Below are 72,089 nucleotides of genomic sequence, written 5' to 3'. Positions count from 1 at the left end.
CAATGTATGCATGATGTGTACTTGAGAATTCAAAGCAGCCCTTTGAGGCAACACACTAAACCATGGGCTCTGTGGTCCCTGCCACTGGAGAGATAGCTGGTCCACTTTGTTTTGATTTCACTGCTGAGTGTCTGGACTCCTTCAAGAGATCAACTGGTGCCCTCCAGGAGCTAAATGTATCACTGCTGCTCTTCATCTCTCTCAGTGCTGCTGATCCAGAGGCATTAGTGGTCACATACTCACAGAGGGAAAACCGCTTTCATGGAGAGCATCAAACATTCAATGAATAGTCCCTCAAATCTATGTGAACTTTAGACTTTTGCTGAACCTGTGGTCCCTTATTGTGCTTTTTTTTTTTTTTTTTTGCTGTCACTATGATTTCAGTTTGTGATTTTCTTAAATATTCTTTTTTTTCATTTTCCTTTTTCCTCTGTCTGTTTTCATGTTTGTGGTGTCCTATATTTAACCTGTATTCACTGTTCTCTGTATTCTTCAGTTGTTAACACATATGCTTTGACTAGGGAGCACTTTGATTGTTGTACTGTTGAGTGCTTAAAAAGAATGCAACTGGACTTCTTTGGGGTTTTTTTGAAGATGCTTCTTCAGCTCTAGAACAACTGGTGGAGATTCCCAGGTAAGAATGTCAGACATCAGCCATGGAGGAGCAGAATGACAGAAAAAACAACACTGTCATCCCTTATGCAGCAGGCTCTAAAAAACTCCAAAGACCCTTCTGGTGTATTTCAGCAGCACCCTCAGACAAAAACTGTTTAATTCCAAGGGAAAAAACCACTCAAGTAGAAGCTAAACAAGGTAATGTGGTGCAGCTCAGTGAGGTGTGCTCAGACTTCTGGATAGAAGAAACCACTTTCTGAAGGTCTTTCAAAGTTTTTCTTTGGATATTGGTTGTTTTTTCCTTGTACTTGACCCTTTTCAAATTTCCTTTTTTGTTTGTTAACCCACTTAAAGGCTAATCTACAATCAGGTCTGCAGTGGAACAGAAAAAAACCAGCCCTTGCATTTTTGTAGTGGTTGGTTTATTTCTTAGTTGCTATTTAAAGAAACCACAAGAAGCTTCCTTAAGAGAGTTCAGGCTGTGCTGAAGAATAAAGGTGGTCATAAAAAATACTGACTGTTTTTGCTACTTCGATGTGTATTTGCATGTTTCAATAAATCTCTGCATGTGTTTTCTATTTTCGCAGCAAAATATAAAGAAATGGAGGATGGCTCAAGACTTTTGCCCAGTATTAAATATAAATAAATCACTTGGAGTCAACTTTTTACCTGACACTTCAATGTTAATCCTCACATTTCTTTAAGTAATCCAGTTATAGAAGGGTTTCGATGTGAATATTATGCATATTTAAAATTATTAATCTACTCAGTGGACATTAAAGAAATAGGCTGGGATGAATAGTGATTGTTTTTCTTCTGTTTGGGATAACAATCATATCCCCAGTTTTCTGTGTTATTTGCATGCCTGCAGAGCACTGAGCCAAGAAAAGAAAATAGTGGAAAGATGCTATCTGCACAATGTGGTCACATTCAGAAATAAACAGTATTTAAGAGCAACTGATAAAACGTATTTGTGACAATAACAGGATTTAGTGTAAAACCCTTACATTAAGCCAGTTTAGCTCAGGTCTGTCTCACAGATTGAACCCCGATAACAACATCTGATAAGCTGTGGTGCCAAGGAAATGTAGTGCGTTGTGTAAAAATGCAGACCACATGCTTGCGGTGGCCACAAAGCGGATAGGGACCTTCTTTGCTATAAACTGCACAGTTAATGGTGCCAGCGTATAGCTCGTGCGGTATCCGGGTTGCACCAAATCTCCGTTCCCAGGGGTAAACGTAATCACGTGGGCAATCATTAAAATTCAGGCTCTGTTGTGATCAAAACTGCAGCGTACACACAAAAAGCTCTCCCTGCACTTATAAAGCATATTTAGACCATTAGACTCGCCACAACTGACAATTAGGCTGTTGGCTGGCTCTACCACATAGATTTTCCCTGAGCCTTTGCTCGAATTTTAAACGCAATCTTTGCACGGAGCAAGGAAGGAGCTACCTTATCAAACACTGTTAAAAAAAAAATGTTGATTTGTTGAGGGAAAATAGGCCTCTTCACACACTAAATGTTCTTTATTTTCTTTGTGGGCTGAGATTTGAATGTGCTTGTGAAGTACATCTTATCTGAGCCAGATGTTTCCAGGTTGAGGCCACTTTAGCGCATGTGAGTTAAGGGGTGTTAAATGTAGGAAATTACATCAGCTGTCTTGAGTTTCACAGACAGACTACTGTCACATGTATCCTCATTTTCCGCCTGTAAACAGGAAATGATAGGAGAGGAACGCTTAAAGTTGATCCACGAGCTGCCGAAAAGCACACGAAAGCGTGTTGTTTTTATGTATCAGTGTGCGTGTTTTTAATCAATCTACCAATACTACGTTTTTAAAAATGAAGATCTTAAGAATACCCCTGCAAAAATGTTTTTGAGTATTAACACACTGCATTTTTGACTCTAGTGTTTGTTTTACCTTGCTTTGAAATAGTACAAAGCCTCTTGCCAGAGCTCTCCTCTTCAGGAAGCTGTGGTCTACCTGCTGTCCGGCAGCCACCTGCTCTTTCGTGCAGAGCAGCAAAAAACATCTGCAGCTCAGAGAGAGTTGGCTGCCTCCTGTAAGCCCAGTGAGTAGACACCATATCATCGAGGGGAGAAGAAGAAAAAGTACGGGGGAATAAAGATCAGCTCACAGATGTTGAATTGCAGATGAATGCTAATAATCCTAGAGCACGAACAAATTAAAGAAAAAGATCAGGGATCCAGATGTGTAGAGGAAGTGACTCCCTAGAGTGAAAATCCTGGCAGCAGAGCAGCGTCTCCTCCAGACGGGACAGAAAGGAATAACTCATCCTGGCATAAGGGCTGCAGACTCCTGCTTGTGTTGTGTTTGGGCCAAAGGGTCGCTGTGGATGTTTGCTGACTAGCCTCAGATGAACCTAGCCGTGCTCTCCATCCTTCCACTATCACCTCATTTAATAAGAGTAAGAACAAATGAAAGGAAATGATCCGCATCACAACTTCCAATTTTGTGTTTTTTTTTTCTTTTCCAAATTGAAAATCAGAATAGTAAAACTGCAGAAATAGATTAAACAGTGTATTTATACTATCTAACACAAATATTAGCATTTATAACTAAAAAGCTAATTACCCAGCATATTGAAAATATGATACTTCAAATTAATTATTAAGCGTTAAAATGTTATACCCAAAAAACTCTTTTCATATCTAGCACATTAACTGTGTCTTATTTCCTTGATGTATCCAAGAGCCTAGAGGGTATCAGGCTATTTTTATTAGCTTTGGAGAGGTTTACTCTCCTGCAGCCCTAGTCAGCATTACCTTAGATACTTCTGCATTTGCCAAACACAACAGTTCGTTCTCAATCCCCAAACCTTTTATGCTGTAATAATAAAGACAATGTTTTTTGGTTATTCTTGCAACAGTTACTACACCGATTCTATCTGCACAATGCAAAACAGCCTGTTTATTAATGTTTTACACATGGATTCGCTGGTGAGGATTAACTTTTAGCCTCTGCCTTTCAGCATATTATATTCACAATTTGCTTAATTAAGCAGTAAACTTTTCAGTAAATAGTGACTTTAATTGGCAAAAAGAAAGAAAGAAAAAGATCTAGAAAGCATGAGTGCACTTTACCTAACAAAAGCACACTTGCATCCTAAGGCGGTGCTGGGAGATGTAGTCCTGGCTTAGCAGTATCATTTCCATCCATCAAGTGTGCTTGGTTCACCTACAAAAAAGAAAATAAACCTCAACAACAACAAAGGAGTGTCATCATTCAGCACCTCAAAAGGTCCAATATTTTTTAATAAAACTACAGTTGGCAGTCAGGATTCAGCAGCATACAAAGGGTTCAGGGAGGAGCATGGCTGGAGTGCCAGCAAAAACAAATGTAAGTTTCTTTTATTGATCATTTAAATCTGTTCATTAAAAGGCAGCAGTGAAGCCATTGCATGTTCTTGCTCTTGCTCAAAGAAACTTCCCCGCAGGATTACAGGGATGGCATAAATTGTAGTTTCTGCTGCTGCCCGAGATGTGTTCATTGGCACAGCAGAGGGCCGTGGTAACACTCTGGAGGCAGAAAACATTTGTGTTGGATAAGAACCAGGAGAGTGGATTGCGCAACGTTAATATGAGCTCTGTGCAGTATCTGCCATGGGGAGGGAAAGAGGCAAACCATCAGACTAAAGAAGCTGTCCCAAAGGACGACTGGCCTCTCTAATAAAAGGTGATGAGTGGAATTTTACTCAGACTTTGTCACAGAGGCTCAGCCAGGCTGCAGCTGTGTGACCACGTATCTTAGTGCGCAAGAAAAAGAGCGACTGCCAGGAGCTCACTTTTAGCTTTTCAGTCAATACAAGCTGTGAGATAACACACAAAACATCATATGTCAATTTGAGGTCGAAGTGCTGAGGTCATTGAAGGCACACTGTGCAGCAGTGTCCTCGCTACAAAATTCAGATGTCTGCACACCCACTGGCAGAAACTCAGTTCTTTGCAGACTGACACACATGCTTACCAGATGAATAAAGTGGACCATAAAGCATACATTTGCAGACGATATGAAAGGGCATGCAAGCACGCACATAAAATTCAGATGAATCCCTGCATGTTCTTAAATGCCTTTAAAAAAAAAAAAAAAAAAAAATCTACGTTTCAGTCTGTTTATTCATAGTTAATATATGAATCTTATGTTTTATGTCCAAGTTTATCTAATAAATTATGGGATGTCTTCCTTTTATAATCTAAAGACCACAGTCATACTTTTAGTTTAATAAATAAATACATCCATCAACAACATGCCACAATTTGTTTCTTCAGGCTACCTGGCTGTCTCATGTAAACATGAAATGGAAAGTTAGCAAAATGAAGCCACTAACATTTGCTCATCTGCAGCGCCCTCTGGTGGAAATAAAATGCCATGAGCTGGACAACAAAATGTTTCCTAGATCCTGGCAGGATCAGAAATATTTCTTTCTTTCTTTCTTTCTTTCTTTCTTTCTTTCAAAGTAGTATATTGTTAATACATTGACATAAAATTAAATATTAAGACATTGTTTGGGTGAGTATCAGTGTGAATGTGGGAGTGTGTGCATACAATGGTTAAAATAATCATTTTCACTGAATTAAAGTTTTTATAACTGGTTGAGGTCACCGCTTAGAACTTTGCTAATCTAAACTGAGTAACATAATTACATTTGTGCGTGCAGTTATCAAAGCTTCTTAGTGAGGCCCTCTGACCCTCTTCCTCTTTCTCTCTGTTGTGTTTTCAAAACCTCAAACACATCAGAAGATTGATCAACAGGCTGTAAGAACTTTTATGTATTTTTAGGCTGATTAATTTACCTAAAAGCCAAACTGCCACCGGACACACACAGAGATCCTGCACTGCTTTCATACAACCTTCTGCTGTGTTTACCAATAAATAGTTCAGTTGCATCTTTAGTTTTAAACACAATTCATAGATTTCACTTTCAAATCTGAAATTGAAATATGTGTATTAAAAAGAAATCTACCAAAACAGGATGGTAGCTATTATTATTTATTTATTTTTATTTAGGTAAAGACAAAGTGGGAAAAAAATCCGACAGAATTAAGCTTTAGTTTTGATTTCTGAGCAGATGGATTTTACTTGATATAATGCTTCAGCTCTGTAGTTAGCTGCCACTCTGAAACAGAGTGCAGTGAATGCGGCCTGGGGAAATCCCATATTTCCATGGTCTGTACTTACTTGTATAATAAAACAGAAGTTAGAAAGTAAGATATATGATCATATACTGTAGAACTATATGTTAAAAAGTATGTGACAACTCATTTATAAATGAGGGTTACTTTAAAACTCTCAACTATGCCAGTCATAATCACCATAAAGCTTTAATTTCAGGTATGTGGATGTACTAGACCCACTGTTGTTTTGTGCTATTTTGACCTAGCCATTTTTTTTTGACTACATCATACTCAAAGGAGCTTGGAAAGAAAAGCGTCTGGACTTCTTTAAGTTGCTTGAAGACGTTTCACCTCTCATCCGAGAAGCTTTTTCAGTTCTAAGGTCAAATGGTGGAGAGTCCCAGATATAAACCTAGTGGGAGTAACCCCCCACAGAGGGACAAAACGACCCCCTGATGATCCTCTAATCGCCTGAGCCAAGGTGTGAAACTGGGCGTGGGTCCCAATCAGCCAGAGAAACTCAATCAGCCAGAGAAACTCAGGAGAGTTTTCTCCAAGCATGACATCAAAGTGTATTTCAGACCCAGCAACACGCTAAGACAGAAACTGGTTCACCCGAAAGACAAAAACGCCAAAACACAAACTTAACAATGTGGTATATGCTGTACAGTGCAGCGAGGAATGCTCAGACCTCTACATTGGAGAGACCAAACAGCCACTTCACAAGCGCATGGCACAACACAGAAGAGCCACCTCCACAGGACAAGACTCAGCAGTCCATCTGCATCTTAAGGATAAAGGACACTCTTTCGAGGATGCCAATGTTCACATTTTGGACAGAGAGGACAGATGGTTCGAAAGAGGAGTGAAAGAAGCCATCTATGTCCACTGTGAGCGACCATCTTTGAACAGAGGCGGGGGTTTACGACACCAACTCTCTGCCATCTATAATCCAGTTTTGAGTTCGCTTCCCAGACGCCTTAACGCCCACTCACATCCTGAGGCCATCTGATCTCAGGAATTCGCATGATAAGGTGGGGCCAGGTTTCACAATGAACACACCCGAAACTCTGGCTGATTGGGACCCACGCCGAGTTTCACACCTTGGCTCAGGCGATTAGAGGATCATCAGGGGGTCCTTTTGTCCCTCTGTGGGGTTTCACTCCCACTAGGTTTATATCTGGGACTCTCCACCATTTGACCTTAGAACTGAAGAAGCTTCTCGGATGAGAGGTGAAACGTCTTCAAGCAACTTAAAGAAGTCCAGACGCTTTTCTTTCCAAGCTCCTTTGACTACGATGACCTGGATGACTGAGAACCTTCACAGACAGACTACATCATACATTCAGAATAACATGGACCAATGTGAGAAGAAAAGATTGTTGGGTTAGAGAAAAGAACAAATCTATAAATTCATACATCCACTTTCTTACTTTTAGATGATTCATAAGAAAAAATAATAATTCTAGGTATGGCACATCTTAGGTAATTGTATTTTCTGGTGCAAATTTAAGCCGAAAATAATTAAAACGTCATCAAAAAGAGCCAGTAACATGCAGTATTTATTATTAAGGACAGACAGACTCATGACTGGAGCTAGTTCCTCCTGTATCCGTACCCAGTGGTAGTACTATCCTTCGAATTCATGCACAAAGTACACTTAGCCCTCTCTGACTGAAATGAAAAAATAGTGCAGTATACTTTGAGATGCATCTGAACCTGACTGAACCCCTCCAGCACAGACAGACACTTCTGCAGTGAGAGAGATGAGTATGTGGAGGAGTGCAGACTGCAACCCTGAGCCAAAGTCTGCATTCCACAGCAGTACAGTACAGACCAGCATACTGTAGCACATTTAATACAGCAGCCGGATGTGCAGGAAGCTGCTTGGCTCGTTGCGTGCGCTCATCGTGCCAAAGTTTGGGGGAATAACTGGCCGAGGCCTCAGAGCAGAAAAAGTACATGGTATGCTGCCACACTCCCACTAAAAACAAGCGAAACTCCTGCACCACTACTGTCTGGAAAACAAAAGAATTCATTTGTGATATTGAAACTGACACAGAGTTGCCAGCGTCACATGCTGAATACATTTCCAACTGGGATGGGACTTCACAGCATAGATGATCACTATCAACAATAAAAATCACTATAGTGTACAGTCATTGCGAGATCAGAGTGCAGAGAGACTCAGTTGACTGTGGATCTAACTTTTCTGGAGGGGGAATCATTAAAACAGTCCCATCGCTTGATACCCCCCATGGCAGCGTTGCCCTTATACCCAATTGTTTCTCAATTAAATTGAAAGAGTTTGCAGCATGCAAGTGCAACAGTAAATAATACAGCTGCATGAAAGCTCAAAGACTGTCAATCAATTATCCCATTAGTGGAAAACTTTACAGAAGAGTGCTGTTTGTCTTGTGTGATTAATAACTGAAGCATGTTCCAGAGGGCCACACTCTGCTGCGGACTCATCGAGTCCATTTGAGGCCGATAACAAGGCAGATGGGGAGGAGGGGGGGTCCTGCCGTAACCTCACTGTTATCCAAACCAGCATCTCTTATTCCTTTGTGCAAAAACATTAACTTAACAACAGAACCGAGGTCATCCACTATTCTCTTTATGGAGCAATCACAGGAGGCAAAATGGGCTTTATTGAAATAATGAGCATGCACATACAATATCTGACACAGACTCACAAGATTTCTCTGTGCTTTGAAGAGAACAAACACATCGGTGAAACTTTAAGCATTCTCTTTATTTCTCTTCCTCAGATATCTTGTGAAAAGAAAACAAATATCATCGCAGACTCCAAAGCACTTCTCGTCTCCCGTGTACAGAACTAATCAGCCTGTGTTACTCGCCCAAGGTCTTCCCATTTTTTATTAGCAACATTCAGCCCCCAGAGTGAGGCAACATGAAAGAGAAAGAAGAGCGCTCAAAAGATGGCTTCGTCTGTGCAATTTATGTCAATCTCACTTGCTTTAGCGTGTTTACAGAGAGATCAATTCCCAAACTCCGAGGGCCAACATTGTCAGAAATGAATAATTTACTAATGATAACCTTAAACTTTCTGTTTTTGCCATAATTGCCTCTGTAATACTCTTCCTGATTTTTTCTGCGCCAAACAGACATGACGAGAATCAAAGCAGCGCTGCTTGTTTTTTTCACAGCGGTGACAAAAAAAATAATCACTTTGACCTTCTGCTGTTAACAGACTTGGAAAAGTAGCTTTCAAAGCGCTAACTGTGAAGTTATGATGTCTTCTAATTTCTTCGAATGTCTACACATGTTCCAAATAACTTATCTGGATTTTTTAAAGCATTTTTGATAAATACAAAGCTCGCACTGATCAGTTTTCCTCGCCCTCTACTTAGCCCTTTAAACTAGTCTGAGGCCAACAGCTCAGTGCTCTGTTATATCCATTCCACAACTGAGAACTGTTTAAGATCTTACATAAACATTAGGGCGTGAATATCTGTGCTCCACGCATGGCTCATCAATGAATTATGGCCCACTGCTTTCTAAAAGATACCGCTGTGTGAGATCTGCTTAGCAGATGAAAAATTACATCTACATCAAAGTGCTACTCTTAAAAGTCCAAGTTTAGAAAAATTAATATTTGATAATGCTCAAAGTCTGCATAAGCACACAGGCAACGAGCGCCTGATAATCTCTTAAGAATACTAAAAGCCCTAATATGCCATATTTACTGATATTACGGATTAAAACAGCATATAATATGCATTTAAAAATCGTTTTGCATATCAAACTACAATTTGTGAGCAGTGATTTAATGGTAGTTAATAAGACTCATTTCAAAAGGCACCGTACAGATGGACACACTAAGTTTCTCTCTGCCACCTTGTGGTCATTTTCTCCAACTGCAGGGTTGAAGTGGAAATGAAAAGGGTGTGCAAAACATTTTTTTATTACTATCTTACAATATACCTGACATTTTAGAACCTGATACGGACACATGTGAGGTGCGCATAATATACAGCTGTTATTAAAGCCACAAATATCATGAATTCAGCTTTGAGCCACTTGGACTCTTCCACATTATGATGATAAAACCTGATTTATTGCTATCATTTAAAAATGATCAAATAATATAATGTATATTCATACACAGACAAAGCTAACATGCAACACAGACTGATTCAGTACAAAGCGATGCACAGGCTGCATTACTCAAAAGCTGAACTGCACCTTCAGAGTGTGTCTGAGTGTGATAAGTGGTGCTCAGCCGACGGCTTAACAGCACTCCTTCTTTCTTTCTGCCCTACATTATGAGACTTCTGGTCTGTAATTTTCAAATGTCATTCAGAGAAACGAGGCTCAGCCATGACCTGGCCATCTTTGGGTGCTCCGAAGATACTTTTAAACTTTCATTTGATGTGCAGCTCTCAGCAGTGAGGTCTAAAAAGTTATTCTTCCTCCTTTTTCCCCAGTATATAAACAGCAAAATGTAAATTTCTTGTATTAATATATTGACATTTCTCCCATTGAAACAAGTAAATAAGACACTGAATAATGGTTACTGTTTATAATGTCAGGCTGCGGTGCTGTAGTTGCTGTTTGCTTTTCATTTTAAAATCTGTTTTATGATGCTCCTGCTCTTTCACCTGCAATATTTGCAGCTTGTGTGCAGAACTGGGAAAAGTTTCTATACTCTGGCTTTATCTGCGTCACCGTGTCCACTTTAAATCACTAATAAATCATAATTTTCTCGAAAATACTGCCTTTAACGATGTGTCGCAGCAATAACAGCGCAGGTGTAAATAACGTATTAATAAATGTCTGGGAAAAAGGTCATCGCTGGTTCTGAGCTGACGCAGACGTGTGACTCACGTTTCAACTCGAGCTTGATTTATAATTGAAAAAAATAGAATTTAAAATGCCGCAGAGTGGTCAGGTGCTGACCTTGAATTCAGACTGAGGTGTGAAGCAGTTGTCATTAGCGAGCCAGTTCACCTGCGCTGCTGGAGAGAGAATATATGAATTTGCTGCATCTGACGTGGTGAACTTGGTAATTCGCATACTGTCTTGTGCCCCGTGATTTAAACTGGTTGTCTGCCTCTCTTTGTTAACCAGCTTCAGCATAATGATGTAGTTTTCTGTGATGTTCCAACACCATGGCTGGAGGCAGGAGTTTAGTCAGCAGCGTGCAGGATCAAGAAAAAAAAAAAAAGAGCCACTGAAAATGGAGAAAAATGGCTCGCAGTACCCCAAGGTAGGAAATAAATTGCAGACGATAACTAGCGAAGCGAGGCACAAACAGCATAATAAATTGTTCGAGATTTTTGCTCTCATTTTGCAGAGCAAAATCAAACTTTGGAGTGCGCAGTTGGCAGGCCATTAAAAGAATTACTTCATGCTCTGAAAACAGAGGGATTGTGTCAATCCCTATATCTCACACAAAAAGACAACACGCTCCTCGGAATTGCTTTGTGTTTTCTGCCATCTAGGTGGGTGCAATGACGAGCTCAGATCACAGCGAGGCAAGCACAAATACAGTAAGTGACTTGGAAATATCTCTGAAAGAAACATATCTCTGTTGAATAAGGCGCTAAACCAAAAGTTAATACACACTGGCATGGAGTAGATAAATATTTATGCACAAATATTTATGTCTTACAGTTTCGCAATATATCAATATTAATGATTAATGATCTGCATTCCACACTTTAATAATTTAGCAAAGATAAATAAGTCATATTTCGCCCACTCTATAAATATGCAACAGATCTGGAGAAATTTCTGTTGTCTGCAGACTATCTCTTGTTGATAATAGCAATCACTGGAGCAATGTACACTGAAAGATTTGTTAGTTGTTTGCTTAATCCAATTAATATTTCATAAGTTTGTGAACATGAGAATTACCACTCCAGCAGTGATGCAGGCACCACACGCAGGCTGGGTTTCCCCAAATGCAATGGTCAAAGACATTACTTCACACAATAAAAACAGTAAGTTTTAAAATCCACTATTAAGTCTGAGCTTTTGCTATGAAGCAAAATCATAATATTCAGACTGAGGTGTTTTTTAGACTCTAGAGTTAAGCTAAGTGAAATTTATGCAGTAAGATTGCACCAGTCTTTTGGATATGTTTGCTAAAATCTTCTGCACGCCATCCAGAGATCTTCTTCAGCGTCTGAGGTTCGTTAATCACACGCCCTGTCCCGGATTGTCTAAAAGGAACCATGTGGAGTAAGGCAACATTAACAAAAATGTTAATAAATACCACCACACTTCTCTGAAGCACGTGATGACACGCTTTTCTTCCCCCTGACTCATGAGGTTTGATAAGCTTCGTGGTTTTCCAGTGGAAACATGGAAATAACACTTGAGAAAACATGAGACGGTATTAATAATGCATTCTGCATCATTATGCTACAATTTAAATGAGGGTTAAAGCTCACTGCTTTACTTGTACAAGACCAATTGGACATTAAATATACAACAGAAGCATTTTTCCTCCACCATATTCACTCATTCATTGGATGCATTTTCAAATGCAGTTCAAGGTCACATACACTATGAGACATTTAACCCCTTCTGTCCTGTCCTGCTTGCACTTCAAGTTTTTATTTCAGCTTGGGGAAGCACAGTGTATCAAAGGATACGTGCATCTCGATTAAAAATGTAATGCAAAATCTAATCTAATGCGACTAAAACGTTTTGAGCTTATTACTATTATTATTATAAAGTGCGTGTTTCTGTAAGAGCAGGTAAGCTCAAAAATATTCATAATCAGGTCAAGGTCATTTATGCCATTCACTAATTGTTACAATGTCAAATTCGAGGACGTTTGATAATCTAACAGTGCAAATGCGCCGTTTTCTTTGGACTAAGGTGGACACAAGGTGTAGGTGTGCGGTTCGGATGACGCTCGTTTCTCTACCTCCTACCGTGAACACCCCTCTCCTGCAGTCCAGAGTGCAACCTGCGTGCTTTTACAGCAAAATGGCGACAGTCTAATAGAGGGAGAGAAGACGGTGTCAGGCGCAGTGACAAACTTGAAGACATGAGCGCTCGTCCTGAGGTAGGTGTTACAGATGCGCGCAGGGATACGTCGTAGCAGGTGCGGTCATTAGTCGGTGATGTGTCACTTATGTCGTAGGTCGCTGTGAAGGCAAAACACCGCAGTGAGTGATAACAGGCGGCAGCTTTGTAGTCTTACCTTAACTTAAGTTGCTTCACTATTGCGACACTCACTCTTTGTCCAAGATATCGCTGCTGGAGTTTCTCCGTCTGTGGGAAGAGCAGCAAGCTCGCTGTCGCATAGCCAGTCAAAGTAAAGTCACGGCTCTTAGCTAGGGAGCTTTTTGCTGAAAAGAACAAGACATATCAAACTGAGTGATGCAGGACACTAAGAAAGTTTTAAGCTGCCAGAATTGCCAGTGGCTAAAATAGAATTTAATTCAAAGAGCATGCAGGGTTTAGACCCTAAGTTGGGCTTTTAGTGGCTGAGCTGGCAATACAGTGGAAAAACACTACTGGAGAAGCATTCGTTAAGGGAATAGATGCATGAGTGAGGTTGCATTTGACCTTGAGTCATAGCAGTGGCTATGAACTAAATGCATGTAGTGTACTGGGAACGATACAGCATCCTGTAGCAGAAGCCTGTACTAGCTGTCACTGGGTGAGAGGTGAGGAAGTTCTGTTAATCAGTTAACCCACAACACCCAGTCAAGATGAGCATACAGTAAGAAAACTCTTTCCTGAAAAGCAACAATGAACTTATCAAGAGGGCGCCTCATGTGGCGTTTGGAGAAACATTGCTTTATTATAATTTTGTTTAGTTATGAGCTCAGATTTATATTTATAATGAGTGTTTCCTGTGATCTTAGGGTTTTACAATTTTTTGCTGTGAGTGTGCATCACATTCCTGTTATCACCTTTATGCTGGAGGTTTAGTCAAATCAAAGTGTAGACCTACATAAGTGAGTCCATCACTCCCTGCAGGTGTCTAAGGAGGAGCTTAAACAGCTATAGAAAGAAGGCAGCTGCAGCTTAACAGCCTAGTGTTGGTTTTACCGCATTAGTATACCGCAGAGAGTAAAGGAGTCAACTGCTCGACTAAATAAATCAGATGGTTGAGGCATGTTATCCACGAATTGATTATATGTCACTTGACAAGGTCAAATATTTTAACCAAGATGCCTGAAGTCCCTGAATGCACAGCATAGCAAACAGTTACGTGTTCTCTGTTGGCCTGGCTGGCTGCTTACACAGCTATAAATGAAGACACGTGGGACTTCTTAAATGGGAGTACACTGGCCTGAATTAGCAACTCAGCTGAGGAACAGCTGCAGAGATGAGATATTTTAGTAATCAGATGCTCCGACCAAGAATTTGCAGGAATATATCAGACGGGAGGTTTTCATAGAACCACATTGACTGGACCACTGTAGTGTTTCTCTTGGTGGTGAACATTTCAAGCCCAGTTCAGTTTCCACTGGGCCTGAAACCAGATATTGTTTCATTATTCTAAACCACATAAAATGGTGAAAATGTCCAACCCAGTTTTTCAGAGTCCAAGATGACGTCAGTGAGGGCTTGTTTTAGCCACTCAGCAGTGCAAATGCTCAACTACTGCATAAAACAGTGAAAAGCAGGAAATCATTACATTTAAAGCTTGAGACAAAATATTTTTTTTTTTAGCATTTTTGTCCAATATTTTATGTAATGTGGTGCAAAACATTTTGTTAAACTAGTAACTGCTTAACTGACTAAAGACATTTTAGCTCCAGTTGACATATTTCTTAAATTTTAATCCTCTTTGACAAAGCTTTTCCTGATTTTTGGTAAATGGTGAAAGGACTGATTCTTATATAGCACTTTTCTACTCTCCCGGAGTACTCAAAGCACTCTATACAACATGCCTCATTCACCCATTCATACAAGCACTTCTAAACACAAGTGCAAAGTAATCTACATTCACACGCATTCACACTCCGATGAAGGGCAACTTGGGGTTAGTATCTTGCCCAAGGATATTTGACATGTAGACTGGGGAAGCCAAGGATCGAACCACCGACCTTCCAATCAGTAGCTGATCTGCTCTACCATTTTTGTGTTCAATTTAAAAATAATGAGGGAATGCGTGGATATCGCCTGTTCCTGATAACTGTGGTGATGCTTAAGTGTGATTTCTACCCGCAAGGAAGTCTAGCGAATTATACCAAAGCTATACAGCCATGCCTTGACAATATATCGGGGTTGTGACTAATTATTTTCATCACTGATTAGTGTAAAAATTATGTTTTTTTTCTTGCCTACAAATTTTCCGAAACCAGTAAATAATGAACTTGATTTGTGCTTGATATTGTAAATATTGCTCTATCATTTTCTGTTGGGGCCCCAGAGAGTCAAAACCCTCTTTAACAGGTTAAAACAAATACTTGATTTTTTACTTACTATTGATGTATTACCTCGATAGTCATGCCTTGTCACATTTTTATAATGAGGATTACGAATCTGATTTTAAACTGATGCTCTGTTTTGAGAGTCACATAAAATGACACGTGATCTGTTTGTCAACAAGAAAATCAGCTCTAAAATATGCTGACAATACTTTTTAGCTTCAGAAAATAATAATTAGCTTCTTTAATATATTTCATAAAACAAGTTTCATAGACTATTTTTTTATAGTCTAAAAGGGCGGACAACCCTAATATGGAACATGGGTAGGGCTTTAGCCAAACAGAAGCTCCACCCACCTGCTTTTTAAATCTTTTTGTTTGGGAGAGAGAGCCAATCAGAAAAAGGTGGTTCAATGAGAGGAAGCTGAAACAGCTTGTTTCTCACAATCTGCAGGATTATTTCAAACAAAAAGGCTCCTGTGATATTCATCAAATATGCAATGTCAGTTTATGACAAAGTGAGGTGATCAGACCACTTCACTCAGTTAAATTGCAAAAATAAATTTTTACGCTTGCGTTCTCATTACTCTCCCAGTGATTTGATTTTAATATAAATAAATAAGTTAGCTAACCTGGTCTTATTGGTGGATCCCAGGTTAAGAAAAGTGCTGCTTGTACAGTGTGTGTTAGCAGAAAGAGATGGAATTAGATGATATTTCATTCTGCGTGGTCATTTTTTTTCCTTACATCTGTGTGGATTGCATTTACTGATGACCGAGTGTGGTCAAGTTGGCCCAGTGACATTTGCAGCCTTAATCATTTTTGGTTGCTTGGCTATTGCATTTTTCCAGTAATACTCGATCATAGCAAGTAAAACAGGCAAAAGAGCTGAAACACCAAAGGCAAAAAAATTCTTACAGAAATAAAGTTGGTTAACTTGAAAATTATTATTGCTTAAGTTCTCAGCCGGAAAAGGGTGGAGTGCCCACTCCGGGTCGGGGATGAGTTCCTGCCCCAAGTGGAGGAGTTCAAGTATCTCGGGGTCTTGTTCGCGAGTGATGGGAGAAGGGAGCTGGAGATCGACAGACGGATTGGGGCTGCGGCTGCAGTAATGCGGACGCTGCACCGGTCCGTCGTGGTGAAGAGGGAGCTGAGTGTAAAAGCGAAGCTCTCAATTTACCGGTCGATCTACGTCCCTACCCTCACCTATGGCCACGAGCTGTGGGTAGTGACCGAAAGAACGAGATCGCGGATACAAGCGGCGGAAATGAGCTTCCTCCGAAGGGTGGCTGGCCTCTCCCTTAGAGATAGGGTGAGAAGTTCGGCCATCCGGGAGGGGCTTAGAGTAGAGCAGCTGCTGCTCCACATCGAAAGGAGCCAGCTGAGGTGGTTCGGGCATCTGGCAAGGATGCCCCCTGGGCGCCTCCTGGGCGAGGTGTTCCAGGCATGTCCCACCGGGAGGAGGCCCCGGGGCAGACCCAGGACACGCTGGAGAGATTATATCTCTCGGCTGGCCTGGGAACGCCTTGGTATTCCCCCGGACAAGCTGGAGGAGGTGGCTGGGGAGAGGGAGGTCTGGACCTCTTTGCTTAGGCTGCTACCCCCGCGACCCGACCTCGGATAAGCGGATGAAGATGGATGGATGGATGGAAGTTCGCACAAACAGTGAAGATTTTAACGGCTCCAAAACAATAAGAAAGCTGCTGAGAATGGAGACATATCCCCTCCGGCAGTGTGTGTCAGATGGACTCACAAAATCTTACCAAGGCTTCTCCCCTCATGTGATCCGTTTAGTGTGCAGCTTGTCAGCATAATAATTCTAAAGATTCTGAACATTTACCTGCTTTTGGCTCTGTTAGAGGTGTTTTATGAGAACAGTGTGGAGTAATTATTGCTTCAACATACACTGATAAGTTAGGGCGTTCTGATTTGTTCTTTTGTTTTATTTACTGCATGATTATCCATATCAAGCTTTTTTCCATATGACAAAAGACAGGAGCATTAATAGGATATTGTCTCTCTTTAGAAGTCATAATGATCCATTCATGGTTTAGTATTCAGACAAGAATCACAACAAGGTGACATGCAGTGAAGCATACATGTCCATAATTCGTTTCAAAGAGCCGCTGAACTGAAATAAATGTATTTGAGCAGTAAAGGCGAGCTTAAAATGTGTGTTGATTGTGTTTTAATTGTAAAGCAACAAAGTGTGTGTGTGTCTAACTTTCTTCTGCTATCATTATTCTAATCATAATCTCAGAGCATAAACCTAAAATGTGACCCTCTCTGAGAAGGTGTTATCATGCAGAGGCACAGTCGCGTGTCTCCTTACCAGCTTAACACCTGAAACTGTAGCTCAGATGTGTGAAATGCTCTGAAACTATAGCTGGGTGTGATTACCAGTCAAATTAAATCTGAGATGTCAGTTACATGTGTCAGTGCTTCCACTCCTACTCTTGGCAGGTTGCGGGGAGTGACAAGCTGGCTGTTGATTATTTTCCAGTGTGAAACAGAATCACTGACACACAGTTAGTGTTTACAATCCCCGAGTCTTTGTTTAATTTCCTTAAAATATAAGTGACTTTTGTGATTTCTGATGTTGGAATTGCCATGACACTGGCATCGTACCGTCAGTAAATACTCAGCTGACTGCTGGATGCTATGTGCTTCTTCTCTGTTTGTGTTAGCGAAATGTCAGTAAACGGACTAGTAAAATCGAATGAAGCACAGATGTTGCAGAAGCTGTTTGTCTAGAAGTTTTGTCAGCATTCTGGTTTAAAAAGCAACAATTTTGTAACATTACTATTTTTTGACCCAACAGATTAATGAAAAAATATGGCATGGTTTCATTACACCAGGTTTCACCAGCTTTCATACACAATGTCAGTAATCATTTGGCAGCCTATCCTAATGTAATAAGTCAAACTCCCTGCAACATTTTAGCTGTCTTTAACAACATATAGTGATGTGAAATGGCATGCAGTTTATAACAATATGAAATGGGTTGGATGGCATCATAGCTTTAACAATGCCATGTTAAGGTTCCACCTCTTTACATTACCTTTTTACCTTTTGTTATTGGCTCCATCTCTGAAAGTACCCCCGGTTTACGAACCTTATTTTTAATATGAGAAAAGATTGGGTTTCAACCACTTAACGGCAACCGAGAGTAGGATTTGTAACAAATCGATTTTATTTTTTCTGTGGTTTTGCGTTTGTTTCTGCAATTTAAACTCTTGTTTTTTGTTTGTCTTTGTCCTGCTTCATTCACTGCTGCCACTTCTGCTGCAAACAGTATGAAGATAATGTGAGAGCTTTTCATTTCCTTGATTTGTGACGGCAGCTCTACTGTGAAGGATTCTTAGAAATGTATTGTAGATGAATACCTGGGGTTAAAGGTGCATGCTCGCATTCTGATTCTTTGACACGTGATACGTTCGGATTATATAAAATGCCTCAAATAAGTCGCTTTTGAACACAGTTAATGTTGACAACTTCCAAACTACTAATTTACTTTCTTTTTTAGCTTCAAGTTTGTAATACTTTTGGTCTTCCTAAATCTAAATTTACATATAAATTGAGTGGTACCCCCCTTTTAAATAGTCATGGGAGTGACTTCTTCTTGGAGAGGAATTTCTTTTAAAGAAGAGAAGGACTTGAGCTACTTGAATCTTAATTCACTGGCAGGTGAGATTATTGCAGTCCATCAAAGGCTGATTGAAGCACTGAGCTGTCCACAATCCAGTCTGCTGTTCAGCCTTTGCAGATCAAGCCCTCTCTTATCCTGTTTCACTCGGGCTGTGGACCATTTCCTCCACTAAGGGGCAGAATATGATTACTGATACTCTCAGCCCTCACTCTAAGAAATGAGACACTGAAGAGCATCATCAGTTAACGGGGGTCTATGTAGTCAGTGATTAATATAAATAGGAAAACTATAACGAGTTGATGTTGGTACATGTTTTTTTTTTCTTTTTTTTGTATGAAACCTTAAGATAAATAACCTAAAGGAAAATCCTTATAAAATTCTAATTATATACAGTTATGACTTACATGTAAGAACATGTACAGAAATTAAATCAGCACAGATCATTAAGTGCACAATCATTCTGTCTTAGTAGGTTGGTTTTAGTATATTTGCATGACTACATCCGAACTACCACAACCTAAAATATACTTATCGCTTATATTCCAAGTTTGATCCAATGCATACAAGTCTGCAAAAATGTCAAATCAGTATGGTCTTGCATTTATCCCTCTGAACATTTCACAAGTCCAAACAACCTCTATCTTTGAGGGTTGGGATTAGCGAGCTTCCATTGTACATGAGCTGCGAGGCAGCTAACCCTTTCTGTGATACCTATCTGAGGTTGAGCTCAGCACTTCCCTCATTAATTTCCCATTTATTCTCTGAGTTGGATGTGATATTTTACAGATTTGAGCATGCGGGGCACAGGTTAGGTGCAATTATGCTGACGGAGGGCTTTTACAGACATGCTCAATGAAATCTGGAGTGTAGGATAATACATGTAGGAAGTTATATAGTGATTAACCTTCATTTCAGTCTCCTCGGCGATCTCTAGGAGGCAAATCCTCCTCCAATCAGCTGTTGCCAGGTATATTATCCAGCCTTTTAAATGACCTTCAAAATAAAAGATAGTGGCAGGCCTGCTTCTTCTAGAGCTTTTGAAGCATTTATTTGCCCTTTTATGTTGTTCAGCAGCATCTTTAAACTACAGCTCACTCCCAAAATCTTTATTGGTAAGGCTATACGACTTTACTGGACAATTTCATGTGGAATCTTTGACCAGTAGCAGTGCAGTGGAGAAATGTTCTGTTTCAGTGTTTGTAGCAGAAATACTGAAATAAGCATAGCAACTCCTCAGGTTGTCATTAGAAGCTTTAACATTGTAGCATCACAATCAATATTTGACAGAAGTAAAATGTTGTATATTAGTTTATGCTTGTTTTTTTATGTTTTCAGCAAGTTTCAGTAGCTGCAGGTGCAATGGTGATGTTGTTAGAGTGGTTTTGGTAATAACTCAAGTAGACCTAAACATGTATATAGTATTGATTTTTGAGTTTTATACCAGATTCAGAGAAAACTATAACCAACCTCTAAAAGTGACCTTACTCCAGTTGTTATCTTTAATCTATTTATTTTTAGTATGGTGTCAGCAGCTACAGTAAAACGCCACCTTTCTAACAACGCACAGAAAAAATCCTGTTAATCTGCTAATGATATAGAAAATTATGAAAGCTCCAAAGTCACAGTTATTAAGCACCATTAAACTGATTAAATACATGAATGTCATAATTTTCGAGTTATTATGCAAAGATATTTAACACAATTAAGATTTAAACTTCTTATCTGATATCATGACATTATAATAACGTGTAATCGTTTTTCACAAAAGCAGCATGATTGATGAAGACACTTTTAGCTAGCTTGTATTTTTCTGCAATTTTTTTTAACACTGATGTCGCAGAAAGCCGCCTTTCACAACAATGGCTGTTACCTCCCTCGCCCCTCAAAGAAAGGACATTTTTGAGCCCCTTTGATTTGGTCCGATTTGTTTTGATGTGAGGAGTGAGTGGTTTTTAAAATCTCTTTAACTCCCCAGGCCTGGCCCAGCCTCCCACAGGGCTAATGACCGTAGCTTGGCCTGTGTTGAATAATACAGATGCTTGTGAGGTGCGAGCGGGGAGGAGGGCAAGGGGTTAGACACGGGCCCTCCTCCTACAGTACACTTCCATTGATAAGATTGTATTAATTGGTATGAATAGAGAGGGTTTTCTCCCTCTCCATGTATACATTTACTATTATACTCATTAGCTTCCTGTTGCCTCCCAGCGAGTTTCTCCTTCACATCCCCCGGGGTCTCCTGGGAGGCAATTTGCATCTCTCCATGGTGTCTCTCTGGGGTTATTGAGGAAATATTAGCCTCTTTTCTTCTGTGGCCGACCCTTTGATTTATTTGGAGCTGGGGCTGATAGAGTGGCACTCACATGTTAATGACCGGCGTTGATATAGGGTCTCGGTGCAAGACGACTCATTGATCCGAGTTGAAAAGGTACAATTGACAAGCAGTACTGAATAATCATCTTACACGCATCTGTGCGTGTGTGTCTGTGTATGTGTGTGTGTGGACCTTGAGAAATGACAAGGGATTCCCTCTGCTGTCAAGGCTACTGTGCTCTAGCTGTCCACTTTCCCTGATAGTTAGATAAACAGGCTTCTGTGGGCTTCTGAATTTCTTGCGACTTTTCGACAGGCACAGTTTTGGCTTCTTTGCAGCTCGTGTCATCTCTTTGACCTCACGTGATCACAGTGGCACTTATCTTAGCCGCTTCTAGGACTCTACAACCAATCAAAGGCTGCACGACGCACTTGATCCAGTTTCTGTTTGGAGTCTTGGTCTAATAATAGAATTCAAGGTGACTACTGAGGGATCACTTTGGCTGCCATTAATGAGTGCTGAGCCCCTGCTACCTGCCCCACCCACTCACCCCCTCAGTTTCTGCCATGGAACGCTCATATTATGTGTTAAAGAAAGATAATGAGAGATTTCGTCCTAATACCTGCGATGCTTGACATGCCTCCGAATTTAAGCTCACTGATGTCTGCTCGGCAATGTGGAGCCCGTCCTCAATTGGGAGAGCAGTTTGACACTGACTCGCTTTCATCTGGATGGTCACATGTCTACAGTGAAGCAGCAGCAACAAAGTTTGATATATATGTATATTTCATGTTTTTTTCTCGTCTCAGCCAGAGTGGAACGCATCGGCCTAATCATAGCAACATCTTCTGTCTTGCTTAGTATTTATATACTTTCAGTCATATGGTAATAATAACATTTAATAAAAGCCAACATCCTAACTGCCACTAAATAAAAATACACACCACCGCCATCGCTGCATCTTCTCTGCATACTTATAACAGATTAGAGGTTATGTATATCAATTGTGCAGCTCATGCATATTGTTATGAAGGAGAAATGCAGGAAATGGAAATGTGCCATTTCAACGCGCCAGCACAGCTTGCCAAAAGCAGGCAAGTGGGTTGTGCTTGCGGTGATGGTCGGGTTTGTTTTCCTCTCAGTGTTGGGAGATGAGAAGTCATGTATCTAAACAGAGCAGATATGATGTTTATGAGAGCCATCTGCTTGGCAGCCCTCCTGTGCCCACTGCCCTCTTCAACGTGAGAGGAGCCTCATTAAAAAAGTCACATGCCTGAGAAATTTCTAAGCGCTGTGTTTTTTTCCCCCCCTTTTAAAAGGAGTGGAGTTTAAAACTAACAAAGCCTTGGGAAATCCCCATCAGACATCCCTCCCTTAATCCATTTAATTTTGAAAGGTATTGTTTAAAGCTTTAAAGTTTATATCGTTTAATCCCTCTCCAACACTACGGGCACCAAATGAGGCCGTGTCAGCAGCTTGAACAGATATAATCTACTCCACACAACAGAAAATCCTCCTTCAAGACAAGGTTGCATGGGTTTCCTGTGAACTCACTGTTTGATGTTTCTACCTGCTATTGAACATGACTTCTGTCTTAACCCAACTGTCACTCGCTCCCTGTCCCCTTTTATCACTCCGAATGTTCTCGCTTCACCTTTCTTCATCAGTAAATCTACCATCACAACCATTTCACTCATTCCCGTTTTTCAGGAGAGGGGGCCGAGGAGAAGTTTGTTGTGGACAGGTTCAAGAGGGTTTTCTGCCTTCTGTTGTTCATATTTTTTTCAGACAGACTCTCGGTTTCTTTTCTTTGAGTCCCATTGTCTCAAAATGAAAACTTTAAATTCTCCACTTATTATTTCTTTGTTTAGGCCTCCCACAAATTTATTTCATTCTATTTAATTACAATAATTTACACAAGAAGAGTGATGCATTTCCGTTTGCTAAGCATAGAGTTCCTGCCGGCTGGTTGAAAAGGTTAGCATAGCACAAAGTAAACATTGCTAAAAAACTGTAAGAAATTACACCTGATGTTGCTTTTACAGTGAACTTTTCTGAGCATTAAACAAATTAGATTTATGATGTGTATTAGTGAGCTGTAAACCTGCTGATCGATATTATTAAAAGGCTAGAGCTAGGCTAGCAGTCATGCTTCTAGCCCTTATGCTAAGCTACATGTTAACTTTTGTCATTATCATATATGGCCACATCACATGTCACATGATCTAGCTGTAAGTACAATCACAATTACAAACATAAAGGTTGGCACTAAATTGAATCTGCTGGGAAGACATCAAGGATGCTCTAGACTTTCAATAAAACGTGAACATATTAGTCTAAACTGGAAATACTGGGAGCCAGTTAGAGTTTTAGTTGGTGCACAGTGCACTCAGAAGGTTTTGTCTTATTACACTGAAACTTACATGGGCTGAGAATATAAAATTGTGCATGTAGAGGGGAAGACATTGTTTTCAAGTCTTGTCTTCGGGTCTGGCTTTAAAAGTCAGATACAGTTAATAAATCCTACCAATTAATTGTTCATTTTTATAGTGTCATTATGTCATCATAGTGCTGTACTGACTAGAGAGGATGCAATAAAATAATCGATTTAAGTTTAGTAAACCAAACTTTTATTTTAAATTAATTTGAAAATAAAAAGGAAAAACGGTGGGGACCAGTGATTACTTATTTAGGCACAACCACAGCTTACGTGCCCATCTGTCTGGCTGCTTATTGGTTGACGTAACAGGCTGCTGTCTTCTGTCAAATACTGAACACAGGCAGGCCAAAGAGCCATAGTCACTGTAGATGGCTGCCGCTTAACTAAAATGTTGTTTTTAGATCTTAAAAACCATAATCCTTATTTTTTATCAACTCTTCATAGTGAAGTTGTGTTCCAAGACTGGATGTATCCCATATATGCTAACAGTTTTTTTTGTTTATACTTTGCGGGACTAAGAGACAAGCCTCATCTTTAGTTCATAGATGTTAGAGTCCCATCTAACGCCTTGAAAAGAATAAAACTCATTCCTTTGAGTGACGTCTTGCTGTAATACTTACCTGTGAGCTTTTATTCTTGTTTTCAAAGCATGCATTACCATTTAATGTGTTCATACTATAAAGAACGTGATATTCTTTGGAACATACCTTCTGTGGTACTCGTATAACATGTTTTCCTTTAGTTTATAATTTGAGTCGTATAACTCCAATATGTATTTTCACTCAAGCAGTAAATTACATTGTTTAGTTATCAAAGGCTTTGTGTAATTACATTTGTGCAATTCAGGATGACAGAGCTGATAGTGTCTGCACAAGACGCTGGCATACATAATCACAGGCGAAATCCCATTAGGGAGGATGGAGACCATTATTATGGAAATGACCTTTGGGTGACAAGAATTCAGGGGGATAAAAGAATACTATGTAATCCTGACAAAGAGGCTGTGTGAAGCCACTTGCTCTTTATTTTCTCTTGTGCAAATTTAAGAAATTTATGGTGTTTTATGAATGTGCAATTGTGTTTTGTAGTGTCACATTCCTTTTTTGTGTGTGCAAGAAGCCAGTTAGTCTGCTTGAGAAGTGAGATTTGGCAGTGCATTGCTAATTTCATCCTGCCTTTCTGGTGTGTGGTACTGTGGGTAACTGCAGGGCCAAGATAGCAGAAGAAAAACTTTACGATGTGTTTGTTTCTCCCTTTTTTTTTTCCCACCGTGGCACCTTCGTTGAGAACTTGCTCACCTTGGGATTACTGGATTGTCAAGCTGAATCTCCGTCTGTTTGTTTTGAGCCACGCTTTGATACTCTCACACTAAAGAGGCAGCTTCATAAATTCACATTGTGTCAAATAAATCAATAGATCCTATTAACTGAGGAAGTTGTGTAGTGCAGTACTTGAGGGACTGTGCCCCCCCTCGTTCAGGCATTTCTCCAGCAAAGGCAATGGCAGAGGAATGTAAGGTTGGCTCTTGATCCATACAGACAGCTCCAGCAACAGAAATGGTTTGGCTGACTGGTCTCAGTTGGTCTTTAGTGTTGTCTCCACTGTGCTGCCAGCCTGGGTCTTCAGCTGAACAAGAGGAATGAATTTGCTTGGACATTTCCAGCCTTACAGTGCCAACCTCCTGGTCAATCAGTTTGTAGTCCTCATGTGACTTAAAGTTTAGTGTTGCAGTATTTTTATTTTATATTTTATTTAATAAATGTCTGCTTTCACAAAAATGGTACAACAAATATTCTACACCTATAGCCAGAATTTAATTCTTTACTTCACTGGCATGAGATGAATAACATGGCAATGTCAATTCTAGATGTAGTTTCAGGCAAAAATATGTTAGAACACCAAAACAAATGTCCAAAAATGCACAATGGAAAATACACCAATATTTTTACTGATATTTTCACCACACAGAATCGATCTTCCTGAATACAACTTTAAAAAGAAATAACATGAAAGCTTGCCTGAGAGAGTTCAGGCTGTGCTGAAGAATAAAAGTAGTCAAATATTGACTTCCAAGCTCATTAGAATTGTACAAATGCTGTTTGTGCCTTAAACTGTATATTATATTTGTTTGTTTGCACATTTCAATAAATTACTGCACCCACTGTATTTCCCACTGTATTGTACCTGTCTCATCTCAAAGTACAGTCCCTTACTTAAACCATATCTGTTGTGTTATATATTATTAGGCAGCATAAACAAATACATCAACCGTATATAAAAGGCTGCATTCACATGTAGGATAAAGATAAAACTCCCCAATTACTCGTATTGATTTTAGCACGGCTTTTTCCATCACAGCCGGGATAAGTGCACTCTCCTACACCTCCAACACCTACTGTCATCAGCTAGGCACATTCTTTTTGATTTCGCTGGTGTAAAATAAACTCTGTGAAAGACATTATGTAACATACTTTTGCACATAGCCTCTCTCCTGTATTTACCATTTTTAGAAATGATATAAGCTCGGGTTTCTTCATCCGTTGTATGTCTTCCTCCATATTTTCTGTCTTATTAGCCTTTGATTTTCACACTTCACTTGACCTTTTGTTCTAATGATTGCCCAAAACAGCAGAAATGACTGGAAACCTAGACCGTCATCGCACTGCTCCAAGTTCCAGCCTTATAACATAGATGGCTCATGAGATCTAGAGAAAATAATGACAGAATTTAGCTAACAACGTGTGACCTTTGCACTCTGTCATTATAATAGAGGCAGGTTTTTGACTCTAGGAATATCTGTCTGCTCTCACAGGAATATTGGAACATGTCTAAAAGAACATGTAAAATTACTCCTTACCTTGTGTACTAGAACAAGTAATTTACAGTCGAATGTTATGCTATTTTCACGAATTCGGATTGTTCACAGTAGAGAATGACAGGAGGATGAAAGGGAATAGAGCATGACACGTGCTGTAGTTGAGAGCCAGACTCAAAGCTATACCAACGTGAGTACATGGCATGCTTCCCAGCCCACCAAATATCAGAGCGTGCTTCAGGAGATCAAATTAACCGCATAGCTTGAGTTAGCTTGAGTCATTTTTACTGTTAGTGAAGTGAAAATCAGTACTTTTATTTTCTAAATGTGTAGTTTCTGGATGAATGCAATGCAACAGTTTTGTAAATAGCAATCATTAATCAATCAGCAATAAAAATAGTTGAATATGGTGCATATAGTATATGAAGTGTTAGTACCAATAATGCTGCATTTATTGTAGTTCTTGGAGGTTTAGCTGTAGTATATAGAGAATTGCATTTGCTAGACATCATTTTGTTCACGAGATGAGATGCACGATCGAAGCTGTAGGTGCTGGAAGAACAAAAAAAATGTTAAAGACTTCACAATAAAAGAGAGGTGTTATATTGTTTTCTATTGTGTAACAGAACACAATGATGAACACAAAAGGGATCATGATATTGCTTCTAAATCTCATTTACCAAACTGAAAATACAAAGTGAGAGTCTTGGGGAAAATAGCAGACAGGGTTAGTAAAAGCTCACAGCAGATTGATCTGTGCATACAGCTTAACTGTATTAAAGCTCATAATCCCTGTAAATATCTTCAGGCAAGGCAAAGTCAGCCTTTTAACATTGACTAAATGAAGTAAATAGAAGCAAATACATTTTTAAAATTTGCTTTTCTGTTGAGCCCCTGTTCTTTATATATAGAAGCGAGTTGTGTGAGTTGGCTGCTAATGAGGCTTGCACATTTTCAACCAAGATATTTTGATGGTTTTGCCACCCTGCCGTTTGGGGGTAACAGTGAAGCTCGCTTTAAATGTAGAGCGTCTGTTCCCCTTTCGAACCTTTAACACCACAACAGATGGGGAGAATATGGAGCTCGGAAGGTTTTACCTCTGAGGTGGTAACAGTGAAGCCACTCATTAACACTGAATTTACCACTTCGTTAGCAATGCAGCTTCCTGTAGAGAGCGACCAGCCCTGGATGTCAAATCCACTGAGCATATGTTTCAGACTAAATCTGCTCTGGACAGCAAAATATAATCTGTTATAAGATCCAAAATGCACATTTTTAGTTGTAGTTATTTTTAATAGCTCAGAGCTATTTGGTTTCATACTGTCCAAATAAATATGGAGTAACTGTGCTTTCAAATCAGCCACTCTTAAACGAATTTGTATGCCTGTCCACGTGTATGCACCAAAGTGTATGTTTTCTTTGTGTGAGTCTGTGTTTGTATTTCAGACAGATTGTGTGCCTGCCAATTTGTCAGGATTCAAGTAACAACAGTCTCATGCTGGGATCTGTGTTGGCACCATCACAGAGTGATAAGACGCAATATGATCTCATTGGAGGTGTACTTTGTTCCCATGGAAATTGGTCAATTTTAGCAGGCGACTGAGAACTTTAGGTGGAGAAGCAGGAAGGTTGTATCCCAGAGGTACGCTCACATAATTAAGCATCCTCACCAGGGTATTCAAGGCTAACAGCAGGGTTTGTTGTGAATAGAGGTGGCGAAAGAGGGTGTTGGAAAATCATAATGCGGCACAGAATAATACCACTCTCATTTTACAGAGCAGTGGGAATAGCCCAAAAGGAAAAAAAAAAAGATTTTTTCAACAACACCACATTGTCAGTGAGAATGAGAGAAAAAGAATTAAATTTTACTATATTATGTGCAAGAGTTATCTTTTTCTATTTATACTGTGTATACGTGTAGATATGTATAAGACGTTGCACGCTTTATTTGACTTGCTCAAAGTTTGCAGAATAATTTTCTTCTTCATATTTCAGAAAGTATCGCTGCTATGTCTGATCTGAAGCTGAATGCGCAAGAGGACAAAGACGTGGAATCGGTGTCTGACAGCCCAGGTCGTACTCGGGAGCCATTACAGACTCACACATTCTCCCCGAAGAACAATGCTGCAGGTCTGTCCTCAGATGAACACGAAAACCCTTTAAATGGAACCCAGCCGAATCCATTTGTATACAGCAGTGTCCCTGCTGTTCCCCATGCAGACAATTCATTGCCTTCAGGAGCACTTGTTAATGGACCTGGTTCACACCCCAACTCAGAGGTACACTGTGTCCTGAACAAAGGCACTGTTTTATCCAACAGTGTCCTGGATGCCGTGTGGCAAGCGGAGAAGGACACGAGCCCCGAGGTGTTACCACCACCTAGTGAGCTTCAATCAGACGCTTGGAAGAACACAGTGGGACCCGACGTAAAAACACCGGCCACACAGCCAGGTGTCAACACGCCACTGTCTCACTCGGAGGAGAATGAGTCTAAACTGGCCTATTCCACGCTGTCAGGTGACAGTGCAGAGCAAATGCACATTAGCCAACCTTTGACAAAACAGACAATAAAAACAAGATCTCCACGGGACATGGAACGGTCTGGAGTCTCCTTGGATGATTATGATAATACTGAAGTAATCAGGTGGGATTCAACAAGAAAATGCTTTTTGCACAACGACAGAAGGCTGGAGACCAAAGTGATGCCCCAAAGAGACAAGAAGCACAATACACACACGAAAAGCATGTTAGGCTGTCTTGAAAAGGTTAACAACAGCTACAGACATTTCTGCAGTGGTAATGATGTTGAAAGTGTTGACACTGGCAACAAAGATGAATTTTTGGGTACACAATCTGACATTAAATATTCAGTTATGCCATTCAAAGACCTTTCTCGGAACATAGCTTTAGACTCTGAGAGCCATATTTATAGCACAGCGCAGGGAGGCAGTAATGAGGAAAATGACCCTGAAGATGAAAACTGTGTTAGTCCAAAAGTGGAACAGTTGAAGGCAGAGCAACTTGAACGAGATTCACTTTTCTTTTCATGCACAACATGCAATGTTAATTTCAAGGAAAAAAGACATTTCCATAGACATATGATGTATCATTTAGGCAAGCATAATCAGGTGAACAGTGAGAATGATTCACAGCCCTTTATATGCGGAGAGTGTGGGCTTTTGTTCTGTGATAGCAACTCCCTCATGAGGCACATCATTATTCACCAAGATAGGCTGGAAAAACTTATGGAGGAAATTGAAGGTCTCAAAAAGACTGAATTTGAAGATGGGGCCACCACAGTGCCGTGCTCTCGGTGCACGTTTGGTTGTAACTGCCAAAAAGTCTTTGTCCAGGGTACCAAAACACATGATAATTTGAAGCACTACTACTTTTGTGAGGAGTGTAATTACATTTCCTTGACACGGCAGACACTTGTAGCACACTTACATGTTGCACACCTCAACACACACCAGCCTCAAAACAGGAAAATGAGTCATACTAATGATGCAGAGGGAGCACAACATGTTCCGTTTCAGTGTAAAATGAGTTTTTTCCCAAGGAGAGACAAAGTAGTGTTAGGAAAACATTCTGAAATGCCATATGTTGGCAAATATAAAACAATGGCCCGATGTAAACCAAATCTATTTAAATCTACTTTAAAGGAAAAACTCGACCGTTCCACTGAAAAGGGGGATATTCACATTCAAAAAACTGTTGACAACACTGTAAATTGTCATCAGTTTAAACCCAATGCCAGCTGCACTAAAAGCATGCTGTCGCCATATTTGTGGAGAATCGACAAGCATGGAAAGTTACTCTTACAACCAGCAGAAAAATTGGATGTGGAAACCGATCTCACCTGTGTACAAGAAGATGCTGAAAACAATGACCGCAGGGCTTTTGGCAGCTTAAAGCTGGCAAACCGTCCTACAGCCGCTGCTTTTACAGCCAGGAAGCTTAAATTGGACCAGATGTTCTGTCAGGGAAGCAAAAATGACCCCGTAAACGGGAGTTTACAAGTACAAGTAAGCCAAAATTCTCCATCAATGGGAAAAATGACTACACCTTTGCATAACACTACTGAAAGAATGAATGGTAATATATTGCCTGGGCTTAGCCAGAGGCTTAAGAAACAGTGTGCAGTTAGGGAGTTAAAGAAAGGCTGTGAGGGTGATGATAACTTCAGTGATGACACCAGCGAAGCTACAGGCAGCTTCTTGGAAAGCAGCGAGAATGAAAGGAACTCATATGCTCGGAGGTATTTGAAAAAGAGGCAGAGCTTTACAGCCAAACACCAAAGCCCCCACGCACTCAAGGTTGAAGATGATGGAGATGAAGACTGCAGTGACATAGAACAGCTCATAATCAAAGAGGAGCACATTGAAACGACAGTGAGTGATGATTCCACAGAATTGCCTAATACATCTCCAAGTGATAGTTTTGATATGTCCCCCACACCATCAGTAAAACATAAGCCCTGTCCTTACTGTCCCGCCACGTTTGAGTCCGGAGTGGGTCTGTCCAATCACGTGCGAGGACATCTTCACAGAGCTGGGGTGAGCTACAATGCCCGGCACATGGTTTCACCGGAGCAAGTGGCGTTGTGGGACTATCAGCCAAGAATCCGCAGAAAGATTTCTACTGGCATGAGAAAAAAAGGTACGATTATTTTAACAAATAATAAATACAAACCGAGTCTGAATGGACTGTGTGCCAAAACTAATATCCCTAACACCGATTGGCTCATTATAGCCTAGCTTGTGCAATATTAGGTGCCTGCACATACTGTAGAATTTTAGTGTAAGCGTGCCACCTATCAGATGTGTTCTGTATGTCCTTAAATGCTATCAAAAGATGAATAACATTATATTTTGTAATTTAGTAAGAAAATCATTTTGCATTTTTGATAGGAGAAAGAAATGGAGCCAGGGATGTGTTGGAGCAAGCATCTATAATCTTAATCAGTGGGATTGCATATTGCGCACCTCTCTATAGAAGCTTTGGTTAATTACTCCATGACAGAAGTCAAAGTTCTTCAAAGCTCCACAACCATTTCAAAGTGGCACTTCAGGATATGGTATAGGGTTTACGATTTAGTATTTCTGTGATCGGCAGTAGGGTCTATTATATGACTTACATATAAAAGCAGCTATAGAAAATCTATATCTATAAAGTTTCACATTCCAAAATGTACACTAAAAATAGCTTTTTTCTTTCCTTAAATTGTGACACACTGTTCTTATATTACAGCTGTTAAGCCAGGAACTCGAGGACAACACACGTGTCCTGTGTGTTTGGAATGTTTTGATAGCAAAACTGGCATCTCTAACCATGTGAGGGGACACCTGAAACGAATAGGTACAAAGGTTACCAGCAGCAGTAAGTCTCCGCTGTGCGCACTAAATGAATTGCTACAGAACAAAACGGAACATTGGAACAACCTTCTGACTAAGAGTCAGTTCTCCTCTCAACCTTTAGCCCCTCAGAAGTTCATCTGCAGCAATGGCCTCTTTCTGATGCAGACAAGCATCCCAGGGAAACTCCAACATGTCAAAAGGAGTCTGCATCCCATAAAGAAAAGCCTTGTGTGTAAACATTTGGTAGATAACCTCTCAGAAAGGAAGAAGCTACATGGGGAAGCAGAAAGAGGCACTACAGCCACATCAAGCACTTTAGTTGAACTCCTCAAAGCCAAACAGGAAAGTGTGGAGCTTGCAGTGAGCCAAGAAGCCTATGCAACCAGGGTGATCTGTGAGATGACCAACGATTATATGGCCAAAACAGAGATGACCAGTCGGGAACCAAACTGGTCTGCTGGTATGGAATCTTTAAGTCTAGATTTGGACAGCCATCATACTGTATGTAAAATACATCATTTTTAAATGTTATGCAAAACCAGCCAAAGCAGAAAAACAAAAGTTGAGGTATCATTATCATGCATTTAATAGATCATATGTAAGACAAGCTACTGTATGTCAGTTATTATATCATTAAGTGTAGTTTATTGTTGCGTTTTAATAGTTTTTTATTTAATTGTCTTTTTATTTCTCATTTAATTGTTAGTAGAGGAATAGCATGTTGACCCAGGCAAACGCTAGGCTTGCATAAAACATAACCACATCCATATCAACAACAACTTTATATCTTTTAAATTCAGAGTGTGTCCTGTTTTTGAGCTGCCTTCACTTGCGTCAAAGCCAACTAATTCTCAGATTTTAATTCATATTTTATTACAAATTTACCATGTCTCATCCCAGATAACGTGTTTATTGTCGACAGAATACAGTTAAACAGTGTGAGAATTGTTCACAGTCATTTGATTTGTGGGAAAAACACATTCTCTGCATAGAATGCCACCAAAGTGCTTTTGAAGTTCATATTAAAAAAACATGAAATCCTCTTGATGTTGTGTCACAAGCCCATCATCCACGAATCCACAATTTTGTTTAATGTCTGTCCAAATCAAATTTTCAGTGAGGTACTAAGGAGGACAAAGCTGCAGTGTACTTCCCAAAGACGTTTTATCCCATGTGATAGAAGTAACTTTTAAGTTTAAACTGCAGATGTCTATTATTAAAAGATACCTCCGTTATAAAGCTTTCAAATGTATTAAAATGTTCATATATTTTTGTATCACATGCCATTACATCCTGACACACACACACACACACACACACACACACACACACACACATACACATGCTAATAAGTAAGCTTGAAAAACAGGAAATGCTATGCAACTGTCTCTTGGTATAAATAAATCTGACTGCAATGCCTCGGGTGTGAGTATCACTCGATCACTCACCCGTGCACGTACCTCTATAAAACTCCTTTTGACTGTCTTGTATTCCTTCATCGTATTTAAAAATGTCACACACCACTGACATTTAATTGGTCCTTCGAGCCGGAGATTTTGACTGATATTATTATATCATCTAACTGTCCACAGACGGAGTCATCGGATCCTGACGTTGTGATCGCCTGCACTGCAAACGCTCGCTTCCAGGAAGACGAGGAAAGCCCAGAGTCGTAAAATTCGTCTACTGGCCAGTGTTTTAGACAGGCTTCACGGCGCCAGGACTCGATTACACCGGGAAAGAACACAGCGCTACTTTGAAGGTGAATATAACACAGTCATGAACATCATGCGTTTAGAATAAATCGACTTTAGAACGACACTCACAACCGTAGAATCCTGTGTGGATAATAAGAGAATCCTGTGTGGATAATAAGAGAATCCTGTGTGGATAATAAGAGAGGTCCTGTGTGGACCGAAGGTTAGAAAGTAACCTATAAGACGGGATTGCATGTCCTGTGTGGACCCGCCCCCGCTAAAAACTTGACTACGAAAAAGAGTGTCGATTAAAAGCAGGTTTTCGTTTAAACGCGCAATGTATGTGTGTGTAAAGAGTAAGTACATATTTGAATAGAGACTCCAGGTCTCTGTACTACTCTTCTGTTTTCCTGTGAGGTATTGAGTGGTGGGAAAGAGGAAAGGTTGCGCTTCATCGCATAAAATTGAGGCCGCCCTGAGTTTAGCTCAGGGTAGAAGGCTGCCTCAATAACCTCCTCCAACCCTAGTACCACCAAGCCCCATAGTGTGTGTTGGCAGTATTAATAAAATAAAAACAAATAACCATGGGAAACAAACCCACAAAACCTGAATTAACCGCTGATGAGCAGTGGATGGAGAAAATCCATCCAGGTGCCGGCCAAATAAGTGCAAATAAGTGGAGGAATCCAGATAAACTTAACTGTGTTGCCTGGAAGGGAATCAGTAACCCCACCCCAGTGCAACAACTCGGACAATGTCTGAAGGAGGAAATAGAAAAAAGCAAAGGCAAAAAGAAAGGTAGACGTATGTCAGAATACGTTAGTTTCTTTGTGCCATGGCAGGAAGAGAGTAAAAGACGTGAGGAAAAGAGAAAAGAAAAACAAAACAAGCAGGCTAAGAAAGTACCCACCGAGACCACAAACCCCCCACCTTATAAACCACAGCCCTCAGCCCCGAATCCTTTTGAAGCGGGACAGCCGAGCCCCCCAACCCCATGTCCCACCATCTCAAAAAACCCTTTCACCAGCCCTCAAGATCCATACGCATCAGTTAAGACACAGCTAAAGTTAATGACGTAACCGGACCCTTCTCCAGGGTTTCCACCCCCTTTATGGCCCCTGTCTCCGTTAGGCCAATTCCCATTGATCCAAGAACCAAACCCAAACTATGGACGCGCAACGGGACCAGCAGTAGACGGTGTAATCCCCAGGGACAATAGAGTAGTTACATACTCATTCCGCCCGTGGTCAGCAGAAGACCGAAAAAATGTTCTGAAAGATGTGCCCCCTTTAAATGAGGGACACCAGCAGTGGAGAGATGCAGTAGAGCTAATCCGCGCAGATTGGTGTCTTAATGGTAGAGAAATGCTACAGGTGCTGCAGGACCTTTTAGGTCTAAGATTAGCCAGGGTAAGGGGAAATTACATAGGGACAAGAGAAGATGGAACGCCGATAGAAGCGGGCCATGCTGATCTGACCGCCGCACTAAATGAGGTTTACGAAAGAATTAGGGTGACTTTAGCCCCCAGACCAGATTATGGAAAAATAGGAGAGACAAAACAAAAAGATAATGAGTCTGCTTCAGACTTTTTAGACAGGCTGAGACCAATCTTTAGACAAAATTCAGGACTGGAATACGATCCAGCCCCTAACTCCCCTTATGAACAGCAGCTAAAGAATGCATTTTTAAAGGGCCTCCTCCCAAAGGTCCGCGCTCACATAGACAAACACTGGGTCACCCAAAACACTGGGAATTTAGCCGATGCTTTGCAATACGCGGAACATGCAGTAAAAGTTCAAAAGAACAAAACAGCCCAAACTGGAGTTTTTGTAGTAAATACTGAAGGTGGAATTGTTGCATACGCAGGAAGAAATCCACAAAAAGGGAAAGGCAGGAAACAGAACAGAGATGACAAAGAAAAACACAGGAGGTGTTATAACTGTGATAAAGAAGGGCATCTTGCCAGAGATTGCAGGAGCAGACAGAGGGAGGACCGCAGGGATAGGCGGGACAACAGGGACAGAGGCAGGGACAGATATGACCGCCCTGCTAGACGAGAAAGGCAGGACAGAGACGACAGGGACAGTACTGAGGAAATGTGACTAGGCCCCCACCCAGACACCTCAAACGAACAGCAAGAGTGTGGGGCTGAAATTTTTAACATTCATCAGTTACTTTTGGGTTCTGAATACAAACCAGAGGTAACTATTTACATAAATGGCAAACCTTACACAATGTTATGTGATACTGGCGCATGTATGACAGTTCTGACAGAAGAACCCCCGAGAACACACTTCTCAAAGGATGCCCGTGTGGTCACCTCAGCCTCCGGGCACACCACCACACAATTGTTAACACAAAAGTTAGACTTCCTACATGCAAACAGCGACCGAAAGTGCAAACTACAATGCATTATTGACTCTAGCTGCCCGGTAAACCTATTAGGCCGTGACGGACTGATGAAGCTAAGAATAGGAGTAGTTCCTGAAAGCAATGGCATGAGAGCAGAATTAATGCTCTCAGAATCACACACGCTCGTGTGTCACGGGGATGGTGAACCACACTATTATTGGACGCTGGCTTTGCCATCCTCTAAACAGCTAATTACAATAACTGAGAGATATTTACCGCGAACATCAGAAGTAATGCCGCACAATGAACTACATCATACTCTGCGTTTTAAACAAACACCAGGCCCTGACCCAGAGTATGACACTCAGGTCCACCGTCTAGGACTACAGAAACTAACCTTGCAACACCTTTATGTTACAAAAAGCGGAAATGCTGTGTGCTCGGTAATCCAACCCCCCAGAGTAAGAGATTTAAATAGGATGCCTGCCCCACATGTTTCCACAGCAAAAAACTCCCAAACACAATGGAAAGATCTAGGGATCGTTCTAAAACGAGTGCAGGATGATTATTATGAAAAGACAGAAGACACACATGAGGGCTGGCTTCAAGGCCGCAGGACAGGCTGTATGAGATACACTCTGGGGTGGGTTTTAAATGTAAAGCCCAGCACCCACCTAACTGACTCTCCAGCCTCATGCCTTGTAACTGAGAGGGCAGAATGATCGCTGTTGGCACCTGTAAATGAAACAGACATTGTAAACTTGCCAAAATCCCTATGGTCCACTGGACCAACAGATGTCGGCCTGATAAAAAACGCTGACTCAATACAAGTAAAGGTAATCTCAAAACACAGACCAATGAAGCCGCAATATCCACTATCTGCAGAAGCAAAAAACGGAATCCGCCCAGTTATAGCAGATATGGAAAAAGCAGGGATTCTCATAAAAACAAATAAAACAACGTGTAACACACCTATATTTCCAGTAAAAAAAGCAAACACAGGGAAATATAGACTTGTTCACGACTTAAGAGCAATTAATGACATTACAGAACAAATACCTCCTGTTGTGGCGAATCCACATACAATATTGAACCAAGTGTCACCCAGAGAAAAATGGTTCTCAGTCATAGATCTTTCTAATGCATTCTTTTCCGTGCCCCTGCACCCAGAGTCACAAGGGCTATTTGGCTTCACGTTTGATAACCAGAAATACACATACACACGCTTACCACAAGGTTTTCAAAATAGTCCAACACTATATGCGGAAGCTCTTAAGCACTCAATGTCTACTTGCACTCTGCCTGCTCCAGGAAAGTTCCTACTATACGTAGATGATATTCTGGTGACCGGAAACACGCAGGCAGACTGCAAGGCAAACACCCTCACCGTGCTATATCACCTAGCACAGCAGGGTCACAAAGTGTCACAACACAAGTTACAACTGTGGCAGTCAAAGGTCATATATCTAGGTCATGAACTGACAGGACAAGGCCGCAGACTGTTAGACAGCCGAAAAACAGCAGTACAAGAAGCCCCAAAACCACTAACAAAGCAGCAAATGATGAGTTTCCTCGGTCTCTGTAACTTTTGCAGAAGCTGGATTCCAGAATATGCTCTCAGAGTCCAACCCCTACAAGACTTAATATATGGGAAAAATCTAGCTTTAAGAGACAAACTGACATGGACACCTGATGCTGAAAAATCATTTCATGATCTGAAATCAGCATTACAAACTAGCACTGTCCTAGCATTGCCAGACTATGACAAACCATTTTATTTACATGTGGATGGCAGCTCTGGATATATGAAAGCTGTACTGACACAAGCCTTTGGGGATAAACAACGACCATTGGCATTTTATTCCTGCAAACTTGACTGTGTAGCCTCTGGTCTCCCCACCTGCGTACAGGCTTGTGCAGCAGCAGCAGAAGCAGTAAAAAAGTCAGCAGATATTATTTTGGGACATCCTTTAATAGTCAAAGTACCACATGCAGTCACCTCAATCCTGTTGCAAGCAAACTTATCATATCTGACACATGTAAGACAATTATCATACGTAGGTATTTTGCTATCACAATCGCACATCACCATAGAGAAGTGTGGCCAACTTAACCCAAGCACATTGCTTCCTGCAGAAATAGATGGTGACTCACATAGCTGCCTTCACAAGCTAGATGAGGAAACGAAACCACGTGCCGATATATATAGCACACCACAACCATCCTTTTTAGATATTTTTGTAGATGGGTCCGCAAGTAAAGACAACACTGGCCGAAACTGTGTAGGTTATGCTGTGACAACAATAGATACAGTCATTGAAGCACAGCCATTAACCTCCTCATACTCAGCACAAGGTGCCGAGCTAATAGCGGTAATCAGAGCCTGTGAATTACACAAAGATAAGGATGTAAACATCCACACAGACAGCCAGTATGTCTTTGCCGCAGTACACCATTTTGCTAAAATCTGGCAGAACAGAGGAATGGTAACATCCACAGGGACCCCAGTACAACATGGTGAACTTTTGAAAAAGCTTTTAGAAGTAATTATGTTGCCAAAACACCTAGCTCTATGCAAATGCGCTGCACATCAGAAAGATAATTCAGCCATTACTAGAGGGAACAATTTTGCAGATGAAACCGCAAAGGAAGCAGCAGGCAGAAAAACAGAAGTTCTCGCATTAACTTCCTCTCCTTTAATACCCATAACAGTACTGATAGACGAACAAAAGGCCGCATCACAAAATGAAAAAACCTCGTGGTTAAAGGAAGGAGCAACATTAAAGGATGATATCATGACATGTCATGGCAAACCGATTTTGCCGAAGTCCCTGCATAAAACTGCAGCGTTAGTGACACACGGTAATACCCACGTGTCAACAGCAGGGATGGTAGATATACTCTCTAAACAATTCTACACAAAAAATTTTGAAACTTCAGCAAAAGAGTATGTTAGAACATGCATGATATGTCAAAAACACAATGCCCAAGGGAATCTAAGGCCCAAAAGAGGTCATTTCCCCACTCCACCTCACCCTTTTCATACCATACACATGGATTTTATCCAACTACACAAGCACCAACAACTAGAGTACGCACTAGTAATAATAGATGTATTTTCAAAATGGCCTGAGATCTATTCAGTGAAAAAGGCTGACGCAATAACAGTAGCAAAATGTCTGTGCAATCACTATATTCCAACATACGGAATACCGAGCCTAATAAGATCTGACAATGGCACACACTTTGTGAATGAAGTAATATCAAAAGTCTCTGAAGCTTTAGGTTTCAGCATAAAACACCATTGTTCCTACCACCCACAGAGCGCAGGATTGGTAGAAAGAACAAATGGCACGATCAAACAAAGGCTAAGAAAATGTATGGAGGAAACTGGCCGCCCATGGCCTGAGTGCATAGGTTTAGTTAAAATGTGGATGAGATTAACACAGGGCTCAAACAAACTAACACCTTTTGAGATAGTACATGGGCGACCCTTCCCCCTCCCTGTTACCAGTGAGCCAATAGATAAATCAATAAGAGAAACAACATTAGCAGAATGGATGGCAAAGCTGCTAGAGAATAAAGAAATAATAACGAACAATCAACTGCCGAGTGATTCTCTTCCAGTCTCTTCCAGGTTGAAACCAGGCGACTGGATCCTGATCAAAGTACTCCAAAGAAAAAACTGGAGCACTCCCAGGTGGGAAGGCCCCTACCAGGTCCTGATCACCACGCCCACGGCATGCAAAATTGCTGAACGACCTTCGTGGATTCATCAAAGTCACACCAAAAGGGTAGAGCCTATCTAAAGCATAGACCCTAGTCTCCTCCAGACCTCTTTGTGTTCGCCCGGTGGGGGGTAGGGTGATCAGGTGGCAACACTCGTGAACCCACCTCTCTGGCCGGGGTCTACTCACTGGGGGTCTTGAGAGAGAGACACAAGGTCAAGAAGAAGAGACGCTCACCCAAGGGAAAATCATCCAATCAAGATGACCAACATGCTATTACCAACTCTTCTGAGCCTGCTGGTTGTCTCCCAGACACACGGGTTCAACCCTTGTAATGACACAGACGGACAGGCAAAGAAAACAGACGACCTTTACCTGTGTTACAACAAGACAAGCTTCACCTCTACCGTATGGATACCTTTTAACTCATTCTACATAGGAGGATACAAAGCCGAAGCCTGGAAAGGCTACGACTGGTACCTATCCAGTTCAGACGGAAACAACCCAGGATGGGACACCGTTTTCACTTATACTGGAAATGATTGGATGCCATATCAAAGCAGTCAACTGCAAGAATCAGCAAAAAACCTTTCAAAGCAAATGAACTTGACGAAGACAGCCGAACACCTGATCCTCAACTTCCACACGCTGAACAACCCATTGCTGGAGAAGCCACCAAAATCACAGAAAAGAACCCACCTGGTTCCAACGCTGGCAAGTAACTCTAACTGCTACCATCTGACCCTATTTATCTACAAGACCGGAAAAGATCCACATCACTTCGTGTCAATATGCAATAACATAACGAAAGGCATGGTCCCATCATCCACAGAGGCGCCACAGGAAGAAGACGAACCAAACGGAAGCCCGGCTTTATCTGCAGGCCCACTCTCAAAAACAATGAAAGTGACACAGACTCTGAGGAAGAAGAGGACGACATATAAATAAGGAAAAAGAATTTATAATGTTGAACATTTAACTTTGCTAAATGACACTCTAGTTGAAAATGTACCCGCAAGTGACTAGAAGTTGATAAGATGCAAAATATTTGAACAACAGCAGGGAATGATAGAAGTAACTTTTAAGTTTAAACTGCAGATGTCTATTATTAAAAGATACCTCCGTTATAAAGCTTTCAAATGTATTAAAATGTTCATATATTTTTGTATCACATGCCATTACATCCTGACACACACACACACACACACACACACACACACACACACACATACACATGCTAATAAGTAAGCTTGAAAAACAGGAAATGCTATGCAACTGTCTCTTGGTATAAATAAATCTGACTGCAATGCCTCGGGTGTGAGTATCACTCGATCACTCACCCGTGCACGTACCTCTATAAAACTCCTTTTGACTGTCTTGTATTCCTTCATCGTATTTAAAAATGTCACACACCACTGACACCATGTCTTCTGTCCTAAAGACTGATTTAATGGCAATTTGTAGAATAACATTTGGGTATTAACGTAAATGCACCACCGAGTTCATTTCTTCTCACCTCAAGGTCAAGATGACTCTCAAATCATGTGTTACTCACATTTTTGGGATATTTTTCTTTGACATACCAATACACTGAAAAGTAAAATCAGGTTCTTTAATTTTTGAAAGATCGTTTGGGATATCTACTGAACTATGCCAGATATCATTAATCATTAACATGCAGTCTAGTGTACAGCATCATTGTTGCCAGTTTTCCTGGAAAATGAATATATCTGTGATTTTGTGTGTGTGTCTCTGCGTGTGTAGTTTAGGAATCCTTTGTGACTCCCTCGAGGTGGTGAATTGTATGTGAAAAAAGTCCCCCTGAAGACACAAGATTGTGTTAAACTTTACCAGTAACACTTTCCAAACAGGAGAGTGCAAATAAGATGCTTAGAATGCAGCCAGGTGGAAGAAGACTTTAGCGCACACTGGGACTAACAGTTTATCTGATAATAAAATTACTGCATGAACTCAAATATATTCTATATTTCTTCGTAAATATTCAACTTCTAATGTTTGTAAACTTGGATTTGTCACATATGGTATCATGCGCAGGCTAAACTGTATAAAATGAATATATAACCTAAATATTAGGGAAATGTAAAATACACTCACATCATTTATTTTATTTTTCAGGGGAATGTGACTCAAAAAAGATTTATATTCAGTGTGACAGCACCTTCCCCACTGTTTCCCAGCTTCCTGGTCATATTCAAGCAAATGCACACAGGAAGAGGATTGCAATTTTTGAAGAAGAAGGTAATTTCTGTTGAAGTAAAATGAAAAGCAGATGATATATGCTGTATTTAGAGACAAAATGTTGCAAAATGTGCATTTAGAAGTTCATGTCAAGGATAAATGGATGTATTTCTTGAGATAAAGAATTCTGGTGCTTTTTTTTCTAGACTATGATTTTAGGAAGAAGAAACCAAGACAAAGGCCGGAGCTTAAAAATAATAATTTACCTTCACTGAATACTGAGATGTGCACACTGACCTGCAGGTAAAAGGAATGAAAGGCTACATACACAGTATTTCAACAAAACAACGCTTAAACTGGCACATGTATAAAGGACAAGCTGGAATATTGACATTTGCATGTTTGATGGTTGCAAGCAATTTGTCTGCACCCAGTTTTATGACTGTATATTTGCACACCATGATGTCACCCAGTGGTTTGTAAAGTCCTGGACAGCTCAACTTTTCTTAATAGTAATTACCACATTGCTCTTTTGGGCCAGAAGGAGCCACTCAGAGAAGCTGTTTGGCTTTGAGAATGCATTTAGCTCAAACTTGCTGCATATACCTGGTAGTTCAACTAGATCTAACTTAGATTCTAACTATAAACAAATCACTGAGGAGTTTTTTTGGAACCGAACTACCACCTGCTGCAAAGGGTTAAAAGTCCAGAAACTATCAACGAATACTCTAGGAACTTAAATTACGGTTTGAATATCTATGGAGAAAGGACTGAATGTAATAGTTAAGATATCTGTGGAGCTTGGGGGAAAGCAAATAAAATAACGTCCGTTTTGCTTTAGGAAATGTATTGCTGTCCAGGAACGTGAGATCATCCAGTCAAAGAGGTTCTTAAAATATAGTGACTATCAAGTGTAACAGGTAGATAAGACTGAGTGTCATCAGCATAACAGTGATAGTGAACTTATGCTCCAAAAGTCAAGTTACAAACACAGCCATGGTTTAGTAACTTCTATTAGTTAAAGTGCCCATGTCTCTAACAATGCCATTTTGAAGCCTCAATGAATTTTATATAGTTATGGAAAAGACTGGAAAACTTGAGAATCTTTGATTACAATGTATAGAATGAATAAAACTACATCTCAGTTAGAAGGCGTTAGAAGAAATGCATGAAGTCCAGAAACACTGACAGTTTCTTTTGGTGTATCTCTGCAGATTCTGCGACCTAGTTTTTCATGGTCCCTTTTCCATTCAGGAGGACTGGATCAGGCATTTACAGAGGCACCTTCTACACACCAGCGTACCCCACTCAGGGAGAGGGATGGTAGAGGTTTTAGCCCTTCATCAGAAAATACAACTAAGCATGTCTCACGAGGACCCAGAAACTGGGTAGTTTTACTTCCAGATCCCTCCAGATCTATGTATTTCTCTCTCTCGCTCTTATTCTCCCTCTAGATATATAGATATATCTATATATATCTATACCAGCATGTTTCTGGAAAGAAGTATTTTAGTTATCCAGGCTACTATATAGTATAAATTTTCTGTATATTTGCAAAAACTTAATTATAGCATATTTTAATGCAACACTTTGCCTCAGCTAATACGACTAATAGGATTCCTGTTTTTTGACTGCAGTATAAATTATGCGCAACAATATGTATGATCCAAAAAATGTTTTTGTCATTATATAAGTGCCTTGTTAATTCAACAAAACAACTGCTCAAAAATCAGATTTTTGTAAGGAGGTTTTCATTATAATACAAAAACTTAGAAGGAGCATTAGTTAGAAGGAGAACTGCACTTTAAAAATAGACAAGAATTTGAATGTGTTTCATGTTTCATTTTCTTTTAGAGATAATATTCAGTGAAACTGTTGCTCTACTTGTACGCACAGTACAGAGTGTCATTAGTTTGTGGATGCTTTGTACAATTTCACCTCTGTGTACCTGCATCAGAGACAGAATTCTTCTTAATCCAAATGACATTCAAGACGTTGGGACAGCTTGTTCTGTCATCATTTGTTCTTTGCTTTAACCTTCAACATTCAGCTTAATTTCTGAAAACTGATTCTCATTGTTAGGCACAACAATAGCTTTTTATGAAAAACCCTCTTTAGTTGTAACAAAAGTTATATTATTTTCTATGATTAGCTCTGTGTTTCCAAAGGTGCTGTCTTTGGTTCAGTGGAAATGTGTTGTAATTAGAGACATCACGCTTAAAATTCATACTTAACAGTTTAAAGACGGAAATACTATGAACATTACCTATTATCCAAATTCACTTGCACTTAAATTTGTCACAAATTTTGCATGACAGGACTTCTGGCTATGCGCTAAGATAAATTTAGGTATTTCAGCATGTGAATAAGTACTTTTGCCAGGTCCTTTCAGTAAAATGTAGTAGTGTACCTTTTTCTTAGTACATTTTCATAATTGTATTCTCTACATTGTATATTTTAAGAACAGCTAAGGCTTTGACGTGTGTGATCTAGTCTGGCTGAACCTATTGCCAAAGCACTTACCTCAATTGTAACACTTTTGATTTATACTATATTAAAAGCCAACAAATAGTATATTTAAAATTCAGAAATTTAGATTTAGCTAAATCAAACAAATGCTTGCTCTGGTTTTACAACCAAATGCCATGAAAGGATAACTATTTTATGCATTTACTTGCCTATTTTGAATATGGAAAACTGCAGATATAGCATCTCCTAACATGTTGTACAGTTTAGCTTTGTATTAATACATGTTGTTGAATCAATTTAAGAATTCCAATTTGATTTGGATTATATCTTCTGCAATCAAATATTCATACAATTCTGATGAAACTTGCATGCAAATATTTGTATAGAAATCAGCTCCATTGATATTCAGCATGTGTGATATGAAAGAAGTGTTGTAAATTTAAGGAATTAAACACGTGTTTATTTGTTGATGCTGTGCCAAATTACATTAGTGACGTTTTTCAAGATGTTTTTAATCTGATAAAAAGATCTTATATGATGTGATACCATGCTTAGAGGAGCATCTGACTCCTCTTGGCTGCACTGGCATTATTTACAGCAGCAGTTATGAGGGACTGAGCAAAAGGTTTAACGAACATGCGGATAATTGAGCAAGGTGAGATTAGGTTAAACAAGAGACTTCATTTACAATAAAATGGTGTTTATCACACAATATGCTGTTGAAAAGACATGTTAATTACTAAACCTTAGCTGAATCACAGATCAACAGGCAGGTGCACATTTGCACACTGAAACAAACATTGCTGGCTGGAAGAAGTCCTAAGGCAATTTGAGTGTGGGTGATTGAAATCCATACTCGACTTCCAATGTAAAAATATATTCCAAAGTTTTTCTGAAAATAACACGATGTCTGTTTTGTGTTTCTTTTCCTCTGCTGTGCCTCAGCAGGGAAACATAATCCAGGGCAAAGAGAGAGAGAAAGGAAATTTCTTGGTGTAAAACTGTAAGCTTGAAGGATAACCACTTGGGTTGTTGAAAACAGACTCCAGAAAGAAGGTTCATAACATAGCAGGCCTTGGTGACAGCATTCTGTCACTCAGTCATTGGTCACTGTTCCTTTAATATTTTTCACCTTTGTTCAGCTGCAATTTTTCACTATACATGGAGAAGTCTTTTTTTGTACTTGTGCCAATGAGTATTGTCAGCATTGGCTCTAGTGAAGTGCAAACACACCTTTGAACGTTTACTTCTCTCTGCCATTGTCAATAAAAGCAATGTCTTCCTATGTGTCACCTCTTGCAGCAGCTGCTCCACCCTCCAACCCCTTAGAAATCTCTCTCTCCTGTACTGGGAATAGTAAAAGATGCATGTTAAATGAATATCGCCATCTTATTGTAAATCAGAAACGGAGTTGATTAGACACAAGAGACGTGTGCAGCATAAAAAAGTGAGATCAAGCCAACATGTTCAGATTCATATTTTAAACAGACTTTTGCACATGGCTGAAGACGTCTTTATTTGCCTTTATTTAAATGTATTATGTTAAATCAAGCCACAACCTTGGCAAATGCCAGTTGAAATAACTTGACAAATGAGAATTCACAAACGGTTAAATTGATTGGCCAGTTTGTTTGTAACCAAAAAGCAGAACCAGTGCCTGTAAGACCCAAACATTGGTGTCATTAGCCTATTAAATGGCAGTTTTCAGATATTATCACTCCAGTAGATTTGGCTAGTGTCTCCTAGCTCACTAGCAGGCTGTTTCAACCTCGTTAAATTACGATGTTGGCACAGATAACAAATAAAAGCAAGGTAGAAGTGACAAAGTTGGTATTCAGTGGTAGTGGAGTCAGTGGTGGCATGAGACATTTGTTGCACTGGGGCAGGGGTGCCCAATCCCGGTCCTCGAGAGCTACCGTCCTGCAGCTTTTAGATGCATCCCTACTCCAACACAGCTGAATCAAATGAATGGCTTGTTATCAGGCCTTTGCCAAACACGATGGCATGCTGAAGAGGTAATCAAACCATTTGATTCAGCTGTGTTGGAGTAGGGATGCATCTAAAAGCTGCAGGACGGTAGCTCTCGAGGACCGGGATTGGGCACCCCTGCACTGGGGTTTGTGTCGCAGCTGCAACTGGTTTTTAGACTTTATTTTACAACTAATATGTGCTGCTTAATGGGCCACAAACATCCAAAGTTAGTGAGTAAACGTTAAAGCTCTTCATAGAAACTCAAAAAAACACAGTTGTCCTGCTGTTTATCCCCATTTTCCCCATTAATGTTCTGCTACATCTATTTTAAAGTCAATTATATATTTGTGGAAGTAAATGAATATTTTGCTAGCTTCAACCATGCATGAATATAACAACAGTGAAGCCAGATGTGAGTTTAAATGACTTTCTCTTGCTGCTTCAAACCTGCAGTGCCTTTGAAATCTGTGAGTGGAAATATTTCACAGTATATAGTAAGTGATGTCTTTTACATTCAGACAGCAGAAAATTCATTGTTTGTGTTAGTGCAGGATGGCCATTGCCTTACAGATCTTCAGCTGCAACAAGATTCACATTCAGACAAAAGAAAATCTGAGTGCTGGTGTCACTTTGTTTGGAAGATGTGGAGGAAAAATAATAAAGATATGATCTAAATAAAGGCAAAATATGAATTTGTAGTGGATTTAATGGAGTAGAGTTTAAGGTTGATTGGTGTTTATCATGTATTAATCTGTTTAATCTGCCCTGAAAGTGGTGGCGTAAACAACCTCAAACACCACAGCAATTTTTTTTTGACAAAAACGTCATCATTCTAATTTCAAAGAAACGTCTCTTTGATTACAGAGCACAGATGCAACTTTTAGCAGCAGCAGCTGGAGTTGCCGCTTTCAGCTGTCTAAAGGTGTCTTATGTGATAATGAATCAGCCCCTTCCCCACAACACACAACCTGATTTTATTTGTTATGTTTAACAAAATTTGTTGCAATTCAGTTGGGTGAAAGATGCACATTTCAGTGTCATTTTGCACCATTATTCCCAACAGAAAGTAATATTAGGGCTATGTGCTATTTTAAACTCCAGTGTTTTGCAGCAGAACTGGCTGGGTATTTGATGTTTCTAATGCTTGAGAGCCACTTCTGGGTTTTCTACTTACCAGTGGCAAAGGGGGCTAACCCTGCAGTTTATCTTGGGCAGTATTTAAAGCAGCGATCAAAGCTGTACAAACCAATTGTCATCATGCTTCTCTGGAGGGAATTTTGAAGTACATTAATACTCCTTCTTTGGGAAATAATTGTGCCACTCTGTGACTTCATTAGGTCTCCTGGCTGTTTCAAAAGATGTTCTCTCTGGAGGTTGAAAGCCACATCGCTGGCAGACAGCATCCCAAGGGGCTGAATGAATAAAAAAAAGGAGAGATTATAATGAGATTGAGTTAGCCATGACCAGAATTGGGCTTTTCATTATCCCACTGGCTGGAGAGAGAAAGAGAGAGAGAGCAAGAGAGGGGGACAAGGCTGACAAAAAGAAATGTGTTGTTGCAGGACCTGCTCGCCATCTGCCAACTGGGTCCAATGGTAGGCAGCCAATGCATGCTTATCATTTCCATGGGTATCAAAGGGGCCTCCTCTCTGGAGATTTCACCATTAAAACCGCAAGCGCTAACCCCGTACAAAGAGCGAAACACGCATTTAATTCAGAGGTAACAGTTTCTGTCAATTTAGCAAATCAAAATCAGGGGCAGCATAAAAAAACCTTCAATTACTTCAATTTTTATGATGCGTACGGCAGTATCCCAAAAGAGTATGCATCAACCAGAAGGACTTTTTTATTAGCTATGCTTTTATAAATAAATATATATATTTTTTCAGTGTCTGTGGCAGCAGTGAATCAAAGGTCAGGAGCATTGATCGTGACCTGTTCCTTTGGCCAGTTATTTAGAAGTGCCACATATTGTCTGTGTAAAAAAAAGAAAAAAGGAAAAAAAGGAGAAGAAAAATCAATAGGTTTCCATTATCTGGTTGGGCAGTGTCACTGGCCTGTCAATGATCCTGTTACAGCGGCGGTACAAGGGTGACACGGGCCCACACTCAATCGCTGCTGACAAGAGGAAAACATGCTGACAGGCACCGGGAACAAGTTGGAACACAGATTTGCACTTCAAGCAGCCGTCCGAGGAGGTATCGTGCAAGGCCACCACGTGGCAGAGGGGGTGAGCTGGGTTTGGGTGGATGTGTAGGGGTTGATATGTGGGGGTGGGGGTGCTGGGGAGGAAGGCGGGTGATTCCCAGCCAGCCTCCTTCTACTGTCTGACTGTCTAGCTCTCAACCACAAATGCTTTTATCCTCCTATAAATTATTCACCCCTGGATACACCAAAGGAAACTCGCTTGCACTGATTGTGGCTGAGGGGAGATTCATCAAACCTATGCCCCAGTCTGCATCCACTGCAGCTGCCTGGACACTCCTGCAAACTTCTCCAAATCTCACCTACTCTATGCAATATAAATATGGGTTATGTTAAGCATGAGCATTGGAATACCCATGTTTTTTGGGCTTTGTGAATGGCTTCAAAAGGAAATTTGCCAAATCTTTGTATTTACAGGTATTAATCATTTTCCATAGTTATTGACTTTCTGACACATTAGCTCTTCACCTACAAAGAAAACAAGAGTCAGCTTTCATCAGTCAGTCCAGATGGCCAGTCAGAAATTAAGGAAGACATCAACTGTCTCTTGAAAGAACATGAATCAATATATTTTGACAAGGATCAAATGTGCTTCAGATGAACCTTTTTGCCCTCCCAAAGCAGTCTTTCTCCTCTTGTCAAACCTCTTTATTTTTGTTTGTCTACATATAATGATCACATTTCCAATGACTCTTGATTTTAGCGACTACTTTTACCAGCATAATGAAACTGAATGCAATTCACCGGATAATCATCTGCGGTCTAAAGTCGACATATAGCTAACAAAATACTATACGATATACTTTGATTCTGTGTGCCCAAGTCGTAGCCAGCGTGCGCTACTTTTCATTCTTTTTATTTTCATAAAACAGGCCTTGGGACACTCGTGACGTCACGTCCCTGGTTAGAGAAAAATACCGCCCTTCTTTTGTTTTCTTTTTCAATTACACATACATATGTGTACATTTTTTTCTTCATATGTAGCCAATTCTGTTCATAATGACTGGGGAATTCAGGTTAATATGTTGACAAGGTTTAACAACAGCGGGTCATGTTGCACAACACGCATGGCTGGCTCCGTTCACTCCAGCAGCTGACAGGTCCTAATCATGCGCTGCCCTAAAGGCACTGAAGCAAAAGAGGGTTTTAATCACTGAATTATAGACCAGCAGCGAGGCTTCAAATTGAGACGTAATTAAAGTCAAAGTTGCAGTAATTGTTTCAGCTAATTGGGCAGACAAGTGCATTATGGCGCGATTACAATATCTGCAGTAGTTCCCAGGGTTTGAGTTTTTTTGTTTTGTTTAAATATTTGTTTAAATATTTTTGTTAAATATTATTATGGAGAAATGAGGCATAACCTTGGTTTCTGATATGAAACATGTCAATAATAGGTTACGATTTATACTTTATAATTTAACATTTTAAAACAGAGGAAAAAACTCACAATTAAAATAAAAAGCTTACAAGCAAGAGCTCACCCCTTTTGTGGTATTTTAATTAATTAAGTTGTGTAATTTTTCTTCTATCGCTTCACCTATTAGTTCAGTTGAGCACCTCTCTCACATGAATTTAAATAAGTATCAGCATCAATGTGTCATTTACAGTAAGGAGATTAATAATGCAGTCAACACGTCGTCCTCGGAGGTGATGCGGCACCTAAGGCAACATCATTATTTCCTATTAATTACTCCGCCAACCAAATGCCTTTAGAACTGGAGCTGCAGTAGGTGTGATGGGGGGAAACTGGTCTGGGAGCAGCTGCCCTGTATCCCGCCGGGCTCAGCCTGACCTCCTTTTTTTCTCCCCCTCTTCTTCTTCTCCTTTTACATCACTAAACTGGAGGCTTGACAAGCCCTATAGGAGCGCAGAGATTTTGATTTGGATGAGGGGAGAAATGTAGAATATGAGCCAGAAATGACGATTCAGACAGCAGTTCGGGTGAAGCCAAAGAATCAATTGTCGAAAAAAAAAAATCTGATCTTTAGCGTGTCTGTTTTGGGGCGGAAGTGTCTGTAGTGATCCATCATATTACACCCGGGCTGCTGGAACCGCTTTCCTCTTAAACATGCACTTTCACCCACGCTGATTCAATCTTTTTTATTTCATTATTTATTTTTAAATTATATTTTATTTCTGAGACTTTTACCACAAAAATAGTAATAATAATAAAATAATAGCAGCTAATAAACGTTTGGCAACCATTAACACAGGAAGTAAATCTATTTACGGGTGTGACTGTATCCTTGTAATCACGTAGAGGGGTGTGAAACGGCTCTATGGGATTAAAAACTGTTTACTAACCACTGGGCCTATGAGCTTTTATGTGTTGACTCCAATGTGTACCTTCACCATTGAACAGTAGGGGGCGCTGTTCGTTTCGTCCTGAAAGCCAGGAGGAGAAACACATCAGCCGTTTTGCACAAAGTGGCTCCACTGAAACCGATAATCAACAATAATAAGCAGCCAGATAAAAATAAAATAATAGTAGGGAATTGAGAAAAATCACAAACTCGGTATAGTCTCCTTTTTTAAAATTTCTGCATCAATTCAAGCTGTCAGAAGCGCTACTGTTCAATGTATTGTGATATCTTTAGATATACATATCGCAGGATTATCTGTCAGGTCTAGGTACACGGGCCTTTTACAGTTTGACGGACTCTTTTTTTCTTTCCTCTGAAAGATAAAGAACAGTAGCAAAAGCCAACTTGACTTCCAGACCCCCTTATAAGGCCTTCTTTTTTGGTTGATTCATTTAATTATTTTTCGATACTATTTTATGTGTTATTTATGAATCTATTGTGGCTACTGAAAGATCACATCCCCACCGTGCTCTCAGGACGCACACGTCTCCAAAAGCTACACAGACTGTCTCATCATCACGCCAGTAATCAAACGTATCTCAGAACAAAAAAAGAAAAGAAGAAAAAGAAAAAAATCCTTCTTTTTTTCTTTTGTCGCACTGAGGGAGAAATTTAATTACAACCTCGGGTGTATGCTGGCATTGAGGAGAAAAAAAATCCAGGCGACAAATGAATATACAGAGCAAATGACAAAACATGAGGGGGAATAACTGACAGATGAAAAGACAGAGGATGTGCAGCTAACAGGCAAAACGCGCCGGTACAAAGCCGCGCACACCTTTGAGAGCAAGAGTTTGTTTTATTGCACTTCTCCCGGGTTGCATCTCCTGTCGATTTGCAGAAAAAGAAGGGGGGATAAGCGAACATGCCCTGTTTAAGAAACAAACATGCAGATTAGATGGGATTCTGACAACACACAGCTCAGACTTCGTGTCCCACAGCTCATCTCTCAACAATGAGAAAAAAAGAGAGAGAGGTTTGAAAAATCCACTCAGCGCGCGCTTGACAACACTTACCGTCATTCTGCAAACAGTAAATGTAAATAATGAGGTGGCATCTGGAAATAAATAGGGGAAGTCAAGACAGACTGATAACAAGTCTCGTCCGCTTAAGACCCAATGGGTGTCACTGAAAAGCTTTATATAGATGCCTCTGAATAATAATATTAATAAAAAAAAAAAACAATAATATGATAAACGTGAATTTGATGGATTTGGCAACCAAATATATATATATATATTATTTCTAAAAAAAATCTAAATTTAAATCACATTCAGTATAAGTGGATCAGGGCGTAGCCAGCAGGAAGCCTTTCTTACAAAGAAAGAGAGAGAGAGGGAGAAAAAGAAAGACCTCACAAGGCGTGTGTAACATTTACTTCAAGTGCGGGGAGTTGTCACCTGTGATGTGGTACCAGGCTACATGTCAGCAGAAGCAGCACTCACTCACCTTCAGGGATGCTCCACTGTGGACTGCCACGACCAACAGCTGCACCACTGACTGAACACAGCTACACAAACGCGCACGCACCTTCTGCACACCTTCTTATTCCAGCTGGACGGGTGTGACTCACACGTGACCACGAACATCTCCTAGAAGTAAGCGGTGTCTCAGCAGCAATGAAGGAAGTTCCAAGAATATTTACTTGAGCACTTCGTTTGCGTGCTATAGGCTGTGTTTCTGCTCTTGTGTATTTCAGAGAGAAAAGTTGCGCTTCGGCTGCTTCAGTTTGAATAACTTACAGAAGCGAAAAAAAAACAAGCAAAATACACTTAAGTGCACCACTAACAATCCCCAATGCTGGCTGAAGATGCGTTTACATTTCTAAATAAATAAATTATGTATACTTTGTTGTTTTTGTGGTTTACTTTTTATATTTTTGGATTTTGTATTGCTGTTTTAAATGTTGTTTATGGTTATGGTTTATGGTGTTTTAAACCACCAAACAGCAATCTATGAAATAATACTAATCAATAATAAGAATTAAACAAACTTCACTTTCATACTTTTGACTTCGCGATGGGTTATTTGCTAATTTTAATTTTTTTTCCCTTTCAAAAAGCGATAAATACAGCCTAGTGCCGTTTTAAAATCTGAGTGATGTTTCTGTTATCTTGTTTAATGTATTTAGTTTTCAGCTGACACACAACAGGTTATTTAATGTGGCACTATCAACTTGCATTCATTCAACTAAAATCTAACGTACATCAATTTTTTATATGCAGACAATTTCTGCGTGGATATGTGATCTTGAGATTCAAATTTCAAATTTGCAGTAAATCTCACCGCAAAGTTTATTTTATTGTGAGAAATGAGAGTCAAAAAACGTAAAATATAAATGGTTCATTAAATAAACACATAAGCAAAAATAAAATTATTGTTATTCATTTTTCCTCAACATCCTTCCTCAACCGCCAGGCAGGTTTGAATAACGGTCACGTGACACACTATTTGGTCACGAGGTCATTCCGGAAATTTGGGTTAATTACGCGGTGTTCTAATTTTACTCTAATTCTTCACCATGAAAGCTCTGTTTTAAATGAATATTTAAAATAGAGAAATATAGATTTTTTTTTTTTTTTTTTTTTTTTTTTGCGGATTTATTCCTGCATGCAGTATACGAGCTTCAGTCTGAAGGATGCCATCAGATCATCGCGAGGTACAGAAAGTTTATGCTGTTGGTGCCAGATACAAGCTGTTTTCTGAATGCCATTAGCTCATTCCAAGGTTTGGTAGAAGTATCACAGTAACTCAGCAGTGGGCTGTACCTGACATTGCATAGCCCTCTGGCCAAGTCGAGGGGTTTTCAACCTGCAGGTGGACGTCACCAACATGGTCTCTAACAAAGTCAGATGCGTCACAAACAGGAAAGAAAGAAATGAACAAGATCTGCTTCTTAACTTGAATTTCCATTTGAATGTCCATAAATTAGCTTATTGGTGCGAAGAGTGATTTCTGAACTTTAATGTAGCAAGGACAAGAAAATGATAGTCACTACAATAATAATGCGTTTTTGTTTGTTTGTTTGTTTTAGACATATAGCAATTATTTCTGGGGATTGTGAAAACCTACAAATATTTAGAAAGTGCATTTGCAGCTGTATGGACATGAAAGCATGACTGATAAATACAGAGTGGTGTCAGATTAAAATAAAAACTAAGATAAACCGGCTCACAACCTGCTGGAAAGGTTTCAGTGCATCTTAGTGATAAATCTTCAAGTGTCTGGAATTTTACTGGACGAATGAACACCAAAAGATCTCTCAGTTGGTGTTTTGATCATCATGTCAGTCCACAAACTGAAAAAGATGATCGGCTTGGTTGAGAGCTGTTGACTGCAAAGGCCGTAGTGCATCATTTTCACACTCTATTCAATGATCCTCACCCATGGGGACCTTGTTTACCATGAATGGACCAAAAGTGGACTCTAGCCATGCCAATCAAGCACTAAGAATGGCCTAAAAAAGATCCACAATACCACAGATTCAAATATTTTAGTGGGACAGGACAAAGATCACTGGCATAACTCAATAAAAAAGTATACAGTAAAATCACTGAAGGCTACACTGATGTTCTCTATAAGGAGTTTGGGATGTTGCCTTCAAGAGTGCTCTTTAAAGCCCAAGCTTGCAGAGTATCCAAAGAAAACTAGACTTTATTTCAAAGGCAATCTGATGATTTTATAATGTCCATAGGTGTGACTGGACATGCTTATCCAAGAAGGGTGTTTTCTGCAGGATCTGCTGAAAAGGGAATGGTTTCTGTGAGCTTACCTTTTAATCTCATTTGAACACTTTATACATGCAGGGTTTTGTCCAGTTTAATATACAGTAATTGTTGTAATTAATTACTTAACTCATTTTTGTGGACTAAACATAGCAGACAAAATAATCCTAATTCCTCAGTTCATGTGGGTGTATGTAAGGTCCCAAGCCAAAAAAACAAAACAAGGTAATGAACCCCTGATTTTTACTGTGTGACACTGAATTAAAAACACACGTGACCTTCTCTAAATTTAGAATTTTTCTGCACCCCGCTAATTTGAGTATTCATTATTTCCTCATAACTCGTAGGCTAGTGTGAACAAATCATTATTCTGCTATTTAAATGTCTTTCATTTTTCTTGGCCAATTTCCCGCTCTGTGAAGTGTAACAGTATGTAGTGACAGCAGCCCCACAGGTCTGAACATTACAGGCAGCTGTGCATCGAATCTCCCCAGCAGCCTCATTATTCTATTCTCCTCCAATATCCAAGGTTGATCTAATCACCAGATCAACAACGGGAAGTGCAAGAGAACAAATAATGGAGACAAAATGAACAAATGATTAGTATGCTGTGAAAAGTACTATACATTACTTATTTAGCATTTAGATAACTATCTATCCTGAGGAGCAAGCTTCAAAGTTGAACTCAGTTTAGGCGAGGGGGATTAATTCTCTCTGCTGCATGCTTCATTGAATCTCTCATTACCAAACTTTGTCTGTATTGATGTTAGATTTGATTGAAGATTAGAGCATTTAGCAAATCTTGCTTTTCCGCATGTATCAGGCTTTTTCAAGCGCGGCGCACCGCTCGCTGGTCAATACCCTCACTTTTATCCAGTGTCTGCTTCATTTAAACTTAATCAACTCCATCAATGAACTGGAACAGCGAAATGTCCCCTGGAACAATAGCTTTTGTTGGATAATGCTTTGGTCTTATTCCCAACCGGGTGGCGATAAACCTAAAATTACACTATGATGAACTATTTCAATCAATATGATAATGGAAATTGGCTTGGGTGACTCTTTGCAGGGCTTAAGGAGGCAAGCTAAAGCCTATGTGACATTAATACATCTCCATGCTCTCTCCCTGCTGTTGCAACCCCCCTATCTCACTTTATTGTCCCATCTTTTCAGTGACATTGACTACACCATATTGCAAAGCGCCTGGTTGTTTAATGATCTATCTGCACAAGGGAATGCTTGTGCTGAAATGGATGCGCAAGCCGACGGTCTCACGCATTGTTTTCCAACTAAATTATAGGCTCTATACTTTGTTTCCTGTAGTGGCTCAGCGGGGTGTAGATCAATCATTGATGGCACCGTTGTAAAGCAGCTACAACGTGACTTTTGCTGCTCATTTGGACGTTTTGTCCTTGTGCGGCATCCAGTGCCTGTTATAGGCTACAGTTCATCATATTTATACTGCCACCAAAAGACCAATTTCACGAGCCTAAGCAAGGAAAACGCATGCCCCACATCTGTTGCATACTAATAAATATGCCACCTTCTGGGACAATCCAGGAGTGATCATAATGATCGACTGCCAAGTGATATGACTTACCATAAACCTGTTTATTTGAAAAGTTTCCTCTAAGCCAATAATAGTCAAATTTATTTTGGCATCTATTATTATTTTTGAAAAAAATGATTTACCCAATGTGCACAGCTGTTTTTCCTCTCATCGTTTCAGATACCAGCGTTGGCACATGGAAAGAGATGGATGCCTTTGTTGTTTTGCTAGAAGAGCGCAGTTATTACTGGAGCTTAAAGTCACAGCTGTCCTTTTGCAGGGAGTCACTGATCTGCTCCATCTCCCATTAATTACATGTACTGATTAAGTTATGGTTCGGGTTTTGAATTAGAGGCATGTATTTGTCATTTAATTTGGAATTTGAGAGAAGTTATATAGTTCTGCCGCAGAGCCAAACACCATATTTATACAGACAGGTGACAAATCAAAAGTGGTGGGTTTGGAGTCTCTGTTGTGCTGCACAAGCTTTTTGCTCCCATTATTTGGGAAAATTTATTCCCTGAAAAACTGTCTCTTATTAATCCAAATATCAACCAAACTGAAGACCTATAGTAGGTGATGGACTGACGTGTCAGATAACACTCTTGACCACCATCATCAAAACAACAAACAGTATATATAGGGATATTTTTTGAGAAAAATGGTTTTCCCATCCATCCATAGACTCGTAGAAGGTGAATCTGTTATGGTGGCATGTGACGGATCAACACTTTAATAAACACTTACTTTACCTACATAACTGTTTGTAGATAGACAGCATGACAGCGCTCCAGAAGCGAATCTCCCTCTGTTTACTCATACCAGTATAAACCTCCCTATTAACCTCAGTTAATGTTAATAGTATTGCAAATAAGCTAAACGCATCAGTTTGACCCACAGAAAACACAGCGAACTAAGACAGACCAATGATATTGTCCGTATTGATATTCATCAGTATTGTGAGTCTTGATGTCTGTGCAAAATATATTCTTTCAAAAAACAAACAAACTCCTTTTTATTTATAATTTTAACGAGATTTACTCGTTGTAATATGCAAGGAGTTGCACATAACCACTGTGGTGTTATTGTAACAGTATTATCCAATAGGAGGCAAGGTGCGGGAGTGAGGGGCATCTTGGGATACGTGAGTTGTGCTGTGTTTAGATTTTCACTGGAAGGTCATAAAAGAAAGTTCTACACAAGAGTGCAGTTAGTCTCACGCTTGTTTTCTGATAGAAAACGCAACAACCACAACACTACGATTGTTGCTCACAGTCGCAGTCGTCTACCTGTGCAATTCTCCTCGTTAAGGGGTGTTTATGCACCTTTCATCGTATTGTTTTGTCTTATACGGTCTGCAAATCTTTGTCTCTCTGCTCTCATAACCTTACTTACATGTATCCAGTGCAGCTGACAAGACAAATAAAAATACAGTATACCACGCGCTCACTGCTGAGCATCATAAAAATGTCCGTAACAGAGAAAACAGGAGAACTCTGTAGCTCCTACTGATCAACAGATAAATTAATAACGTCCAAAAAATAATGCAGGTGTAACAATATTTTAATCTGATTTCTAATCTTGATGGAAGAGTACTGATTGGCTGAAAACAAACTGCCGGTCAGAGAGGTTGTAGTCAGGCTGCGTAAGGCTGGTTATCAGTGTTAAAATTGATTGCATTGTAATGGATAAACATGGATCAAGTTGAAGCACGGTTCGTGAAAGAGTTGGCCATTCCCCTGCCTCGCTAACCTTCTGCCTTCTTCAGCAGCCAGTGTCAATTAGCCTGTCCTGTATCTTAACCGTGTGAAGTTGCTGCCATGTCACCATCATCCAGCAAACATGAAACACCAGATGTGTCGTTTGACACTTTTGAATATGTTGTTTGCCTTTGTTTCCGTGTTTTACTCCCGGTGCTGAAAATGATTTGAGAGGACAGACATGCACAACAGATACAGCACCTTGAACATCAAAGACCGGCGCTGCAGTATTAGTAACGGTGTGTCTGTGTTTCTGCTGTAACTCTGCACGCGCTCACATACACACACACACACACACACACACACACGGATAAAGGCTTGTGTGAGTCTGCATGCACGTCTGCTTGCCTTCCAAAGGAAAGCATCCGAGACAGCCCAGAATATAAAAATTTACAGGCCTCTTTCCTGCTTTGTCTGTCTCCTTTCCCATTCTCTTAGGTGAATGGGGGCCTGAGTGATAGACCGAGAACCTTTCATCTCACCCAGTGAGTGTAAATAGCTGTCATGTTTGATTGGCGGTTTGACGTGCACGTGATGCCCTGGAAGAGGGGAAGAAATTCAGTGAGGACGCGGTGCATGACGGTTTCTCTGTCTGCAAACTAAAGAGGTAATGAATGAGTAATTGCACAAAAATCTGTGTTCTACATTTTGTCAAATGTGATTTCTCAGAGTTCATGTGGAAGAATCTGCAGCTTGTACTGTACAAGATTGAGTCTGGGCTGACTCACAATGGCTTTTAATCTCGTCATATTTCAGAGTTACTAAACAGAATTTTAAAAAGTGAAATACTTTTATTTGAATCTGCTCAGCATATTACAGCCTGTAGAGCCCCTGGAGCACAATTATACTTAAAGTTACTTATCATAATTGCCAACTTTGTTATGTACCCAGGAATATTAAGCATGTTTACATCGCTAAATTGTGTTTTACTTGTTTAAAGTGAAAGCGGTGATCTTTCAGTATATAATTCAATCTACTGGTTCTAGCAATAGAGAGGAAAGGTTTACAATAATGCTGAATTATGTGCTGTGTTTCATGCTACAATCAGTGATGTTACTGATTGACTGCTTCACATTGGGGAGGTATGAGCGGTGGGGGGGTTTAGCTGAGTAGATCTGACGTAGAACTGGATCCAAAGTAATCTGCCAGTGCCTTTTGTTTTAAATGTTTTGTTATTATGTTCAATGGGAATAAATTTTTTTTAAAATGCAAGTTATGTTAAAGTGAATCCTTAGTGTTAATTCAAATGTGTTTAAGTATGCAAACAGATTATTTTGAAAGGGCTTGGGTTAGTTGGTTTTCCATTTGGTTCACACAGAAAATATCTTCTCGCTGGCTGACATTTTAATGCAGACGTTCATGGTCCTCAGAGGATGCACGTCACCCGACTTTAGGAGACAAATATCATAGCAACACCAGCACAGTGGTGCAGGTGGCAGCACTGTCACGTCACAATAACAAGCTTTTTGTTGTGGAGTGGGAATGGTTGTTTGTCTGCATGTGTTGACCCTTGACAGACTGGCAGCCTATGCAGGCGGTACTCTTTCACCCACTGAGGGTGGGATAGGCTCTAGCCCACCCATAACTATGGCTGGATAAAAAGTTATGAAAGGGGATGTGTTTAATCTTAATATTTGTGCATTTGGTATATTTATGGTCCATATCTTTTAAACTAGAATACATATATTTTATCTCCATAAACTATTCCATGAACTGCCTTTAAAATCTCTTGCTGTTGGTGTTTTTATGTCGATGTACATGAAAAAAAAATAGAAAATTCAATTCCAGGAATAAAAAGCAATGCATTAAATTCCATGACTGTGCTGTGTGAACAGTCCTCTGTATATTGCAGTTACCCTAGTTTTGATCAAAAAGAGTTAATGTATCACTTTAGCATACACTGCCCACCGAGAAGCATGATGGCTCTGTGGTTTGACATATATTTCATTGTTTGGCCTCAGAATGATAACGCTGATGTATTTTACAATGGACTTTTGCTTTGATTTAAAACACCAAAAAAGCATACCACTCTCATCTGCACTCCAATGGCCTGGAATTGGCAAGAAAAAAGCTATTTAACTAAAGAGAATATATGCATCAAATGAAAAGCAGATGAAAAAATATGCAATTATGTTCCTGATTGGGTTAAGTATTTCTCTGCCAGCACATGCCAGCTACCACTAGAACCTTTCCCAAATGGTCTGCTTCCAGGCTTGGGCGAAGCCCCAGAAAACATCACATCAGAATGGTGCCATCTCGCTGTTTCCTCTGATCCATGGCCAGTGTGTCTCCCCATTCCTCTCTCCTCTTTGCTACGCTCAGCCCCTCTCTGCGTCCCAGATAATGGAGCTCAGCTTCTGTCTGCCAAAGGGTCCGTAGCTGCCCGGGAGTAATGACCTGAGGGGGTACTTTGTGACAACCAGGGTATAATAATGCCTGCAGCTACGGACAAAGCAGACCCCGGGGGTCAATTTTTAAATACTTTTATGTTTTTCATCGAGGATAAGAGTCATCTATTTTTATTGCAGGCTATATACAATATGTACACAGCAGAAACAACACATTTATTCCAACCAAGGGAAGCACAGTGTGTTTAATGTTGTTCATTTCAACAAAATGTAGTTAAGTTTTGATAGAACGACATAGTTGTGAGCTAGCTTTATTGACAAAACATCATCCACTATTCAAGAGTTTATCTGGCACATGTCTGTAGGCCACAGTGCTTCAGATCAAAATAGTGTTATTGAGGTGCGCAAGGGAATATGGAATCACCTGCGAATGAAAGGCTTCTCCTAATGGGTTAATTGTAACAAAAGCTCGGGGTCTTGCCCCATTGAACAGAAGAGGATTGTGGAGCACAGACCTGTGGAAATGATGTCAAGCAATGTGTTGCCTGCTTTGCCCTGAAGGGCCAGAGTTTGTCTGTCAGCAGTTAAATGCTTACCTCCTACCCCTCCCCTAACACTCAACAATCAATTTACCTCCTCGGGGTCTATGAACCCAAAGATTTGACCTTGCAGACTCAAGCTTTGTTTCCTCCCTCATCTCTCACACCTCAAAGAGTTCTTATTATAAAATAAAGAAAGGGTAGTTTGAAGTTAGGCCTCATTCAGTAGGCTAGTAGGTGAATTTTCTGTTGCCAAAACCACAGGAGGAAACTTGATAAAGGTAATTTTCAATTGATCTCTAGTTTCATGCCAGCCTTTATTCCTAGAATTGAACTCTGAGTTGTTTTATTTCAGTTATTAAAATTAAGTGCTTAAAGGAAAGCCAGGTAGGGTGGGAAATACTGTTTTTGTATTCTATAAATATTTAACTTGTTTGCTTACAAAGGAGAGCCACACTACATGTTTCCAGCTAGAAGCAGGTAGAAACCTATAATGTGGCTCTCTTAATGTGGAATTATCTGGTGTTAATGTAGTGTAGCAGCTCTAAAAGTAACTAGTTTTTAAAATGTATAAATCTACAACTTGCAATAAAAAACGGGTAAATCATTATTACTTGAACTTTGAGATGCTTTTACACTGTCTCTGTTTCCAGTCTTTATGCTAAGCCAAGCTAACTGGATGATAGCTGTGTGTTCATTGACTGTGTGAAAAAGATGGACAAAAGTTTTTGGTCAAGCGCCTTAAACACACATTCTCTCTAATGGCCAGCAGGAGGCGACACCTCAGATAGCAACGATGTCCAGCTGTATAGAAATCTATTGGAAGGTGTCCATGGGCTCCCTTCATCTGTGGCCACAGCAGACACTTTCCTGATCAGTTTATAATCTAAAACACTAGTTTCTCATTTTACTGAATACAAAATGATCTGCATTTTGTTAATTATGATCCCAATTTGAGTCCAAAACAACGTTAAAGGAACCTTTACTTTTAGGGCTGACCTGAAGCTATGCTAAGCCAAGCTGCATACCTCACGGAAAAGATTGGAAACCATATCAATTCTTAAACCTCAGCAATAAAATTCAAACGTGTATTCTCCAAATGTCAAAGTATTTATGACTGTTACATAAAAAAGTTAATTCAGTAGAATTTGATTAAGAGTCAGCAGTGGCATTGTTGGTTTTGTTAATTTGTTTACTTTTAATCATCAGCAGAACATGCGCGCCAATGCCTCTGCATGCTTCTGCAGTAACAGATTATACGTCTTCATTTTGGATAGTTTTCCATGTGTCTTACGGCCAGTATTCATTTCAGTAAAGTAAACCGTAGTTTTAGTTTTAAGTTTAGTTTATAGTTAATTATAACAACTTTGATTCACACTTTTGTTTTGGCAGGTTGTGCGTGCCAGCAGAAACCATTCATGAAAGATGCACCCCTGAGGCTTACAGAGGTACACTCCATCATCTGCTAAGCAGGTAACTACTGTATTTTTTATAGAAGAACAAAGCCAGCTCCTGATGAATGACTGTGCTATAGGTAATGAGCTTTTTACCTAGAAACAAATGTTTCGCGCTCAAAAATGTATCAAAACTGAAAATCAGGTTTTAGTGTTTATATGTTGTACAGTTGATTTACTTTTATGTTTATGGGTGCACAGCCTGGAGATGCCTCTGTGTCAATCAAAGACTTCAAGTCCCAAGATTTATTCAGTCCCCCTCCCATTTGTACAGTAACCAATGGAGGGAGTACACACCCAGCAAGGTGCTAGCTAATTGGGCATACTGAGAATAGAAAAAAAAGAGGAAAATAAGCACCTTCTACTGTTATGTGACATTTATTGAAAGTGCTGATGGATCAGCACAAAGCTTTCTTCAGGGTGTTCGAGAAGAGCTTTGTAGTGAAGCATCATCTGTTTCATGAGATAATTTTTATGTCTTTTTTTTGTTTTGTTTTTTGCTTTTCAGTTTAATGCGTTTTAGTTCTGCAGCATAGAGGTACAAAATAGCGAGCAAGGAGATATGATTCACTATGCCAAACTCATGGGATCATTAGTACAAAACCTGACTCCAAATTAAGCTCCCACTTAGACCGACAAAAATGCTGCTTTCTAAGAACCCAGTTATGCATAAAATTACATCCAGGAAAACATTTAGTAGGAGACAGTTAAACTTTCTGGAGTGCCGGCATTAAAATGCTCAAAGTTTGCCATGTAATACCCATTAGCTGAACACTAGAGAATAGCTAGTCTGGTTCTGATTTGTTCTTTACTTTCCTATTTTTGTTCCCTTTAGGGCCATTATAACTAAAATAATAAATGTCTAATAATGGCATTAAAATTCAATGAGATGAAGACTTATTCTGTTCAAACAACAATCTATATAAGCCTATGTAATTTTAGACACTTAATACAATAAAAGGCAGTGAATTTAAAGCTAACAAATATCATACATGACTGATAATTATGGAAAAATGCATCAGAACTTCCACCCTGTTTGAATGCAGCATTTGGTGCATGCACTAGTGAATTTGTGATCTGCGGATAATCTCTATGCTAAGCTAGAGAAGCATCAGTCTGTCTTGATAAGATTATTTTTTAAAACATTAAACTGTTTCATTAACATGACTTACTTTATGACTGTATGCTGATTTCGGTTATTGGCTGCAATACCGCAGAATGAAATCAATAGCTAATAGTCAAAACATATAAACTCTTCTCTCTGACTCACTGAAGGATATCATACAGTACAACGATTTCACATTTTATTTTGGTCTTTTAAGGATGGTTCTCTGGCACTTGTGTCAAAGCTCGTCTTGTTTTTCACGGCTGCGCTAACCATCAAGAATAAAACTGTATAGTTTGTGCTGGTGGAGTTTTCTTTTGCTGAGGGGGAGACAGAGCGGTTGAGGATGTATACACGTGGGGGAAGAGCTGCAGTAATAGAACTCAGCTGGAGTAGGTTACTTGAGGGAATGCTTCAGGAGCGGGAACAGAGCCAAAAGAGCGAGGAAACATACTTCACTTTATTGATTTTGTCGATCGTCTTAAATGAGGGGCACTCCAGGCCAAGGGCTCACCTCTGCATTTTCTGTGTGTGTGCCTGCTGTGTGGTGGACAACGTGCAGAGGTTATGGGAGATGGGAATTATGTATGTTTTTATGTTAATGTATGGGGAAAGGCTTTTTGTGCACGAGGGAGACGGAGAGAGCTCCAGCATCACGTATACAATGTGAACCTTTTGTTGTTACCTCATAAATTTCCATGTTGTTGTATCAGCCATTGAGGCTGTTGTTTCAGTCACGTGCATCTGGAAGTCCTCAATGAGCTAGCTTGTCTGTGAAAAACCCTGCACCGCCCCTCCACAGATCATGACCTTTTGCTTTACACTAGAGATACACGCTACTATTGTGACTTATTCATCAACTGTGACTTGGTTATAAATGGCTTTTTAAGGCAAATATTGATTAAGTCAAGTGTAACATCACTTGGCTTAAAGCAAATGTCCATAAGCAATTATAGCTGATAGTCTCTTTTCCATTTTTGCCTTGGCTGACATGCTCATCTGTTTTATATTCCCATATGTCCTGTCAGGTGGGACAGGATTCATTTCCTGTACAGTCGGTGTCAATTGTTATTCAATAACCAGAACCCTGAAGTTTTACCACAGACCTCAAAGGCACATTCCCTGTAATAGAGTCACTCAAGTTTCAACAGTGCGTACTTTCTACAGAGTTTTCTTGCAATAATCATGAACATCTAGTATTAGTTGTGTTATTCTGTATTTTATGTAAGTTTTCTGTTGACTATGAATTTAGATTTTGGTTTAGGATATTTTTTTTCTCTAAGTGCACCTTAAAAATGAGAGAAAATAACGAAATGAGAAAAGATGTACTCCTCCTCCCAAAAAATGTGTTTATTTTTTAATAGAATCAATTGCAGACCTTGATGTCAGGAGACTGTTTTTAGCTGATATTGGTTTATGACGTCTCAGTTACTACTGCCAGTATTCAAGAGGAATCCTGAAATTTCCAGCACATAAAAAACTTTTCAGTAAAGTTTTGTGTGTAACATTAACACCTTTGTAACGCAAACCAAATGCACATTTATATTTATATCGGGCACAAAGTATCATTTAAAGGTAAGCATTTGTTATTATTTTGTATTCTTTGAGTAAGAAACCTAAAACAATAAATAGATTCCTTAGTTCAGTACTGGCCTAAAACAGTTCTGAAACAATCATAACAGTCATCTTCCATTACACTTGAAACACTGCTGCTCTGACAGTGATTTAATCATCGTTTATCAAAGTTTTACGGCATTAGATGTTAAAAAACTGTCGGATTTTTTTAATGGCTAATCACGTGAATCTTTAGTTTCTGCCTTTAAACACACTGCAGTGGTTTCCATTAGCTAGTGTAGTTTATTTTAGCACATCACAGTTTTTTTTTTTTTTTTTTAAATCTCAACACAATTAAACAACTCTGCTGACAACCCTTTCTTTTTGTGGGTTGCCTACAATTACTCTTTCTGTTGAGTCGTGCTTTGTAGTTACACTTTGGTGCTACGCAGACACCTTTACACTGTTGTTTGTTGCCACTGTTGTAGATCTTGACATATTTTATAGGGTGGATGTTTGGTGTGTTTTTTCCTAACAGCTCAGTTTGCCTGAAGTGTCTTTGTGTGATCTGAATGTTATTTCTGAATGTCTAACAGTTTAGCTACACTCGGGGAATTTATATGATTTTACAAGGTGCATCCTCTTGTTCTTATCCCCCAAATCATCTTCATCTGCGCATCTGTTATAAACTACCTAAGCATGCTTATCTTTTCTCCCTCTCATTTCATTACACAAAATCCCAAAGAAACCACTGGGCGGGATCAGTTAGTCCCAGCCAGCTCTGTGGTTTTCTTGTTCTTTATTAAAGTGTAATCAAACATCGGTTTAAGTGGAAAATAAATATCCAGATCTAATAAGCTGCTCAGCCGGATCATGTAAATGCAAATTTTCAAGCTGGTTCCTATCCGTCCCACTGAGGGGAGAACAAGCCACAGCAATCGCCTCCTCCACCCTCGATTGTAAATCAAGGAAAATAATGGCTGGATAATGACCGGTTTGCGGTCCCAAGCAGATTGAATGATAACAAACCTCGCATGTTGCACGCAGCTTTTCATTTAACATCCTATCATGGGGAAAGCCGGCGAACAGCTTGGTGTGGCTCATTAAAGGGGTTGTTGATGCCTTGTAAATTTTGTGGAGCAAGGGGTTGAAAATTCACAGGACAAACTTCCTGATAGGGTAAGACAGGGTTTATTCCCCACCCATAGGGGCCTCCTGCGCCGTCGCAGGGAGCCGGATGATCTGAGAGGACCGGTGAGCCGCCGACTGCATTGCAGTTGTCTGTTTTCTAATGTGAAGGAGTAAGAGTGTGAATGAAAAGAGACGAATACCCACTTAGACAAGCACTAAATAATAGACATATAAATTGCTTCGCTTTCCTGTTTGGGGAGATGCTGATTTAGCTGCTAATTGGTGACAGAAACTGTCAAATGGGTGGCAGATAGTGATTGTGGTGGCTTCTGTCAGGATTAGGTGAGAGGGAAGAAAAAGCGTGCTTTCTTCTGGTGAAGGCAAAGACAATATGACGGCAGTCCCCTCCCTTCTCTTGTCTGATATTTACCCAAAACACATTAAACAGATAAAGAAGAGAAAAGAAACAATAAGCTCGGGATTATGGACCCTGTCTCTTGCCTTCGTCTTGTGCTCTCATGTCTTCCCTTTTTTCTCTCCTCTAAGCTGTCTCTGTGATTGATTAACGTGTTTGTTTGAAGAAATTTTGAATGTTTGCTTGCACAGTGAAACACACAGACATACAAATACGCGCCGAATTTGCTCAGACGCTCACACGCACAGAGACAATGAACTGGCTGTAAGCAGAGAGACGGCGAAAGAGACGGATAAAGACTGACTGACTGATCTCTCGAGGGCATCTTCTTCTAACCCTGCCTTGACTCTCCTCCCTTTTCTCTGGAGCATTAAAATGAACAGTAATTAGGCTTTGATACTCTGGCAAATGAACAGTAATTAGAGTGTGCTACTGTGGATCCTCTGCCTGAGCTGCTCATTGAATATTCACGCCATTATTGAACGTTAAGATTAGCTTGCCGCTGTCATGCACAAACAGTGTGGCATGGCAACGGCCCTTTGCAGATGGTGTTAGGGGGATGGTGGAGGCAGTGTGTGTGCGTAGACAGGTCGCCCAAGCCTGGCGGACCCTCAGAGGGGATTTTCTGGTTATTAGATCCTTGCCAGATCATGGGCCAATTATAAAGAAAACTGTCAGTCAAGGCAAAGTGGCTATGTGATTAGCGGAAAAGGACAAAATCAGGTGAGGAGTGTGAATCTTTCTGGAGGCAGCTTTGATTTGCTAATAAGAGGGAGAGGGAAAGGACCGGGGCAGGGTCCCCAGCTGTAGTCCTGCTTTGCTCTCTTCATTTTCACTGTGACCTTCTTAGCACTGCTGGTCTAATCTGCGCTGCAGAGAAGACATAAAGAATGGCTCTCGAGGGGGTTTTCTGGGTCCAGGCTCTGAATGAGGCACAAGGGGGTTAGCCACCAAAAATGAGAGCAGTACCCCCTACTCCCAACCACAGGGACATGAGTAATCAAATAGTTCCTTTAGGATGACAAGGGACAAATACTTCCTAATTACCCTAATAGTTTTAAAGACTTTTTACTCTTGATAAAAAAAAAAAAACCGAAAAAAAAAAACCCACTTAAAGCTATGTCACTGAGAGAAGGAGGAGTGAAGGGATAAGAGGAGGGAGGGAGAATCGCTTGCCTCTGAGAGCATCCTCAGCAGGCAGGAGCTCTGTCCGTTCCTCTTCCTAATTTCTAAAAGCACGACAGTGTATCCTAATTTAGCGGCTGGTGACCAGGGCTGACATTGAGGGGCGTGGTAGCCCCCCCCCCCCCCCCCCCCCCTCCCGGCCATGGTTTCTGGCTGGGGAGAAGCAAACGCAGAGGGGAGACAGGCAGCACAGTGCCAGGGCTATAATGAAGCGCGGGAGACAGCAGGCCTGACAGCTCTGGCAGGTGATGCATGGGGCCCATGCTAATTCTTCAGCAAGCCAGTGATGGATCCTGAAATCTTGACCACACATCCCATTAGCCCCTGTCTGTGACAGGAGAATAAAGATATTAAAAAATCCAGGAGAAGTTGAGAGAAAGGGGTGCAGGGGGATTTGGAGTGGGATGTGGACAGCCAGTCAAAGGACCTTACGCAAACCTCCAAGTCCTCTGCAATATTTTCAGCAGCAAAGTTATTGATGACTTAACCTCTGGGGTGCAGGTTATGGGTGATGGATACTGTGCATCCTCAGCATGGAACAGCAGAGGATAACAAGGTAGACAGTGAATCACCTGCCCACAGCTGATAAAAATAGAATATGACATGTTCTACAGCGTATACACTGCATTATTCCACTGTAAATTCTAAAGAGATGAGTGAACTGGGCTTTCCTGTAAATAGATTAGTTCATTGAATTGGTTTTCTATGGGCTCAGCTGTTCTGCGCATCCCTACTGCTCTGGCTTTTGCATCTTAGCACTATGAATGCATGGACTGTTTATTAGGCTGTCCCTGCCAACTCCTCTGCGACCTCCCATCCCCTCAAGAGTAAAAAAGACTAAGGAATAAAAAGCAAAGGAGGGCGTAGAACTCCTCAGCTATCAAGCGCTCAGGTGTGTTTACCATATATCTTTTATGTTCCTGTGCCAGAAAGGGCTAATATTTGTGACAAGTTTTATATGAAATATAAATGACTCAGTCTTGATACAAATAGGAAAACTGGTAGCGAGGCGAGCCGAGTCGCAGCCAGGCCACGAGAATCCTTCCCATTTCTCGGGGTTGACAAATAGCACAGAGGAAGTTCCAGGGGAAACTGAGAGGTTACTGTGACAGACAAGGAGCACAATTATCACACCATGATGAAAGAGCCATGGCGAGCGCGCGTCGCACCGTTAATTACCGTCCTTTTTCCACCAGCCTCTAATGTGAGGAAAAACACGCGATGACAAGTGTGTAAAAGAGCAAGCACTAAATTACTGTCAGGAAAAATAAACGGAGGATCGCGCGGCCCGCACAGTGATTTACGGGGGCAATTAGTCACCGCCCCACGGAGATGCTGAGGACAGCAGTGCGGCGGGAGTGTGTCAGGGAGAGAGAGTGTGAGAGACACCCCTACGCTCCACCCACACTTCTAAAAAATAGGATGAGAACTAGGAGAATGTTCTCTGTGCTCTTGGCTGAGTGACCTTTGTCTGGCGGAGGGCCGTTATCCAACTTTTTGCTGGTTATAAAGAAGTTCCGAAATAAATGATCAAGCAAACAACGGCGCTGTGAACATCATCCTACTTCAAATCAGTGCCATGTTGTCATATGTATATGTATCATAATAGAATAAAAGAAGTAACATGAGTGGGTGATATGGAGCCAATTTAGGTCACCGTTACTTGTTTTATGCTGAAGTAGGTTGATTATGACACAGGTGTAAGACAAGCTAAAGCGGTGTCTGTCATTACACTATCAGTAGAATACAGGCTTTTGTCTATGTCGAATGTGTCAGCGTACTTGAAATGCTAAACGTCTGAAATGAGCTAACCCCCCCACACGCTCTACCATCAAACATCAAATGGGCTCTAATTGTTTCTAAACGTGACACAAGTTAAGATACTTCAGTTTAAAGCCCGCCATCGCGTCTCAAAAGTGACGCTTGATTCCTTGTCTCGTCTCTTCGAGCAGCTTCTAAGACAGGAGGTCGCATCCCAGTCGTCACATGTCCCTCATATTTCATGCTCAGCTATGAAGCGAGCCTTTCATCGCGTATTAAAATACCTGCTGTACTTTTAAGGAAGTAAGACCACTGGGAATATGCCCGACTGAGCGGAGAGCCCATTGATTAGTAATGGCTGATGACAGATAGTGTCACGTCATCTTTGTTAATTTCACTCATTCGGAGGCATTGAACAAACATGGCGTGCTGTTTTTTTTCCCCCCTCTTTCTTTCTCTGAGAGAAATTTCTAAAATGATAGCCTATTGTTGAATAATTTTGAAGCCCCTATTAGAAAATTGTCACACTGTGTGATATCTTACAGACGTGTGATGAAATAAAGTAAAGATGGAGCGGGGGTGGGATGATGCAGTGGAAGTTTGTCTTAATATATCCATCACAGCCAGCTAAAGACAATTATAGTTGAGCACTTTAAAGAAAACCCTCAGACGCAGGCTCTTGACTTGCTAAGCTTCTGAAGCTTTCTCTTCGCGTAATGCTAACGCTTGATGCTAACATGACAAAGTGTGTTGGAGGATATTGGCAGTTTAATCTGCCTTGTCATGCTCGTATACATATTTAGACTGAGCATTTGCACGTGTATTGTAGGACAATAATAACACTGCCAGTAAGCTGAGTGTTATGAGCAGCGTGATAGGAAGTGTGTGTATAGAGAGGGGGGGAGCAGGGGGATGCATTCTCCCGGCCATACAAATCCAGTAGAGGCTAGTGAGTGGGCTTGCTAGGTTGAGCCACATTTCCAGGTCAGTGGCCTTAAGCATGCTTGGTTACAGCTGCCTTGCCCATTCCTATTGGCAAAGGTGCCATAAGACAAGGTTGTGAGGGGCCATAAGTGGTGAGGAGGAAGCAGTGGAGAAGCTAACCAGGAGAGGACCATATGCATGTCCAGTGGACTGCTTCCCTCAGGCTTTCTTTCTCCATCTCTCTCTCTCTCTCCCCCCACATCCCTCACTTGACTGCACTATCCACTTCTTTGCCAGGGCTATATAAGTGCCAGGACATCAGACTTCCTCAAGCTGTCAGCCTTGCTTTTCCCCAGAACAACACAATTTGAGACTGGAGGAGAGTAAGAAAAAAAATCACTGGAGAAGCTAGAGAGGAATAAGATTGGAAAAATGCTCCATTCTGTTTTTGCTTCAGCCAGTTCCACGGCCAATTAAAGGCCATCACGATCAGCCATCATTGGCGTGGACCTTTATGTTTGACTCAGGATATTTTCACTTTGGAAACTACTGTCTTATAATTTTAAAGATAATTTTAATCTCATTTTATTATTTTATTTTATTATAGTTACTTAATAAATTCACACTTGTAGATTTAATTGGACAGGACAGAACTTTCTGTACCTTTCAATTTAGTTTAAGTATATTTGAAAATAAAATTCGGAAAATTCTTAATTGCTCCGTTGTCTCTAAACTGTAGACATATAGCTCAACTTAACAGCTGGTTAGCTCAGCTTAGCATTAATAAATGGCTTTCCTCTGCGTGACAGTAAGAAATAATGTGTCAGTTACTGAGCTTTAGTAGCGCTGGTAGAGGGATTTCAACTTAGTGTTTTCGGTTTCAAGTGTTTGAGCAAAGCTAAGCTAAGCTAACTGTCAAGAAACCTAGCAAAAGAGTGAAATGCTTTCCTTAGACAAGCTTTTTTTTTTTAGTTATTCATGGTAGCAATTTGCAGCCATAATGTTGTACACGTATACATGTTGCTAAATACAACATTTTTACAACATGTTTAAAATACTGCATACATGTAAAGCAGAGCGTATTTGCATCATAAAAGGGAATTAACCTTTTTTTCTCTCACTGCACAAACCTCTGTACACTCTCAAATAAAACCCACATGAGGAATTTATTAATGTTAATTATCAACAAATTAATTTACCGCCGCTTCTGCAGTCTTTGTATTATGTTTTTCTTGTTTATCATAAGAAGCTATTTGAAAATGTATTGGTGATTTTTGTTATTATTCATAAAAGAGATGCAAGTGTGAAAACAGACTTTTTCCATCTTTATGGCTTCCAGTGTTCTGTGAAAGCAGGCTTTGAAATTAGACTCACTAACTGGCAATGAAATAACAGACAGCCAAGAAGAAGAGGAGTTAAAAAAATAGGGCTTATGAATCAATATGGGCAATGGGGGAAGGCCAAATGTAATAAATAATACAATAACAAGCCTAACTAATGAGCTGTTGTGAGGGTGCAGTTCACAGAGTAGTCCCTTTGTATGAATCCCTGCTAATAATCTTGGGGAGCCAGCAGATGATGAAGTGTTGCCATAAGGCAACACCTGTGCAATTAAAGCAGCGGATTCTTTTGCACGTAACATTAATTTCAGCCCTTTATAAAGGCCCGATGAGCACACTAATAATCTAGTCTACTTGACTCCATGTCTAGCTGAAACAGAGCATCTAATTAGGTAAAGGTAATTAATTAGAGATAAACGGAGCTAATCAGAGCCCGTTAGCACTCCCACTTTCTTGGCATTAAGACACAGAGCCTCCTGCTCTCTCATTGGCTGCCCTGTCATGTGCTCAGTGAACATGAAAAAGATATGTTTTTAATAGAGGCTCTCTGATCTTACGGTGAACTAGTCTGCTCCCTTAAGATCAAGACTATGTTGCTTCTCAGATGATCTTTTTATTCC

At 40.2% G+C, this 72,089-nt stretch overlaps 1 protein-coding gene and 1 long non-coding RNA gene across 3 annotated transcripts; both read left to right on the top strand.

The window, feature by feature from the left end:
• Positions 1–12,667: 12,667 nt before the first annotated feature.
• znf644b (zinc finger protein 644b) lies at positions 12,668–46,799 on the top strand. Of its 2 annotated transcripts, XM_026159901.2 has the most exons (7): positions 12,668–12,800; positions 28,334–30,997; positions 31,589–31,717; positions 31,817–32,155; positions 41,609–41,731; positions 41,878–41,974; positions 42,886–46,799. In XM_026159901.2, exons 2-7 carry the CDS (start codon positions 28,348–28,350, stop codon positions 43,061–43,063), a joined length of 3,516 nt encoding a protein of 1,171 aa, XP_026015686.1. In that variant the 5' UTR covers positions 12,668–12,800; positions 28,334–28,347; the 3' UTR covers positions 43,064–46,799. The 2 variants fall into 2 exon arrangements, with proteins under 2 accessions (XP_026015686.1, XP_026015684.1); XM_026159899.2 differs by having other exon boundaries at positions 31,589–32,155.
• A 5,907-nt stretch (positions 46,800–52,706) lies between these two features.
• Positions 52,707–63,269, top strand: LOC113016676 (uncharacterized). Its single transcript, XR_003271287.2, has 3 exons — positions 52,707–53,338; positions 58,152–58,320; positions 61,993–63,269. It is a non-coding gene; the product is annotated as an uncharacterized LOC113016676 (long non-coding RNA).
• Positions 63,270–72,089: the final 8,820 nt, after the last annotated feature.

This window comes from Astatotilapia calliptera, chromosome 23, assembly GCF_964374335.1.
Source record: "Astatotilapia calliptera chromosome 23, fAstCal68.1, whole genome shotgun sequence".
In the NCBI taxonomy this organism is placed as follows: domain Eukaryota; kingdom Metazoa; phylum Chordata; class Actinopteri; order Cichliformes; family Cichlidae; genus Astatotilapia; species Astatotilapia calliptera.
Note: the sequence above shows the minus strand (reverse complement) of the source record. Positions and strands in the feature narration are given on the sequence as shown.

Excerpts from the sequence above, each read along its gene's own strand:
- znf644b (XM_026159899.2), top strand. The coding sequence starts at position 28,348 with ATGTCTGATCTGAAGCTGAATGCGCAAGAGGACAAAGACGTGGAATCG. Across the intron at positions 32,156-41,608 it reads GGAACCAAACTGGTCTGCTG|GGGAATGTGACTCAAAAAAG; the intron begins GTATGGAATCTT and ends TTTATTTTTCAG. Across the intron at positions 41,732-41,877 it reads TGCAATTTTTGAAGAAGAAG|ACTATGATTTTAGGAAGAAG; the intron begins GTAATTTCTGTT and ends TTTTTTTTCTAG.